Consider the following 72,089-nt stretch of genomic DNA (forward strand, 5'->3'; position numbering starts at 1 on the left):
TGCTCAACAGCAACAAAATCATCATCTGCTGAAAAAAAGAACTTGAGAGGATTTCATTGTGCGGCAAAGTTCTTCTAAGTACTAGGGGTTTCCCGAGCCAATATTTGATTTCAGATAATGCTCCGATATCAGCAAAAAAAAACGAGAATCGGATTATATCGGACTTGATGTCATGGTCTGTGTTTTGGTTTGGGTTGTGTTTAGTTTTGTTCCATGTTTTCCATGTTTGCCGTGTGCTCATTTAGTTATTGTGTCCACCTGTTCCCGTCTACCTTGTGTCGACCAATCAGATACCTGCAGCCACTCGTGTCCTGTCCAGGTGTTCCCCCGTTGTCTCGTCAATCTGTATGTATTTAGTTCCCTGGTTTCATTGTCATTGTGGAATGTCATTGTCAGGTGCCATTGTCCCTGTCAGTTCCCCGACTTACTCACCAGTCATGTTTCGTTTCCGTTTTTGGTTTATTCAAGTGTTTCTTTTTTACTTTAGTTATCTATTGTGGGGCTTTGTTTTAATTGCTTTATTCATGTTCCTTGTTTGCACTTTTCTGGAAATTAAATCTCATTTTTTGAGACTCCTGCATTCTTGCCTTGCTACCCTGCAATTGGGTCCTCCACGTTTTTGCCTTGCCTTCCTCACCTCCAAATAACCTAACCATGACACTGGATCGATCAATCGATCGATCTATCTATCTATCTATCTATCTATCTATCTATCTATCTATCTATCTATCTATCTATCTATCTATCTATCTATCTATCTATCTATCTATCTATCTATCTGTCTGTCTGTCTGTCTGTCTGTCTGTCTGTCTGTCTATCTATCTGTCTGTCTGTCTTTCTCTCTCTCTGTATATAGATAGATAGATAGATAGATAGATAGATAGATAGATAGATAGATAGATAGATAGATAGATAGATAGATAGATAGATAGATAGATAGATAGATAGATAGATAGATAGATAGATAGATAGATAGATAGATAGATAGATAGATAGATAGATAGATAGATAGATAGATAGATAGATAGATAGAAGCATTCTTATACAAGCAGTCCATTCCAGGCTCCACTCTAGCACTTCTATCTGGCAGCGACTGGATCACGGCATGCAGAGTCCCCTCTGTAAGCATGCGACAGTAAAATAAAAATAATTCATTTCTGCTATTATAAGAACTGTAATTCCAGTCAAATCTATCTTCAACATCACATCCCGGATGGAGTAAAACGGAGAACAAAGTGTTAAGATCAATAGCACACATTTTATGTGAGATGATCTGTGCAATAATGTATCTGTATCCCCTGTTGTATTGCACCAGTTAGGGCTATCCGGTGTGAAAACACAGCGTTTACATCATCTGTTTATTATGATGTGCAGACTTTGTGTGAGCGGTCATATGTTTAGAAGTGGATGCTGAGCAGAGCCAAGTTTCCACTAAGGCCCAAGCTCAGTCCAAAGGGTCTGACACAAAAGGAAAGGTGATTCCCAGCACTGTCTGTCGAGCTTCGAGAAGTTGTTATCAGTTGTGCCTGTCTGCTTTACTTTCGTATGAGTCTTTGTTTTTGTTCCTTTTCCAATGTCTATTTAAAGGGCACGTACATAAAAGTCAGACAAGGAATTACAAGTGGCTCGACCAAATATAGTTGATTACACACATTTTAAGTAGACTCACTCAAAACCATTACCAAAAGTCAATGGACATTTAAAAAGTAATACACGTTTTAAATTATATTTTATACAGGAAATAGTAGTAACTTCATCTCTACTGTAACAGCAACACATGTTGTTCATCTTTTTGTTTTTACGTTTGACATGTTTTAAGCTTTAGTGGAACCTGTAAATCGAACACAATTCACAATACATTCAGGGACCCATTTTCCCATCTCTATTAATGGAAGTAACATTATTATGATGATGATGATTATTATTATTATCATGGAAAAAATAATCAACATACAAGCACTGTACTCAATTCACACCAAGCAGCAGTTTGGCAGCAAGTGAACAATTCTCAAAAGTAAAACTAAAATTAAAACTAATCTAACAAATTATTTTAAAACAACCGCACGACTTTGCCTTCCGCTAGATTAATGCTAATACGCAATCAAAAAGCCCATAAATGGGTTAACGAATAGCATCAATAGTCACAGTGTTATAACCCATCCATCCAGCCATTCTCGGAACTGCTTATCCTCACCGGGGTCGCTGGTGTGCTGGAGCCTATCCCAGCTGAGTTTGGTTGAGAGACGGGGTACGCCCTGAACTGGCCAATCGCAGGGCACAAATCAACAACCATTCACACTCGCATTCACACCTACGGACAATTTGTTGACAATGTTCTTTGGGATGTGGGAGGAAACCAGAGTACCCGGAGAAAACTCCACACAAGAAGGCCGGATTTGAACCCAGGACCTCAAACCTGTGAGACAGATGTGCTAACCAGTCTGTCACCGTGCCATGCAGGTGTTTTGACCCTTTTGTTGATATTTGAACACAAACAGTTCATCAACACATGTAGACACACAATCTAACAAAACTCACAGGCATACAGTATATTTATTTTATTGATTATATTTTCTAATGTACAATATTGTAAAGTGCTTTTTTGGTTGCATCTTTCTTTAAATTAGTACAAGGTTTCTGTCATGGTCTGTGCTTTGGTTTGGGTTGTGTTTAGTTTTGTTCCATGTTTTCCTGTGTTCCATGTTTGTCGTGTGCTCATTTAGTTATTGTGTCCACCTGTTCCCGTCAACCTTCTACCTTGTGTCGATCAATCAGCTTTATCCAGCCAATCTTGTTTGTATTTAGTTCCCTGGCTTCTTTCATTTCTTGTCGGTTCATTGTCATTGTGGCATGTCATTGTCAGGTGTCATTGTCTCTGTCTGTGCCACGTCTTAGTTACCAGTCATGTTTTGTTTCCATTTTTGGTTTATTCAAATGTTTCTGTTACTTTGGATATCTCTTGTGGGACTTCATTTAGTTTGCTGTATCCATGTTCCTTGTTTGCCCCTTTTTTTTATTTTTTATATTGACTATAATTTTTTGAGACTCCTGCATTCCTGCCTTGCCTCCCTGCTTCCCTGGGATCATGAGCAGATCCACTCGTTTTCCAGAATTTAGCCTTTTTATCACTTTGGTAAAGGATCCTTTTTTTAGGCTTCCATATTCTAGCAAATTCTCTGTACGTTTGGTCATGAAGTCTCTAAAAACAGTGTGATAGCTTCACTTCTGCCCTCTGGAGGTTTTTAGGGACTTTCTTTGCAACTCTTGTAATGTTTCTTTCATCAATTGTTGCTATTTTCCTTGAGCTTGAGCAACGTCTGAAACTTAGTGCACCAGTGGTCTCTGTCTTCTTCAGGACATTCCAAATGTGGGCAATGTTTGCGCAATTACTACTTGATTTTCCATCTTCATCAAATTGCTTGTTTTTCACCCATATTCAGCTCTCTTGGTTTCATGTTGGTTACACATCTAACTATTGCAAATGTAATCTTCACAGCCAAAACTTAGCAAAGACATTCAATGCTATTTATTGTTTGAGTATTCAAAGTGATAGGACACACCTGTGCAAAAACAACAACAACAACAACACACTGTAAAGAAAGAATTGTGTTACAAATAAAAACTGAGATGTTGATCCCTTTTCTCATTTTCATCTTTTGATGTAAAATCCAAATAAAATCCAAATATTTTTAGCAAAAATAGGACTACTGGCATCACTGTACTAATACTTATGGAAGGGAGTGTATAGAAACAGTAGCCATGTCGCAGATGTTTTGGAATATAACTTTCTGATGACACTAGAACTATGTACTGTATTAATGAATTATTAGTCAGGTGCTACCACACCACATCACAACTTACCACACCTACATTATTTGTATGCCACTAATGGGCTGCTCTAAGTGTAATTACTGTCTCTGTGTCCTTAATACACTGTGTCCCAAATGACTACGCATGTACTGTTTTTGTTTATTCTCCTAAACAGTCAATGCTGTTTGCAGTGAATTGCCTTTTTTGATCATCAACAATTATTAGCTTCCGTTGTAGCTGGGATTATACTTAACAAAACCACAATGATGACAACAGTATTTTTTGTTGTTGTTACTATATAAGACAAAATACAGCGTTTCAGATTACTACCCACAACAGTGGGGAAAAAAAACAGGTCATCAAGACATTTTTTTTAAAACTTGCATTTCTGTGAGATTTAAAAAAAAAATGCTGTTTTGACCAGACATGCCGAGCTACATGTTAACATACTGTAGCTCCTCTTTGAAATCACTTTAAAAACTCTCTTTGCCATTGAAATTAGAAGTCCATGGATCGTTTCGGCCATTATCTCTTCCTCCCAGAGTTGCTGTTTAGAGGCATGCTAATGTCCATACTCATAGATGCCATTTAAGGTTGCTAAGTTCTCAACAGAACTGAGATCAGTGTGTGATGGCGACTTCACCATGCATTTTTCTCTATATAAATAACAGCAGCTAAAGCTTCAATGGTGTCTTTTGCATTTGTACTTCAGAAGGCCCATTTAAAAAAAATAAAAATAATAATAATAAATAAATAAATATATATATATATTTGAGGCAACATGAGGCATCACAGTGACTACCATGAGAAGACAGCTAGTGGACCCTAAACTAATTAACATCTACCCTAGAAATCTGAACTCCCAAGCATCAAAGGCCCCCAGATGCTTTCACTGGACCATCTGTCCTTGAATAGGAACAATTGCTGGGACACGGCGACAACGGCTGGAGTTGAGAAGAACTGCAAAGCCAAACCGGGGACTCTCATTTGATGTTTGTTAACCAAGGATAAATCTCTGTTTTGATATTTCCCGAACTCTGCAGAAATATTCCATGTATGCATTGATGTCTGTGTTAGTGTGTCAACTTTACAAGCGCAGCTGGGCAATTTTGAGAACTGTTTGTCTTGATTTGACTCCAAGCAGCATGAAATGTGATTTGAACCATAATTAACCATAATTGATTATCCAAGACTAAAGTATAAACAGTAATCCTATATGCTTGACCTATGAGTAAAGAGAGTACAAAGTTGGGGGTATTTTATATTAATCTATTACTTTAAACCCATTTTATGAGTCAAAATTGTGGACTTGATTCAAGCTGATGGGTGTGGTCTTGTCTGGTCCTCAGTCCTCTGTGACACGCCCCCGGTGTACTTAACCCCTGACTCCCGCTCTCTTCCTTCTTGGTTCTTCACACTTGTCTTGCTATCACCTCCGGCCACCCCTCCCCTTTCTTTGTTCGGGCACACGGCTCGGTAACCGCGGGCCTTGGAGATGAAGACCCGGCTCCCTAGCCTCCGTAGATTGCCGCTGCTAAGCCTCCAGAACAGTTGCAGCTGAACTACCAGATACGCTCCCAGCCAAACATGTGTTTTCTGAACTTGCGAGCGGATCCCGGATCCAACGCGAGGAACAAGAAGGTCATATTTTCCCAACGTGGCATGACGAACAACATTTTTTCTTATTCCGCCTCTTTTATTTTTGTTAAATTTTTCTGCATCATTTTTCTCATTCGACCAAACCTGCCTCCTTGCTTCTCGGGATGACTGAGACAGATCACCCCTCCTACCAGCTGATCTACATTCGTGAGTGTTTGCCAGACTGTACAATATTAGTGCATAATCCATCCATCCATCCATTTTCTGAGCCGCTTCTCCTCACTAGGGTCGCGGGCGTGCTGGAGCCTATCCCAGCTGTCATCGGGCAGGAGGCAGGGTACACCCTGAACTGGTTGCCAGCCAATCGCAGGGCACATAGGAACAAACAACCATTCGCACTCACAGTCATGCCTACGGGCAATTTAGAGTCCCCAATTCATGCATGTTTTTGGGATGTGGGAGGAAACCGGAGTACCCGGAGAAAACCCACGCAGGCACGGGGAGAACATGCAAACTCCACACAGGAGGGGCCGGGGATTGAACCCGGGTCCTCAGAAGTGTGAGGCTGACGCTCTAACCAGTCGGCCACCGTGCCGCCTAGTGCATAATCATTTTGGGAAAATTACTAGCTTCACACAAAATCCTAACTTTGTCCTCTCTCTCTCTCGTCCCGAATGGACACATTAAACGCTCGTGTTTTCTACTTTAGTACAACACACCATGTTCCTCTTTCCTTTTTCGTACGCCTATTTTCCTTCTTTTTACCATTATTTTCTTTCTTTAGTTAGACCCCTTTGTTTTTTTCCCTGTAGATCCCTTGTAGATGTCATTAAATATACCAAAAATTCCACTCTTGGTTGTGTTTTGTGTGTGTTCTGAGTTTAAGTAAACCTCTGTCATCTAAAACTCGTATTTCATAAAATGTAGCAACCTTCAGATTATGAGACTGATAAAAAGGTTTCTCGTCACGTTCCCTAAATTTTGTGTTGCCCCTTTACGAGACAAATTAGTTTGATTTTAACGATTAAGCTGTAAATCGGACTAACCCAGAAGTAAACGCAGGCGTTTACCTTCCTTCGTATCTTTTGCCAAATGAATTAAAATATCCATCCATCCATCCATTTTCTGAGCCGCTTCTCCTCACTTGGGTCACGGGCGTGCTGGAGCCTATCCCAGCTATCATCGGGCAGGAGGCGGGGTACACCCTGAACTGGTTGCCAGCCAATCATAGGGCACATACAAACAAACAACCATTCGCACTCACATTCACACCTATGGGCAATTTAGTGTTGTCAATTAACCTACCACGCATGTTTTTGGGATGTGGGGAAACCGGAGTGCCCGGGGAGAACATGCAAACTCCAAACAGGTGGGGCGGGGATTGAACCCCGGTCCTCAGAACTGTGAGGCAGACGCTCTAACCAGTTGATCACTGTGCCGCCGAATTAAAATATAATTTCAACCAATATACGCTACACTTGACATATCTTGCAGGGGTCATTTTGACACATTCAGGCCACTACCATACCTACGATCTCACTCCCCATTATTCCAGCCCACAACAACCCTCCACCATCTCATTGTTGACGACGTATTTTTTGTTGGGACACGGTGGCCATCCCTCAACCTTTGAGAACTCCATGCTGCAGGACCATCCAAATTAGCAAGTAATAATAATAAGTGAATAATTAATACTGACCAGCGGCATGTTGGGGGCGACTGGTGAGCACGTCTGCCTCACAGTTCTGAAGACCAGCGTTCAAATCTGGCCTCGCCTGTGTGGAGTGTGTGCGGTTTGCATGTTCTCCCTGTGCCTGCGTGGGTTTTCTCCAGGTCCTCCGGTTTCCTCCCACATCCCAAAAACATGCATGGTAGGTTGAGTGAAGACTCTAAATTGCCCGTAGGTGTGAATGTGAGCATGAATGGTTGTTTTTTTTTTTATATGTGCCCTGCAATTGGCTGGCGACCAGTGCAGGGTGCACCCCACCTCTTGCCCAGAGTCAGCTGGGATAGCAGTATGGAAAATGGATGGATGGATGACTAGTGAACAGTGAATCATAACTGTTTGAAAATTAGTTTTCATGCATTTCTGTGCACACTGGAAATGTTTCATCTTGTGAGATTGCATCGAGAAGTTCTTGGGACTCCTTGGAATTTTTGAAATCAGTTGATTATTATATATCTACTTGGCTTCTAGTCTTTAACAAAGTAATTTCAAATATTGTATGTGGAATCTTAGGACGCTCGAATGTCTCACCTATCCTCATACCATGCAGCTATAAATGACATTTTATTTTTAACACAATCAAACAAATGTAAAAATCAAAAAGTCAACACGAGATAATTCCCGACTGTATATATGTGTCATTATCAAATATCTACAGTATGCTATGCAATACAGTTTCAAGGTTGGTAAGATTTCCATCCATTTTATGTACCGCTTGTCCTCAATACGGTCGCAGGTTAGCTGGAGCTTATACCACACTTAGACATTTCTATAAATTCTAGTCATTTTCCACATACCATGCAGTAAAATACTATTGATTGTACTGTAATTAAATTTATTTTCCACTGCATTATGGGATTTTCATTGACGATAAACTGAGTTACTGTATTTTTTTTCAAATTGATGTTAATTCCTGTAAAACAAAAACTTTGGCACAAAAGACAAAGTATGCTACTGTACATCAATTTGAAATTTCATTCATTATTTTTATCAATTAAATATTGTATTAGACCATTTTCTATGATAACATAATAAATTAATGGAGGCACTGTAATGCTCGGCTAAGTTTAAAAGCAGAAGAATTGTGAAGTTTTGGGGTCTCCAGCATGCATTGCACAATGCAGTGTTGAACTGTGCGATACAGTGACATCCCGGTCAATTCTGTTGTATATTTACTAAACTAAGCTAAGCGTTACCTGGCAACTTAGCTGCGTTAGATACTAGGGTGCAATTCATTTTGATTGCTACAAAAAGAGCTCCCGATTTCATTGTGTGACTGATCATCACCACAATGAATAAAACACATCAATTTAAAAATATATCGTGATTCTCTGTTTATAGTGTGTTACGTGAACCAAAATCCCATGATGCAGTGGAAACTACATTTAACACTTAACAGTATTTTATTGTATGCCATCACTGTAGAATTTACAGAATTGTAATACATGCCCAACTGTCATACATGCCATAATTCCCAGCATGCATTAGAACATTCATGGCTCCACAGTGTTTGAGGATTTTGTTGTAATAGACACACATACTGTACATAACAAGAGACACATGCAAGAAAATACGATTATACAAGAAAGAGAATGATTATAAAAATCTATTCTGTAGAAATACTACACGCTAACAATGTGGCACCATTGCAGAAAAGCATTGGTGTATATGCTTCTATAATGTATGTGTTCTGGCCACAGTATACTTCTGTGTGAGGAGGCTCATTGTAGAAGTCAAGACACAGTTGCCAATTGTTGCGTTTCACACAGTATGACCTAATTCAGGTGAGTGAGTCAATGATAAATACTGCTCAATACTTTCAGCGGCTGATGGATGAGTAAGATGTATGATGTGGCACATGACACCAGAACCTAATTCAAACTATTCTCCTCCCACTTTTCTGTGTTTTTTTTTCTCCCAGTAACTTACTGACAACCATGTTGCCAATAAGTTACTGTAATTGAAGTGTAATTTTGAATGTCAGTGAAGCCGGAGTACCCCAAGACCATGCAAACGTCACACAGGAAGGCTGGCGCCTAGATACTGTGGGGCTGATGTGCTAAGAGAGATAGCGAGACCCAGTGCATTCCATAGAGCACCAATTAGGAACCGCTCCCATTTATGCAAAAATACCTGACTAATGGATTGAAACGTACTGTCACAGGACAGGTTTATCTACTCCAACAATCCACAAACCGCCTAACCTTACAAGGACATTGGCACCTCACAAGAACAACTGAATGAGAGTACTGAACAGTATGTCCAAAAGATAATAATCTAAAATCTAAAATGCTTTTGAGAGAGGGAGAATCAGTACTTAAATGCATGCCTGTCGTAACTTCACATACAGTGGGTACGGAAAGTATTCAGACCCCCTTAAATTTTTGACTCTTTTTTTATATTGCAGCCATTTGCTAAAATCATTTAAGTTCATTTTTTCCACATTAATGTACACACAGCACCCCATATTGACAGGAAAAAAAACGAATTGTTTAATTTTTTGCAGATTTATTAGAAAAGAAAAACTGAACTATCACACAGCCATAAGTATTCAGACCCTTTGCTGAGTATTTAGTAGAAGCACCCTTTTGAACTAATACAGACCTGAGTCTTTTTGGGAATGAGGCAAATGTTTTTCACACTTGGGGATCCTCTGCCATTCCTCCTTGCAGATCCTCTCCAGTTCCGTCAGGTTGCATGGTGAACATTGGTGGGCAGCCATTTTCAGGTCTTTCCAGAGATGCTCAACTGGGTTTAAGTCAGGGCTCTGTCTGGACCATTCAAAAACAGTCACGGAGTTGTTCTGAAACCACTCCTTCGATATTTTAGCTGTGTGCTTAGGGTCATTGTCTTTTTTGAAGGTGAACTTTCGGCCCAGTCTGAGGTTCTGAGCACTCTGGGGGAGGTTTTCGTCCAGGATATCCCTGTATTTGATGATGCTGCCACCACCTTGCTTCACTGTTGGGACTATATTGGACAGGCGATGAGCAGTGCCTGGTTTTCTCTACCTGTCCCACTAAGAATTAAGGCCAACAAGTTCTATCTTGGTCTCACCAGACCAGAGAATCTTATTTCTCACCGTCTTGGAGTCCTTCAGGTGTTTGTTTTTTTTAGCAAACTCCATGCGGGCTTTCATGTGTCTTGCACTGAGGCGAGGCTTCTGTCGGGCCACTCTGCCAAAAAGCGACTGGTGGAGGGCTGCTGTGATGGTTGACTTTCTAGAACTTTCTCCCATCTCTCGACTGCATCTCTGGAGCTCAGCCACAGTGATCTTCAGGAACTTTGGGCTCAGGTCCGAGGATGGCTACGTTGTATTGTGCGTGTCAAAAGAGAAGAGGATGCTGCTTTTTACCTTGCACTGACTTACTTAGCATTTGTAGAAAACTAAAGAGAAGAGGATAATGCACAGAAATCGAACTTAAACTGTATTATTTTAATTTGATATACTTAATCCTTTTCAAAAGGCTGCTTTTTTATTATTTAAGCAGGCTGCGTTTTAATTGCAGGCTGTGATTTATCACGCTCATGTGAAATTGTAGCCTATTCATTTGTTTCTTTTGCCGCCATTAGGAGGGAAAGAGAAGAGGATTGCGCATTATTTTATTTTATTAATCGAAATGAAACTGGCTTATTTTCGACATACTTACCGTTTCAAAAGACTGCTGTTTTATTTTTATAATTCCAGGCTGCGTTTTATTACACTCTGTTGCCCAGATAAGGGGGAAAAGAGAAGAGGATTGTTTGTATTATTGAGGATTGAAGAGGACTGCATTTTATTTCCATGGGAAGGTCTGAAATGACAGGAGGCATGTTCCATTTAGTTTTTTGGAATCCTCAAAATGGCGGCACGGTGGCCGACTGGTTAGAGCGTCAGCCTCACAGTTCTGAGGACCTGGGTTCAATCCCCGGCCCCGCCTGTGTGGAGTTTGCATGTTCTCCCCGTGCCTGCGTGGGTTTTCTCCGGGCACTCCGGTTTCCTCCCACATCCCAAAAACATGCATGAATTGGAGACTCTAAATTGCCTGTAGGCATGAGTGCGAATGGTTGTTTGTTCCTATGTGCCCTGCGATTGACTGGCAACCAGTTCAGGGTGTACCCCGCCTCCTGCCCGATGACAGCTGGGATAGGCTCCAGCACGCCCGCGACCCTAGTGAGGAGAAGCGGCTCAGAAAATGGATGGATGGATGAATCCTCAAAATAAAAATGACATCAAAAAATCTGTTTTCTTTATTATATTTCTATAATCTCATCAATGCAATGAAATTTAAAACACCATTGTGCAGCAGAGTAGTCACGTGGTGCGTCATTCTCTCCAGGATGCGCTGCAGGAAAAATAAACATTTAATCATGAATGCTCATTATGTAATTTGGATAGTAGGCTAATATAGACACTTACAGCATGTATTGCCTTCATTATAAAGCTTGTATAAGGCTTTTAATTTTTTTTGGCTCCAGACAGATTAGTTTTTTGTTTTCTTGGTCCAATATGGCTCTTTCAACATTTTGGGTTGCCGACCCCTGGTATAGACTCAATATGATAGACAAACATCCATTCACAGCTCATTCAGACCTATATTAGGCCCTATGGACAATTCAATTCAGTCTTCAATTCTGTCTTCTGTTGTGGCTGATTAAACACCAATCCGAAGCAGTTTATCATTCAACAGAAAACTTTGGATTATAATGAAGGCACAGGAGAAGTCAAAGAATATTACTCTTATATTTCTTCCACTACCATCCAGGTGTGTAGCAAGCATCATCAGAATCAGAATCAGAATCATCTTTATTTTGCCAAGTATTTCCAAAAAACACACAAGGAATTTGTCTCCGGTAGTTGGAGCCGGGCGGCATGGTGGACGACTGGTTACAGCGTCTGCCTCACAGTTCTGAGGACCAGGGTTCAATCCCCCGCCCAGCCTGTGTGGAGTTTGCATGTTCTCCCCGTGCCAGCATGGGTTTTCTCCGGGCACTCCGGTTTCCTCCCACATTCCAAAAACATGCGTGGTAGGTTGATTGAAGACTCTAAATTACCCGTAGGTGTGAATATGAGTGCAAATGTTTGTTTGTTTAAATGTGCCCTGCGATTGGCTGGCAACCAGTTCAGGGTGTACCCCGCCTCCTGCCCGATGATAGCTGGGATAGGCTCCAGCGCTCCCGCGACCCTAGTGAGGATAAGCGGCTCAAAATAGGAATGGATGGATAGTTGGAGCCGCTCTAGTACGCCAAGAGACAGTAAATTGACAGAGAACACTTTTGAGACGTAACGACATTGAGAAAAACAGTCACTGAGCAATAAAGGGTTGCTAGTTATCTGGTAATGCCGCTACAATTTTTACTTATTTATTTTATTTTTTTTACAATTGTGCAAAAAGATGCAGAGTCCTCTACCACTTAGAGCAGTTTAAATGACTAATATAGCAATAGTCCAGTGCAATGACCATAGTGCTAAGGGCGCAGAGACTTCAAGGTGTGTATAAAGTTTAAAGTGACTAGTAGCATGATAATCTGGGACAATGCTGATTGTGCAAATGTTGCAGATACTCCTCAATCAGTGTGCAAATGGAGCAGATGCTACTCTGGCATGAGTGGCCAGTATTGGTCAACAACAGATATGCAAATAGTGCAGCGTGGCGAGACTACTACAGTGAGTGCACGAGTAATGTATAAAAAACCGATAATTGAAACATTGACAAGAATATCCTTGTGCCGTCATTGTACAACCCTTATTTGCTACATCCAACCTGTAAATGATAAAAAGCTTCAAGCCGCATTATTACACATTTGGTATTTCTTAATTACCTTCAGTAATTGGTAAATAAGTGTAGATATTTAATAGTGATATATATTGTATACAGTCATTGTGTAGGGCTATATGTGACCGTCAAGAATGGCTCAAATAGGGAAGATTCAAATAAACGACAATTCGGGGATGAGCCAAACACAAATAATTATTCAAAAACAGGTTGAGGCCGCTAAAAGCCAGTCACACAGGCCCCCAAAAATCCAAGGGCTCGCTCAAAAATGCAGAAAAAGTTCAGACACAAAGAGTACCAAGACATGAAATGGAATGCTAGGACACAATGTAATGACCTGGCACAGATATCATGGACTATCATACCTGAAGTTTGCTTTCTCTGATGGGAATCAGTTATTGAGATGATAAACAATGTCCGTGCCACGCCAGTGTGGTTTGTGTTCACATCGTAAAAAATTTCGAGCAACCAGAATGTGTCGCAACTAAACATGTCAGAGATCCATTGCATTCATCGTGTCTTCTTTCATGATAATTTTTAAGATGAAAAACATTTGTCTGAAATCAGATAAATCTAAAATAAACATGTCATGGAGCTCTCGTCTCCTCTCTTCTCTCCTCTCTCCGCTGCTCTTCTATCTCTACACTAACGACTGCACCTCAACGCACGCGGCTGTCAAACTCCTGAAGTTTGCAGATGACACCACAGTCATCGGCCTCATCCAGGACGCTGACGAGTCTGCATATCGACAGGAAGTGGAGCGACTGGAGCTGTGGTGCGGCCGACACAACCTGGAGCTGAACACGCTCGAGACTGTAGAGATAATCGTGGACTTCAGGAAGCATCCTTCGACACAGCTGCCCCTCACGCTGTCCAGCTGCCTTGTGTCAACCGTCGAGACCTTCAAGTTCCTGGGAATTACAGTCTCTCAGGACTTGAAGTGGGCGACCAACATCAACTCCGTCCTCAAAAAGGCCCAGCAGAGGATGTACTTCCTGCGACTTCTGAGAAAGCATGGCCTGGCACAGGAGCTGCTGAGGCAGTTCTACACAGCAATTATCGAATCAGTCCTGTGTTCTTCCATCACAGTCTGGTTTGGTGATGCTACAAAAAAAGGACAAACTCCGACTGCAACGGACAATCAAAACTGCTGAAAAGATTGTCGGTACCCTCCTACCCACCCTTGAGGACTTGCACGCTGCCAGGATTAAGACAAGAGCGTGCAAAATCCTCTCGGACCCTCCACATCCCAGTTACCGGCTCTTCCAGCCCTTTCCCTCTAGGCGCTACCAATAAATTAAAACTAGAACTAGCCGACATTCCAACAGGTTCTTCCCTCTTGCAATCAACTTCTTAAACACCTCACTTACAATTCCATTACAACATGCTGCCAATTTTTTTCGTCTTGAGTTTGTTGTCACATTTCTGTCGGGCCAATTATACATTACTCGTGCACTCACTGTAGTAGTCTCGCCACGCTGCACTATTTGCATATCTGTTGTTGACCAATACTGGCCACTCATGCCAGTGTAGCACCTGCACCACTTGCACACCGACTGAGGAGTATCTGCAACATTTGCACAATCAACATTGTCCCAGATTATCGCGCTACTAGTCACTTTAAGTGGTGAGACTTGCCCCATCCTTGCTTGTGAACAACTGAGCCTTTCCGGGATGCTACTTTTATACCCAATCATGACACTCACCTGTTTCCAATTAACCAATGTAATTGTGGTTTGTCTAAAGTCCTGACCTCAACCCCATTGAGATGCTGTGGCATGACCTCAACAGAGCTATTCATAATAGACATCCCAGGAATCTTACTGAACTGCAACAGTTATGTAAAGAGGAATGAGCTTCAGGTAACATTTGGTTGAGGTTATTGCTGCCAAAGGATGAACCAGTTATTAAATCCAAGGCTTACTTTTTCTTCCCTATTCAGTCTATCTTTACGTTATGATCTGTAAAAATATAACATATAATTATTTGCGGTATTAGTTTAACCAGACAGTTTTTTCCTGTGATTTACATGATGATCAGATTACATTTGATGACCAATTTATTCAGTAATTCAAGAAATTCCAAACTCCAAATCCAGCCATCAATCCATCCATTTTCTGTTCCGCTTATCCTCACTAGGGTCGCGGGCATGTTGGAGCCTATCCCAGCTATCTTCGGGCAAGCTGCAGGGTACACCCTGAAATGGTCGTCAGCCAATCGAAGGGCACAAACTCCAAATAAATCAATAAAGTTTCATTTGTATTGCCGGTGGCAGTAGTATACATTACAGTCAGAGCTAGGTGCACAACTGACAAAAATTGTCTTCGTAACTGCCAGGGTGATGAAGGATAGTGATGAGAATTACATATTTCATATTTACCTCTCACACAAACACAACTAAAACGCTTTCACACACACTTCTGAAATATTTATTTCAGTATAGTATGAGAGCATAGATCATTGTACAAGCATGACTCGACTGTGAGCAGTGGTGGTCCTACCTTGAATGGTGCCCTGTGCTCGAACCCCCCCTTTTCCCCACCACCAACACGCTGCCCTTTTTTCAAAAGTGTCAAGCTCATTGCAATGGTGCTGCCGCTGATCATTGAAATAATCTTCAGTTTATCCAAAAGTGCCTTCGACTTTGCCTTGTACGACTCAACGCCGGCCGAAATAATACGTATGCGGCCATGGCAGTCCCAGTCACTTTCATTAACAATGAACTGCCTTTAGTTCCTCCCCCAAATACAGAGATTTTCAAACAACAAAGATAACTTATCACTTCAATGTTTATTTGCAAAATCCTTGAACAACCCTTTGTTTCCACAAGAGGGCACAAATTTCAAATGCAAACGCCAATGATTTACATTTCATGATGGCAATAGAAAACAAACATTCACATATCCATCCATCCATTTTCTGAGCCGCTTCGCCTCACTAGGGTCGCGGGCGTGCTGGAGCCTATCCCAGCTGTCATTGGGCAGGAGGCAGGGTACACCCTAAACTGGTTGCCAGCCAATCGCAGGGCACATACAAACAAACAACCATTTGCACTCACAGTCACACCTACGGGCAATTTAGAGTCTCCAATTAATGCATGTTTTTGGGATGTGGGAGGAAACCGGAGTGCCCGGAGAAAACCCACGCAGGCACGGGGAGAACATGCAAACTCCACACAGGCGGGGCCGTGGATTGAACCCAGGTCCTCAGCGCTGTGAGGCTGACGCTCTAACCGTGCCACCCATTCACATATCTTTTTATTTATTTATTTATATATATATATATTTTTTTTTTTTTTTGCGGTGGGGCCCCTTACCACCCCTCCAAGAAATGCCGCCCCATATCGCACATACCAGAAACTGCAACTGACTTTGAGGCTAATGAGCTAACCACGTTCCACTGTGCTGCCTGAATATCCATCCATCCATCCATTTTCTGAGCCGCTTCTCCTCACTAGGGTCGCGGGCGTGCTGGAGCCTATCCCAGCTGTCATTGGGCAGGAGGCGGGGTACACCCTGAACTGGTTGCCAGCCAATCGCAGGGCACATAGGAACAAGCAACCATTCGCACTCACAGTCATGCCTACGGGCAATTTAGAGTCTCCAATTAATGCATGTTTTTGGGATGTGGGAGGAAACCGGAGTGCCCGGAGAAAACCCACGCAGGCACGGGGAGAACATGCAAACTCCACACAGGCGGGGCCGGGGACTGAACCCGGGTCCTCAGAACTGTGAGGCTGACGCTCCAACCAGTCGGCCACCGTGCCGCCCTGCCTGAATATAATTAATATAATTACATATAGCAGAGTTGTTCATTCACCTGACTTGACCTGTGTAGACTCACTGGGCTCAGTTCCAACTTAAATGGTTGCCCTGTGATAGACTGACAACCAGAAAATACATGATTACACCTCATAAAACCAGTTAAATTTTTACATTGTCTTTTATGATTTTATTAGTTTATATTACTATATTTTACAATACACTGCTACTTGTCTTTTTTTTATATACCGTTTTTAAAAAATTGTGGTCTTTTTGGCGGACTGGAACAGCTGAATTGCATTTCCATTCATTTATTCATTCATTGCTTCATTTTCAGTACCGCTTATCCTCACGAGAGTCGCAGACGTGCTGGACCCTATCCTGGGCGAGATGCAGGGTACACACTGAGCTAGTCGCCAGCCAATCGCAGGGCACACATATAAACAAGCAACATTTGCACTCACATTCACACCGGGCAATTTAGAGTCTTCAAATAACCTACCATGCATGTTTTTAGGATGTGGGAGGAAACCGGAGTCGCCGGAGAAAACCCCACGCTGGCACGTGGAGAACACAAAAACTCCACACAGACGAGGCCAGATTTGAACCCTGGTCCTCAGAACGGTGAGGCTAAGCAGTCGCTCACCGTGCCGCTCCATTTATTTTAAGAGGGAAATATGTTTTGAGATTGATTTGAGGTAAGAGCATGGTCACAGAATGAATTAAACTTGTATCACAAGACACCACTGGATTATGATTCACAATTGACTGGGCTTCATACAAAATATATTTGTCCCAGCACAGTACTAATGGACATTTCAAGAACTATGAGAACTTAAATGCTTCACTGTGCTTTTTTGGCAAATGGTTTTTGGTGAGTGAAGTTCTGCAGGCTTGACAATAATTATGTTGAGGTTTTTTCTGTAGTTATATTGTACATCCAAATATATCTTATTAGATACCATGTCAACAAGAAAGATGGATTATAAAGTCTTGCGAGCAACTGTTCCATAACAATGTCTGTTACTTATACAGTGGAACATATAACAGATACAGTAAATGTGCACACCTAACATTTATTTTGTAGTGCAGGCATTCCAATGAGATCATTAGAATTGTGTTGCCACCCTGTATGGGCCATGGGAATATCACAGCTCACACACACATTCCTGATAATAATAAATAACAAAAGACAAACAAAAGGGTTAGTATAATCGACTTCATTTTGATGAAGATGGCAATTTAAATAATTTAATCTACTTCTATCATTACCGTTTAAAAAGCAACACTACAGTATGTTATTGAGTGAATTGAAATAAATAATATAATGTTTAACTCATATTTACCTCCTAAATTTACATTTTAAATTATTAGAATTTTAACAGCATGCTTTAATCTTTATCTAAATTGCATTTTAACCGTGTAACATGCAATGTTAATACATTAAATCATGAGCGTTGACATTTCTGTGCTGCAAAAAGTAATCCTAGACTTCTATTATGGCCTGTGTAGTCAGCATATATGAAAGTCACTGTTTTTAAAAGGAAAGTTGCCTTAGTTGCTGTTGTGCAACATTTAATTCTGATTCCACTCAAATGTAAGTTAAAGTGTCACATAAATAGTGAAATGTAACAATTGCATAACTATGTCTTCATAAGTGCAAAATGACCAACTGTACAGACATCGACTGACATTTCAAAACCTGACCGAAAAATGAGGACATATGAGTACTCATGATATGACCCATAGCTCTGTCATTCAACAGTCTTGTATTTCAATGAACACATTTCACGGAGCAAACGAATAGCAGCATCAATATTGTCAATACGAGCTGAACACGTAAGGTTTGGTGAATTGCAACAATGACAAAACAACCCTTTGATTGTCTATAAATGGGAATTTGTGTCTTCAAAGAATGATGGTGGGTGTGTATCACAGACAAAACCATCCTCCACATCCTCCATGCTTTGGATATCATGTCATCTCATCAAGAGGATAGAAGGATTTCAAACTGCACAAAGTAAATACTCTCCAATACACACATGATTAGGTGAGTGTGCCTTCTGTGTTGCATGCTTAATCCTTAGCTCCAAAGGAACCATCTTTGCAAACAAGGGGAGTTGAGGTCCGGTCTTTGTGTGTGTGTGTGTGTGTGTGTGTGTGTGTCAGTGACGTGCGGTCAGGGTAGGCAAGTGAGGCAGAGCCTCACTGCCCCCTGGTGGCCTTTCCTTTCCACTGCATGGGAATAGTAAAAAAAAAACTTATGATTACATTCAATTGTTTCATTTTAGTTTTATGGTCCGTGCTTTACATTGATTTTCTTTTTCAATTCAATAATTTCAATGATTTCATCATTAAAATAGCTGAAGTTTCATATTTCCTGTTCAAATGCATAGGACGCAAAGCTACGAGCCACGTTCAGTCATCACTCCCATGCTTCAAGAGACCACGCACACATCCATTCAGGCAGGCAGTGATTGATCGATGGCTTCACACAAGAGACATTGGTGTTTCCTCATTGTATCGCCAATAATATACATTTTATCACACATGTACTGCACCTACTGACGTTTAACAGACTGTCTAATATATTTAATGAAAGTGTGTGACATTTAGTCTTTCTTATCAACCAGAAAAGGCACTAAAAGTGCACAGTGGAGTCTGGTATGTACGGTGCCACAACCATCATGTGGCAGTGTTGAATTGTGCTTCATAGAGCTCCAGACGTCACGTGACTATAGTCAGTGCCTCACCAATCATGAACCTCACTGCACGTCACAGGTGTGTGTGTGTGTGTGTGTGTTGTTCTTAGCTCATTGACCAGAGCATGTGTCAGTCACTGCGTTTTAGCCAAAAGCATCAACGACTCAGTGGGATCCCAACAAATCACATACTACATTTTCATTAGGACTGGTGGTGTGGTTATTTAGTTGTCTCCTTTCACATTCAATAGGTGCATAGTGCTCCGTGTGGGAATCCTTTCATGACTGGACCAGGGCAGAGTTGAGGGCCCAGTGACGACTTCAATGCTTCCTTTTTTGTCTGAGGCATGCTTATTGACCATCTTCCTTTCGACTATATCAGTCCTCCCTGCTGAATAGAGTCCAGCATTCCAGTCATGAGTTGTATGTCCATTGGTGTGTTGTTGCTTTCATCCTTTTGTGGCATCAGCAGAAAGGTTTTCGAGGAGAGTTCTGTAAATGTCTGAGCGTAGAAACCGTGGGTACGAGTCTCTTTCCATCAACCCATAAACGATTTTCTGAGCATCATCAAAACAGTATATGGTGGGACTCTTGATGCTTCTTTTGATCTGCTCTCGAGTGTGATAATCAATGTTGATCTGGAACAAGGCAGATGACAGGCATAAAGGGACATTAGAAGTTGTATGACCATAAGTACTGGAGTGAGTGAGTGAGTCAGTCTGTCTGTCTGTCTATGTATCCCAGTTAACAAACATACGTTGCACTGACGTCAGCGTTTGGAAGGCACGTCGGCCAACCGTTGCTATGCGTCTGACAAGCATCGGCCGAAAAGCATGTATTTCCCAGCTTCATTAAACGTCCCACCAAGGTCTGTTTTGCGTCGGCTTGGCTGGCCAATCCCATGTTGTGTGGACGTGAATTTACCGATCTTAGAGCGCAAAGACTGCACAAATTGTTCACAGCTGAATTAATTACAGCACCAGCACGGCGTTCGCCACCAGCATTTTTCAGGTAAATTATCATTTCAGTTAAATTGGCAGAAAATTACAATGTTGTCACATGTAGATAAATTACATTACTTTAGGAACAAACTGGGTTTGCCAAGCTGTCTGCTTTACACACGTATTAAAGGTAACTCAACCATGTGTTTTATGATTTTCACGGACAATACCACAGAATATGAATCGGTGTCTGTCTGATTTACCAGCCAGCAATGTTTTGTGATAATCTTTTAGTTATGCAAATGGTTTGCCTTATATTTCCAGTTATTTTCACACATCTTTCTGTTTTAACCTGAGCGGGTTATATAATACCACGGCACATGTGGTAGGTTCAACTCGGTCTAATAGATTATACAGGTATCACTCAAAACAAATCCATGGGTCTAGACCAAACAATATGTGCCCGCCATGAGTTTGACATGTGGTTTGAATGATGAAATTTATACGATGACGTGATACTGAAGTGAAGTGGTCACTATATTTTTTTCTAGGAGCTTATTTTGGTGTTGCTTATTGATGTTCATGAATTATTATTCATTGTATTTTGCTCTTGTTCTTGCTGGAGATCTGCAAATAGCTTCTTAACCTGAATTGTGTGAGTTTAGTAGTAGGATTTTCAATGTACCTTGGGCAAGTTAGCTCAGCAGCACTGAGCTAATCAATGGACTGAATGGAGCAGAACAACGCTGGCTGGCGCTTCAGCTTGAATTGTTCAGATGTCGTGTGGTGGTAATTTTTGATAAAATTCCGTCTCTACGACATACAGTATTGCCAATTAGCAATCGCTATCCCTTCAACATCAGGGCAATGGAACTTTTGATGATGGGCCGACGTCGGTGCGACATATGTTTGCTGACTGGGATGTATATATGTATGTACAAACCCCAATTCCAATTAAGTTGAGACCTTGTAAAACATAAATAAAAACAGAATACAATGATTTGCAAATCCTTTTCAACCTATATTCAATTGAATACACTACAAAGACAAGATATTTAATGTTTGAACTGATGGATGTTATAGTTTTTTTGCAAATGTTCTCTCATTTTGAATTTGCAACACATTCCAAAAAATCTGGGATAGGGGGCAAAAAAAATCTGGACAAGATGAGGAATGCTCAAAAAACACCTGTTTGCAACATTCCATGGGTGAACAGGTTAGCTGGAAACAGATGATTGTCAGGATAGGGCAATGTTCACCACTTTGTGAACAACTGCATGAGCAAATAGTCCATCATTAAAAGATTCAGACAATCTGGAGAAATATCTGCATGTAAGCAGCAAGGCCGAAAACCAACAGTGAATGGTCGTGACAGTCGATCCCTCAAGCAGCACTGCATTAAAAATAATTTTATAAAGGCTATTGCCACGTGGGTTTAGGAACATTTCAGAAAACAATTGTAATTTAACACAGTTCGTCCCTACATCTACAAATACAAGTTAAAACTATACCATGCAAAGCAAAAGCCATTCATCAAAAACTTCTTTGGGTCTGAGTTCATCTGAGAAGGATTAACGCAAAGTGAAAAAGTGTGCTGTGGTCTGATGAGTCCATGTTTCAAACTGTTTTTGGAAATCATGGACGTTGTGTCCTCCGGACCAAAGAGGTAAAGGACAATCTGGCTTGTTATGTTAGTGCCCATGGCAATGGGTAACTTGCACATCTGTGAAGGTAACATTAATGTTGCAAGGTTCATACAGGTTTTGGAACAACATATGCTGCCATCCAAGCAACATCTTTTGCAGAGACGGGCCTGCGTATTTCAGTAAGACAATGCAAAGCCACATTCTGGATGTGTTGCAACAGTGTGGCTTCATAGTAAAAGAGAATGAATACTAGACTGACCTGCCATCAGTCTAGACCTATTCTCCTATTAAAATGTGTGGAGCCTTTTGAAGTGCAAATGTGAATGTGAGTGTGAAGGGTTGTCTGCATATATACGTTCCCTGTGACTGACTGGTGAGCAATTTGGGTGTAGTCTGCCCTTCGCCTGAAATCACCTAAGATAGGCTCCAGTGCCCCGCGAGCCTGAACAGGATAAGCGGTATTGAGAATGGATGGATGGATGGATGGAGATGCCGGACTGTTGAGCAACTGAAGTTGTACATCAAGCAAGAATGAGAAAGAATTGCACCTACAAAGCTTCATCAATTAACGTCCTCAATTCCTAAACACTTATTGAGTGTTGTTAAAAGGAAAGCCGATTTTATAACACAGTGGTAAACAATGCTCCTGTCCCAGCTTTTTTGGAACGTGTTGCAGGCATAAAATTCTAAATGTGTGAATATTTGCAAAATAAAACAAAATGTTTAAAGTTTGAACATTAAATATCTTGTCTTTGTAGTGTATTCAATTGAATTTAGGTTGAAAAGAATTTGCAACTCATTGTATTCTGTTTGTATTTACATTTACACGGTATTCCAAATTCATTGGAATTGGGTTTTGTACAAGATGTGTCAGAAAGGTTCCAGGACTGCTGTCACAAAAGGTATATTTCAAATCCTAAATCAAAAATATTGGCACCACTGGGGTGCCAAGAGTTTTAGTCATGTATAAAAGACACATACCCTTTTTTCCCCCTGACTGTTTGACCTGAAATCAGACTGTACCCTTCCTATTTTAGGTTAATAAGGATTGTAAAATAATTTCCATTTGCTAAATGCCAGAGGAATGAGAGTAAGAAGTTAGAATATATATATGAAATAGAAAATCAATTCATGGCTAAAAGCACCAGGGGTGCCATTCTTTTTTAGTATGTACAAGTTTTCCCATTCGAATTCCTCTGGAGTCTAGCATACTTTCCCAGCCTTCACTGCCACACATTCATGCACTGGTCGGTCATCACGGCCATCTAGATGTCGTCCACGTCTTCATAACGGGTCCCCTTGATGACCCCCTTGAGCTTGGGAAAGATTAAAAAAAAATCACACGGAGCCAGGTCGGGTGAGTAGGGAGGTTGCTCCAGCACAGCGATGTTCTTCTCAGCCAGGGCATTATGAGCAGGCACGTTGTCATGGTGCAGCAGTTGTCCTGCCGCAACTGTCAGTTCTTCTCACACAGCGAACGCAGCTAACGCAATAGGTTCTCTTTGTAGACTGTGCTTTTTGATCATCTGGCCCACAGTGAATGAGAAAACTCATACTTTGGGTTTGAAATATATTGTTTGTGATGCCAGTCCTGGAACCTTTCTGGCACACCTTGTATGTATGTCCCGTATGTATATATGTCCAGTGTGTATGTATATCAATATTCTATCCCAGAGAAAAATCAATATTAATGTACTTAAACCAACAGATAAAGATTTTTTGTATGGTAGTTACGGTTGTTCTTCAATGAAATTACCTCTTTAGGAGATTCAGCTTTGATAAATTGTTCATAAATTTTCTTGGCTTTTGACGCCATTCGGAATGAAGACTTGATCTTCTTGTAGTCCTCACAGGTGAGCCAAAACTCAATATTCTCATCGCTGTATTCAGATTTCAGAAAGTTGCGAAAAGCAGCTAATCCGTCTGAGGTGGGCACAAAAAACACAACAGACCTAAATGACAGGTCCCATCATGTTGCTTGTATAAATCTTTGTGAAAGTTTCTCAATTTTCCCAACTTACATTTAGAATCCAGAAGCCTTTCCAAAGACTGTGACCATTGTTGGGTATCTTCTAAAGTTAGCCTGCTGAGAGAGAACACAAATTTTATTACACAACCAGAATAAAATATGTTGGTAGAGTGGATGACAAAACAACATCAGATGACAACAGCTAGGACACATTTGTGCTCTCATCGAGAAACAGAGCCGATGACATGTTGGTGATGGGACATGTTGGTGAGCATACGGTGCCAAAGCAAACATGGTCTGTAGTCCATTTGAATCCTTTCATACTGCCATAGATGGAAATGAAAGCAGCAGGGGAGCTATTTTAAAACTGAAATCTATGCAAAACACTCAATAAGTCTCCTTACCTCTCAGAACTTGATGAGTGTGAGAACATGCACTGGAGCCGGCACATAAAGTTCTTTCCGCTGTGCGAGATAAAAGAAAAACATGAATATATCCCTGGATTTATTGTAGTAAAATTAATTTCAAGTGAATCTGTCCAAGAATGTGGGGCATGTTATTACAAGCATGCAGCATCGTAAAGAATGGAAAACATGATTAACTTGATTTATTTTAAGTAGCAAGATATCCTTGATATGCCAGTGCATGTATTCATGCTGACACTAAAATGCCAGACTTGGAAAAGTAAATCACATCAAATGTCAACTAACAAGTATTAATTGCACGGAATACCTGTCAAAAATAGAGGTCTCACTCACATGTTCTTGTTTCGCTTCCTGTCATCTCTGTCCATAATGAAGTGCTGTGAGGGTGGGTCGACAATTAAGCTTGGCATTGTTTTGTTAGGTCCACACTCTCAGGCTCTTGGTCCTGGTCATGCTGCAGCTGAGAAACACTTTGGAGGCTTCCCTGGGCTTGTTGCTTTTTATACTAAGGTCTCCTGCTGCCATAGGCAGGGGCTACTGGGATACATCAGCAGCTCAGCCCAGACTGAAGAGGAAGCACCCCTTCCTCCTCCTCCTGTTTATCCTCTCCTCCTACCTCACTGCTGGAAACAACACAAACTGACACTGTACTGTGCTCCTTCCTCCTCTCGATGTTTTACTCCCTTGGACAGTATGTGTTCTTTTTCCTTTCTTTATCTTTTTAAAAAAAATCTTCCGTCCTGCCGCTTCTTCTCTGACAAGCCAAGTAGGCAGCACTCAGTGGCTGAACGCATGCTGTGATGACATTATTTTTTTCAGTCAGTAGAGAAGATGCAAATGACAGTAACGGTGACTGTGATAAGCAAATCGTGACCTTCGCATGCTGCATCTGGGTTTTGGTATTGTGGCTTGTCGAAGGGATATAGCACCTCTCTTTGGCCTTCCTTTCCCCCAAAGTGTTTTTACCATTGTTAGAAAGGTAATTATAAATTCCCCATGAAATGAAAATTCATAAAAGTAAGTATTGTAGTGTGAACAAAATAAAATTTGATTTGAGCCTAAGCCAACACCCAAGACAGCGTATCGCATCATGGCTACGGACTACTTAATCATTAAAAATCAAACTGCAATGTAAACCCTTGTATGGGGAGCAGAACACTGTTATATTTTATTTGTTGGTGTTTGGATTGACATAAGAATAGAGAGACTTGTGTTTGTGTAAAACTAATCAATTGCCATTTTGGACTGGGCAAGACAAGGAAAAGTAGAACTGGCCAACAGCTCACTGCAAGGAATTTGAATCGAAAGAATGTTCGCCCAAAATTTCACTCCATTTATTTGTCCAACTCTTTTTTTTTTCTTCTTCACTTGTTTGACCAAAAACGATATTATATTCTACTTAAACCATTCATTACTTTAGTATTTTAAAGGTATATTATGGCAAATGTTAGGCACCCCAAAACAGATTTATTCTAATAACATTATTTCTTATGTCGAAAATCCCACAGGCCTGTCCGCGCACAGATGAAATGTATTGTATTTGTGCGCAAACCCACACTTGGCTGATAATGTCATTCCATCAACTGTGAGGTCCTCAAATCTGGGAAATTCACAACTCACCTTAAAAATAGACATGTTTTCATTCTAAATGTTAGTAAAAAGAGAGCAGCAGTGAGTAAAAAAAATATTATCATTACGAGTCAAAATGCACTCTTGCCCTCTAAATTTTTCAGGCTTTCCAGATAAACTCTACACACAACTGCAATTACTTCTGGTGTGTTTTACAACTCGCTTTATGGTGATGGTTGTGACAAATAAAGTCTTCAGATTTGGTATTGTATAATATATAGGCATGTGATTGCCTGGCGACCAGTTCAGGGTGCACACCGCCTCTCTCCTGAAGACAGCTGGGATAGGCTCCAAGCACGCCCGCGACCCTTGTGAGGATAAAGCGGTACGGAAAATGGATGGCTGGATGGATAATATATCGGCAAAAAGAGTCTTATAACAAACATATGAACTCAAAAATAAAACTTTCCACAGGACATTGAAATCTGCAACTTGGACAATGTTGCAGTTAGATGACAGTTACAGAGTCACTGTAGCAGGAAGAGATGCAACAATTTGTGTATTAGAGGAGAACTGTTCATGGAGGAAAAATGTTGCTGTAAAGTAGATGTATGACTGTATCAAACAGTAATTCAAGACCTATAGGGCTCTGGTAGTAGCTCAAATTGGGCGAGGAAGTTAAAACATGATCTTTCTTTCTAAGCAGTGCTGAGTTGCACATAACCAAGGAACCTACAAACTGCTCAAGTGCACGGCACCATTGCACTGTCCCCACATTCTGAAATCTTTCCCTTGTCTGCCTGACTGTAAAATCCTGAATTAGCGCAAACCATGCAACAAAGAACAAATATGATTTGTTTTTCCTGCTGTGGTTTAGTTTACAATATAAAACTAGCTAAAATGAAAATGGCAGTTTGATTTATTCAAAACACAATATATAGTATTTTTCTTAAAACATGCGTTGTGTTCTTTACAATTCTCAAAATAAGAATGTGGGTTGAATTCAGACTTAATAAAGAGTAGCACCAGTGGAATGAATATACTGTAAGTATTTCACACAGGGAGATGTACACAGATTTGTGAGAGAAAAGAAAGAAACTGAAAGGAAAAGTCCCAACAGATGGAAAAACATGTGAAATCCATCCTTTGTTGAGTCCAGCCGATGTTGCCCCTGCGCCTAAATCTGGCCCGTGGCTCAGCCTCACTCATGTGGTTCTTCCTCTTTTGCCCAAACACGGTAATAAGAACTCAGGCGTTACAAACAGACAATCAACACTCCTAAGTGAAGGTTGTCCCTCATGTGCAGCAGCAATTTGTTTTTGTCTTTTTCATATACCGAGTCTTGTATCATTGTGTATAAAGTGAGGTTTTGGAAATTACACTTGAAAGCACCAAACTCATACAGCTGTGATGAAGTTCCCCAATTAGGCCCATTTTGACCATGACGGAAATCACTTCCTTTTTGATGTCATGGTAACTGCAAGACTGTGAGAAAACGGACAGATTGTGTGTGAGGAATATTGAGCAATGTTATGTGGGAGATGTGAGACCTTTGCCATTTAGCAGGAACATTCTCGACACCTTTAGTGTACTCTAGACATTTGCCATTGACAAAACTGTTGTGCTCATTAAACGTTGTGTATATATATATATATATATATATATATATATATATATATATATATATATATATATATATATATATATATGCTTATATATATATAAAACCTTTCAAAAAAAGTTTAATATCATGTAAAAGTTAATTTATTTCCATAATTCCATTCAAAAAGTTAAACTTTCGTAGATTTCAACAATTACAAATTTCAACAATTATTTTAAATATACAATTTATTTTAACATAATTATGGGCTGTTCGGTCCCTGTATGACCGGAGTCAGAGTTTGTTCCGCAGTAAGTCGGACTCGTTTCCGGTGAGGGTTGGACTCTGCCAAGGCTGCCCTTTATCACCGATTCTGTTCATAACTTTTATGGACAGAATTTCTAGGCGCAGCCGAGGCGTAGAAGGGGTCCGGTTTGGTGGCCTCAGTATTGCATCTCTGCTTTTTGCAGATGATGTGGTTCTGTTGGCTTCATCAAGCCGTGACCTCCAACTCTCACTGGAGCAGTTCGCAGCGGAGTGTGAACCGGCACCTCCAAATCTGAGACCATGGTCCTCAGTCGGAAAAGGGTGGGGTGTCCCCTCAAGGTCGGGGATGAGATCCTGCCCCAAGTGGAGGAGTTCAAGTATTTCGGGGTCTTGTTCACGAGTGAGGGAAGAAAAGAATGGAACGGGACGTCGACAGGCGGATCGGTGCAGCGTCTGCAGTGATGCGGACTTTGTATCGATCAGTTGTGGTAAAGAAGGAGCTAAGCTGGAAGGCGAAGCTCTCGATTAACCGGTCAATCTACGTTCCTACCCATCCATCCATTTTCTGAGCCGCTTCTCCTCACTAGGGTCGTGGGCGTGCTGGAGCCTATCCCAGCTGTCATCGGGCAGGAGACGGGGTACACTCTGAACTGGTTGCCAGCCAATCGCAGGGCACATAGAAACAAACAACCATTCACACTCACAGTCATGCCTACGGGCAATTTAGAGTCTCCAAGTAATGCATGTTTTTGGGATGTGGGAGGAAACCGGAGTGCCCGGAGAAAACCCACGCAGGCACGGGTAGAACATGCAAACCCCAAACAGGCGGGGCCGGGGATTGAACCCGGGTCCTCAGAACTGTGAGGCTGACCATGCCACCCGTTCCTACCCTCACCTACGAAATAACAAGATCCCAGATACAAGCGGCCGAAATGAGTTTCCTACGCAGGGTGTCCGGACTCTCCCTTAGAGATAGGGTGAGAATCTTGGTCATCCGGGAGTAGAGCCGCTGCTCCTCCACATCGAGAGGAGCCAGATGAGGTGGCTGGGGCATCTGATTCGGATGCCTCCCAGACGCCTCCCTGGTGAGGTGTTCCGGGCACGTCCCACCGGGAGGAGACCCCGGGGACGACCCAGGACACGCTGGAGAGACTCCATCCTTCGGGTGGCCTGGGAACGCCTCAGGATCCCCCCGGAAGAGCTGGAGGAAGTGGCTGGGGAGAGGAAAGTCTGCGCGTCCCTGCTAAAGCTAGTGCCCCCGCGACCTGACCTCGGATAAGTGGGAGAAAATGGATGGATAGATGGATGGATGGATAATTTGGGCTTCCAGCTCATAAAACCCACAAAATTAGGAATTCAAACAAAATTTGAATACTGTGAAGAAATCACCATTTACTTTTTTCAATTTTTGTAGAAAAAAAAGAAAGAAATTAGAGTCACATTACATCAATCAAAATATGGTACTTTCAAAACGATATGTTAATCTTCAAGACTTGATTGGGTATCCCTTTGCTTTAATCACTTTAATCGATGCGCTGTGGCATTGAGGCAATCAGCCGGTGGCATTGCCCGGGAGTTATGGAAGCCCAGATTTCATTGATGCTTGCTGACAGTTCTTCTTTGTTTTGGGATCTGGTGCCCCTCATTTTCCTCTTGATAATACCACATAGATTCTGAATGGGGTTTCGATCCGGCAAGTTGGCTGACCAGTCAAGCACTGTGATGGCATGGGCATCAAACCAGGTTTTGGTGCTTCTGGCGGTATGGGCAGGGGCCAAGTCCTGCTGGAAGATGAAATCTGCATCTCCATACGGATCCTCAGCAGAAGGAATCGTGAAGTCCTCTAAAACATTCTGGTACACGGTTGCGGTGACCTTGGATTTAAGAAAGCAGAGTTTACCAACACCTGCACTGGACATTGCACCCTAAATCATGACTGACTGTTGATATTTCACACTGGATCTCAAGCAGCTTGGGTTCTGTTCTTCACCCGTCTTCCTCCAACCCCTTGTACCTTGATTCCCGAATGAAAGGTACACTTTACTTTCATCGGAAAAGAGGACCTTGGTCCACTGGCCAACAGTCCAGTCCTTCTTCTCCTTGGCCCAGTTGAGACGCTTCCTACGTTGGCTCAGGCTCAGAAGTGGCTTGTCCCGAGGAACCCGACAACTGTAGCCCATCTCCCGGATGCGTTTGACTATGGTGGTTTTTGAAGCTGTGACTCCCGCCTCATTCCACTCTTTCTGGATTGCTGCTAGATTCTTGAATCTTCTCTGTTTGATAATCCGCTGAAGCCCACGGTCATCTCTTTGGCTGGTGCATCTTCTCCTGCCACATTTTGTCCTTCCATTGATATGCTTGGACACAGCACTCTGTGAACAGCCAGGCTCCTTAGCTATGAACTTTTGTAGCTTACCCATCTATGGAGGGTATCAATTATGGTTTTCAGGCCAGTTGTCAAGTCTGCAGTCTTCCCCATATTGAGACAACTGAACCAAACTGAATTTAATGACACCTGGGGAAACCTCTGCAGGTGCTTAGAGTTCGATCAGTGTTTGACACTCAGTTTAAAACATTTATGGGTTGCAAAATTTGGGCTCATTTCTTCACAGTATTCTCATTTTTTTAATTCCTTATGTTGTGGGTTTTATGAGCTGGAAGCCCAAATTATGTAAAAATAAACAAATAAATACTTGAAATTATTTAAATTGTGGGCCCTGAATGTATAATCTAGGAAAGTTTAACTCTTTGAAAGGAATTATGGAAATAAACGATATTCTAGTTTTTTGGAAAGGGTCTATATATAGTATATTGTATGTTGGTGCGCAGCTGTGTCCACATGCTTTTTTTATTTTTTTGTTTTTTGGAGGTTAGAATATCATCAATCAGAGACATATGTGGACAGCGGCTAATACATTACATTTAGTAGGGTTTGCTTGGCAATTATACGGATATATTGATTTTGTTGATATCATCACAAGACTTTACTGTCACTATCTATCAGTGGGGGTGTTTCCCCTGTACACAATGCACAGTTAGTAAAGTGTTGGCTTATTCACCCGGCATCTAACACCCAGTGATAACAATGACAATAATGAATTTCAATAGATAAGTACAGTAAATATAGTATATGCGATGAGCTAAGAGATGAGGTAAGGCAATCAAGAGTGTGAATCGTCTGTAATAACGTTTTTCAACGGCCAACAACTGGATTAGCACAGATTGGCTTTAGACTTTGTGAATATGATTCTGTTCTACTATTATGTATGCCTTGACTCTGGAACCTTGTTTCAGTCAAAATCCACTTGATTAACACCTCTGGTAGGTGTCTGTGTTTTAATCGCTGTACGGTCCCTTCAGATTATACAGTATTCTGTATAAAGTATACAATTCTTGCATTATTATGAACCAGTGTTTTAGTTTGTGTTATTGAGCTATGCTTGCTTTTTACATTATGTTGACTCATAGCAAGGGCTCTATAATCATGAACGACGTAAAGCCGGCATGGTGGGCGACGCAACTGTGCGCCAGAGGCAAGTTAGACCGGTGATCCACCGGCATTTGCGCCCCGCTGCAAATGTGCCGTCTACAAAAATAGACCCCATAGTGTATTTTCATGGCAAGTTTGTCGTTGAGCGTATTCATTGCATGTCCGTCATGTTGTTGATGGAGCATATTAAGATGGATTTGTTTGACGTGTACCATTGCAGGAATTGCTACTGGGAAATGTCCAGTGTGAATTCATATATAGAGCTTCCATTTTTGTACTAAATGTGCTGTTCACTCACTTGACTCAAAATTGAAATTAAAATTATTGTTTATATATCTAACTTACAATAAACTACCTGCAGGTGTATTGGTTTCCTGTGCCTTTCCTGGAGAACAAATAAGTATGATGATGATGATGATTATGTATTTATATATTTTAGTTCTAAATTCAGTGAGGTTCAGATAGCTTCTCGTTGTATGTCATACTAACATGTTTTGTTTAGGCAAAACTTATTGGGGCATGTATTTAAGCTTTAAACATTCCAACAAGATTAATTGACAGGCAAAATGTACATAATTTACAATAATTATAATAATATGTAATATGTAGTCTGCATTGTGTAGGATATTTGCCTATAAAATGCACAACTTTTGTCACATCAAGCACTTGTATTTGTCTCCCATCAGAGGGTGATGAGATTATTCCCCTAACAAGGCAGCACATTCAGGCTGATCTGTTCCGCATCAGGTTGTCTGATGACTCCCGTGCTGTCGTTTAAACCCCTGAGTTATTATTAGCTGCCTCAGTACTCCTTTTTAAGGCACAATTTTTATGAATAAGGCCATTTACAGAGCAGAGTGGTATCAAGGGTTACTGCAGGGTTACCTTTTTCCAGTTTGGTAAACCCTATTGCTGCTGTGCAGTGTAATCTCTGTCTAATTAGAGGATATACAGTATCAGACGTGTCTAAAAACAGAATATCCTTGCCGGGTGAGCTGTGGAAACTGTTCTCTTCTGACTAATGCCTATCAGTATGCATCCAGTTAGTCAGTCAGAAAGATAAAGATAAACCACTGCCTCAAAACTGTCATTATATCAAACATCGTAGTCATATATAGTGGATATAAAAAGTCTACACATGCCTGTCAGGTGTCAGGTTTTTGGGCCATAAAAACTGAGAACCACATCAATCCTTTCAAAACCTTTTCAACCACTAATTTGACCAAAAACCTGTACAACAAATTTAGAAAAAAATAAAATTGAGAGGGGAAGTAAAAACAACTGAGATAATGTGGTTGTGCAAGTGTGTACACCCGCTTAACTGGGGGTTTGGCTTTGTTCACAATTAACCAGTCGTATTCAAACTCATGTCAAATGCGATTCAGCACACATTTCTCAGAATTTAAAGGGAATCTGATTAACCCTTCCATCCATCCATTGTCTTCCGCTTATCCGAGGTCGTGTTGCGGGGGCAGTAGCTTCAGCAGGGAAGCCCAGACTTCCCTCTCCACAGCCACTTCCTCCAGCTCTTCCGAGGTGATCCCAAGGCGTTCCCAGGCAAGCAGAGAGATGTAGTCTCTCCATCTTATCTGGGTCGTCCCCGGGGTCTCCACCCAGTAGGACGTGCCAGGAACACATCACCAGGGAAGCGTCCAGGAGGCATCCTAATCAGATGCCCGAGCCACCTCATCTGGCTCCTCTCAATGCGCAAGATCAGTGACTCTACTCTGAAACTCATTTTGGCCGCTTGTATCCGGGATCTTGTCGCACAGCTCGTGACCGGTAGATCGACCGGTAAATAGAGAGCTTCGCCTTTCGGCTTCTTCACCACAACGGACCGATACAAAGTCCGCATCACTGCAGACACTGCACTGATCCGGCTGTCGATCTCACGTTCCATTCTTCCCTCACTCGTGAACAAGACCCCAAGATATTTGAACTCCTCCATTTGGGGAAGGATCTCATCCCTGACCGCGAGAGGGCACTCCACCCTTTTCCGACTGAGGACCATGATCTCATATTTGGAGGTGCAGATTCTCATCCCAGCCACTTCACACTCGGCTGCGAACCACTTCAGTGAGAGTTGGAGATCACGGCCCGATGAAGCCAACAGAACCACATCATCTGCAAAAAGCAAAGATGCAATACTGAGGCCACCAAACTGGACACCCTCCACGCCTCGGCTGCGCCTAGAAATTCTGTCCATAAAAGTTATGAACAGAATTGGTGACAAAGGGCAGCCTTGGCAGGGTCCAACCCTCACTAAAAACGAATCTGACTTACTGCCGGCAATGCGTACCAAACTCTGACGCCGGTCGTACAGGGACCGAACAGCCCGTATCAGGGGGTTAGGTACCCTATACTCCCAAAGCACCCCCCACAGGACTCCACGAGGGACACGGTTGAACACCTTCTCCAAGTCCACAAAACACATGTAGACTGGTTGGGCGAATTCCCATGCACCCTCGAGGACCCTGCCGAGGGTGAAGAGCACAAACAACAGTCAGGACCCGTCCCCCGACCCGAAGGCAGAGGGAGGCTACCCTCTCGTCCACCGAGGTGAACCGCAATGAACAGGCATCGAGCCGGGGGGCAATAAGTATACCCACACCTGCTCGGTGCCTCTCACCGTTGGCAACTCCAGAGTGGAAAAGAGTCCAACCCCTCTCAAGAGGACTGGTACCAGAGCTCAAGCCGTTTGTGGAGGCAAGCCCGACTATATCTAGTCTGAACCTTTTTATTGGACCATAAACATTTTCCCACGTGTTTGGGAGCTTTCAAGTGTGTTTTTGTAAGATGTAGTCAGGCTTGGATGATTTACATTGTAAGAAAAAGGCTACCGTCCTGCCACCCTCCTCCGTAGACTGGACATTTGAAGAAGAAGGGAAAATGTTGTCATGTGTACTAAACAGCCAGTACAGAAATTCCTGCATGTCCTTCATTGAGAGGGCAGACGCCTTCATCAGTTTTCTTCTCATCTTTTCAGCAACTTTGGAGGGGTGTCAAATTCTTGGTAATGTCACTTTCGTGCCATATTTTCTCCACTTAATCTTGCCTCTCTTAACAATATTTTTTCACCTTTCTCCTGACTGATACTTTTGAAAAATGAGATCCCTCTGATTCTGCGGAAGCTCTCTGCAAACCATAACTTGTGCTTTTAACTGTGACTAAAAAAATTTAAGGTAAAGCCTACTCGAACATCTGAACTTTAAAAGGTGGCAGGTGTGTCCTGAGTCCATTTATCATGCGTTTCAAAGTGATATATTAATTCTGAACACAACCACGTCCCCAGTTATAGGAAGGTGTGCACACTTTTGCAACCACATTATCTCAGTTTATTTTTACTTCCCCCCTCGAAGATTAGTATTTTTTTAATCAGTTATCTTGAAAGCTTCTAGGTCACATTATTGTTTTAAACGGTTCTAAAACGGCTTTTCTGCTTCAGATTTTTTAATATCACAATAACGTGCCTTGTGGACAGGGGTTTGTAGACTTTTTATACCACACTTTTTATGCAGTGACACATCCCAAAGATATCATTTCATTCACATACAGTGATTCTCATGTTTTAATATCTGAAAAGTTTGCCATTTCAACAGCGGGGGGGGGGGGGGGGGGGGGGGTGTAGACTGTTTCTATCCACTGTACAACCATTAAACACATTCAAAGTCTAGAGTATTCAATGCACTGCATAGCCACAGTTTTAATACAGTGTCACATCCAAAAGATATTTCATTCACATACAGTACATATTTATTCACTTGCCAGGTTCCCTTCCTTTTTTGCTCCCATATGGGGTTTAGCTCCATTATTTATCCATCCAACCATTTTCTTTACCGCTTATCCTCACTAGGGTCGCGGGGTGCTGGAGCCTATCCCAGCTATCTTCGGGCGGGAGGCGGGGTACACCCTGAGCTGCTCGCCAGCCAATCGCAGGACACATAGAAACAAACAGCCATTCACACTCACATTCACACCTACGGGCAATTTAGAGTCTTCAATGAACCTAGCATGCATGTTTTGGGGATGTGGGAGGAAAAGGCAGTACCCGGAGAAAACCCACCCAGGCACGGGCAGAACATGCAAACTCCCCACAGGCGGGGCCGGGATTTGAACCACGGTCCCCAGAACTGTGAGGCAGATGTGCTAACCAGTCGTCGACCGTGCCGGGACCATTATGTGTTCCACAGATAATTTCTCCAAACATGATATGACATTGCACATCCTTTAACACATAGAATGGGTTTTTGAACAAACCTGAGACAGCCAACTAATGAATGAATGAATGAATTGTTTAACAGCTTTCAAAACAATTCAACCAAATCTCAACTTTTCTTTTCTTTGTCAGTGTTTAAATGTACCATACAGTCCTGGATTTCTGCTTCAGTCTCAGGTAAGCATCAGACTGTAGGAATCTTGGACAAGAGTCTCTTTCCATTAGCAGGTAAACATGTTTCTGGGCCTCGTCGAAGCATGTTAGACCCGGTTTCTCCAAGGATTTCTTTATTTTCTGTTTAATGTAGTGGTCTACATTGATCTGTAGGGGACAAGTATATAGTATGATGTTTTAGATGTTTTCATTCATAGCAGTGCTTGTAAAATGTTTCATAAACTGATTTCAGGTAAATAATCAAAATTAATAGATACGGTTTGATGTCAGGTATAATCACCTGGCTTACTGTTTATCTGATACTGAAGCACTATTAATTCAGTCTTAATTACTTTGCACTTAGCATACCAACGTGTCAAGCTATGAAAAATCGATCAACATTCACTTTATTGTACAACTCCACCAGTCACTATGATTATCTAAGTAAAATGGAACCTCGATTTAACAGACTTTGGCTTTAACAGACAGAAAATTGTGTCCAGTTGAAACGCAATAGCACCCCTGTCATGCACCATTGAGGTACAGTAAGTTTGGATGAAATTTAAAACTTTTCAAACATTCATTCATTCATCTTCCATTCCGCTTCTCCTCACTAGGGTCGCGGGCGTGCTGGAGCCTATCCCAGCTACCATCGGGCAGGAGGCGGGGTACACCCTGAACTGGTTGCCAGCCAATCGCAGGGCACATACAAACAAACAACCATTCGCACTCACATTCACACCTACGGGCAATTTAGAGTCTCCAATTAATGCATGTTTTTGGGATGTGGGAGGAAACCGGAGTGCCCGGAGAAAACTGGATATATATATATTTTCTTTTATTTTTTATTTTTTTGGGTACTGTACTGGGTGTTTTTTGGCTCACAAAAAAAAGTACAAAACAATTGTTTGTACTGTACTGGTGTTTTTAGGCAACGAAAAAAAGTGCTTCAATTTAACACTCCCTATTAGTCCGTTAAATCAATGTTTCACTGAGCAGCATCGGCATGGAAGCAGGAGTTCTGTACATTAATGAGATTATTGTATTCTTTTCAATTAAATTGTTTATTGTCCCAAGAATTGATCTAGGAAATACAGTCCAATGTCCCTTCCTAATACAGAATTGGAATTTTGGTAACAAACAGACCTCTTTACAGGCTGAAGGCTGGATTAATTCCTTGTAGATCCTCCCTGCTTTCGACTGGAGGTTATCTTTTGAGGCAGTTGCCCTGAAGTTCTCACAGCCAGAACTGAATGTTTTCATCACTAAACTCAGATTGCAGATAGGAGTGGAAGGCTGCTAAATATACTGTACAGAAAAGAAAGAACAAATTGATGTACAAAAACTTTTACGCAAATATTTAAAGGAAATAAAATATATCCACATCCATTCAAATTTGTGTCATATCATAATGAGGTCCTCAGCTCCATGTTACCTTTATTCTGTAGCAAATCTTTAAGGCTTGGCTGGAGTTTGTGGTCAGTCAGTGAGCTGTAACAAAAAAAAAAAAATATACATTTTTACCCTAAGATATGTTGGGGTAGTTCAATGTTCATCATATAGTACACTACAATGCCTTGGTTTAGTCGAATATTTATCCTTATTTCTTGTATGTACCGTTTTTGACTGGATGCACTACGTATGTTAACCAAACAGGAAGGAAATTCATCTGTTATGTGCTTTTCAGTCATGAGTTATCTCATCGTAAACTGAAACCATTCAAAAGCATTCTCAATTAATTATATTTGCTGGCTCACCTTCTGAACAGTTTTACATGCTTTATTAGATCCTTTATCTTATGGAGACCAATCTTGGCGAAACAAATTTGGGGCATTATAACATCGCTGGCTTAGTCGGAGAAGTTCCAGTATTCAGTCATGGCGTGTTCAAAAAGCACGGCTCACTCCCGTGCTTGTGTTTAACCTCACGTGAAAGGTATGACACCAATAGGAAGGTGTGACACCGGTGACGTGAAGGGCCTGCTAGCACAGGCTTCAACGTGCCTTTTAGATTAGCAGTCTACGTCCTAGATTCAGTTACTGTAGTCTTTGACTCACATCTGTACAATTCCAGTGCTATAAATGTTCCATGTTCTGATACCATCCATCCACCATGTATTCTCTATCGCACTCGTCCTCGTGGGTGAGAGGGAGCCTATTCCAGCAGACTTTGGGCAACAGGCAGGGTACATCTTAAATTACCGGGCACAGACAGTCAGACAACCATTCATGCCCATATTTACACTGATGGGCAATTTAGAGTCTTTATTTAACCTAACCTGCATATTTTTGGGAGGTAACCGGAGTACCTGGAGCATACCCACGCAAGCGTGATGAGAACATGCAAACTCCACACAGGAAGGACGCTGAGATTCAAACCGCAAACTTCATACAGTCAGTGTGGCACACGTACTAACCACAACTGGATCATGCTCTGCTCTGATTCCTAAAGTGCAAAATGTCCATCCATCCATCCATTGTCTATACCGCTTCATCCTCACAAGGGTTGCGGGCGTGCTGGAGGGACTGGAGGGACTATATTAACCTAATTGTATGGCACGCCTATGTTGTGCACATGTGTGGGAGACTAGTTCTGCTGTATTCTGACTCACACGTTTCAAGCGTGCCAGGAAGGAAGTGTATGGATCAGAACATTGATTCTAGCTAAACAAACCAGTCTTTCGGTGCCAAGTGTGGCCAAGCAGGGCACAGGTTGCCTATCACAGGTTGCGTGCTGGAGCCTATCACACCTATCTTCGGGCGAGAGATTAGGGGTACACCCCGAACTGGTCGCCAGCCAATCGCAGGTGCAAAAAGTCTTTCAAAGTAAATGCGTTATTTCTCTAAGACAACTCAGTGACACTGAATGATGTATTGTAGGGAATCAATTAACAGACTTTTCCTCAGTCCACCTAATTTTTCTAAAGAATAACCATGGTGATGTTTCATGTACGATGGCCCCAAAGTCAAACAACTCAGAATTCAATCTAGAATTTCAAGGTATATGGTCCAAAAATGTAACAAAAACAGAACAAGATAGGACAAGACAGCTTGGTATTAGTTGCTCTCCATGGCTTCTTCCATTCCCAGTTCATATTTTTATTGTTAGTGGGCTCCACTAAATCAGTGAATGTCAAGCTTTGTGCTGCGCTACCTGGGGAGCGTGACTGAATGACAGGGAAAGTACTGACTTATTTTGGGGTGAACCAACAAAGAACCACACGAGGCAACCTGTGCCCTGCTTGGCCACACTTGGCACCGAAAGACTGGTTTGTTTAGCTAGAATCAATGTTCTGATCCATACACTTCCTTCCTGGCACGCTTGAAACGTGTGAGTCAGAATACAGCAGAACTAGTCTCCCACACATGTGCACAACATAGGCGTGCCATACAATTAGGTTAATATAGTCCCTCCTTGACAATTGTTGTTATGGAAAGCATCATTTTGAATAACTTGTATACACATAGTTGGTTCTCTGGACTGCCTGAATCAAGTGTGAAATTTAAAAGTTATTTTTTTTTTATCTGCCAATTTATGAAAATTATTGTTTGATTTGTTTTGATTCTAATTGATTGCAGTGAAGTTGTTGATTTTTGGGTTTCAGTACGTCAGTACAGTTTCCAGGTCGAGATGCCCTGCTCTTCCGTCCTGCCTGCCTCCCAACCCACCGGGGTACTCTCAGGTGGACTCTTGGGCCTGACCCCGCCTCTCAATTGGTTGGGGTGGGGTCCTCAGCCCCCAAGGTGCAGACACAGCAATTACAGGACACTTCTGATGGTTATTGTGCATGCGAAACGGTATCAATTCACTTGCATGTGTCCACAGACACACACCCTCATTGCGACAAATAACTTATAACTATGCGAATTTCTTGGGTAACCCCTCACTTACACTCTGGTCCTGCAGAAGTTTATAATTTACATAGCCACTCCCACCACACTTCAGTTGTCAGGCAGGTTCACGACCCCTGTCCTGCATGCGTCCCCTCCTTTCCCTGTCATGTCCAGTCTTGTCCTATATTGTCCTCTCCTTCCCTCACATGGTGTAGCACTACTGACCCATAAAACACTCAAATCCAATGGGTTATTTTCCTAGTTATATAATGCTTTACTTTCCTCATCTTCTTTACAGCTAGTGCTTTGTCTTTTGTTGTCTTCTTTTCTTATATTATTTAGTTACATTTTCACTCTCTCTCCTTTGTTTTTTTTTCTGTTACTCCCCTTTAAAGATTTTGTTCTGTTTGACTGAATGTACTCTCAAAAAATATCCATCAGAATACAAAGAAACCACAGTGGCAGCTTAAAAAGTCCACTGTGACACAATAAAACTGTTCTGGCAAAAAAAAAGGGATACAGATTTTCCCCTTTTGCTAGACCTAACAGCCGAACAGGAAAAAAAGGAAAAATACAACAAAAAAAAAAGCTGTTCATAGACAATATCTTCCTATTTCATTATTATTATCAAAGTCAAATATTTTGCTTTACTTTTTCCTGCTCCTATTGAACATGTGCATTGGTATCGAAGGCAAAATTCTACTGCAGCCTTCTATTTTTGTTTGTTTGTTTGTTTTGTTTTACTCTTGTTTTTTTATTCTTTTATTTTATAATAACCAGTCCTGTGTTGAATTTTTGGATATGTTAAATACATATACATATATATATAGGGTTATATAAAACGCTGCCTCCATGAGTACAAATTCTTTAATAGTCTATACAGATGCTAGTTTTTTTTCCCCACACTCTGGGCTCTGCTCCTACAAGTCAAAGCTACTTGCTTGCCTGTTCAATCCCCGAGCAACTTCACCCCTGCCATTAGACCTGTAGTATATGGGGGAGGGTGTCCAGTCGCTCATTTGCATGAGTACAACAGGACTTGTGTAATACAGGACATGAAATAGGGTGTGTGAAATGGCTATAAATGTAGACCCTTTAGCCTGGTTTATATGGAGTTTATATGGATTATAATTGGTTTAGAAGCCCAAACTGAATGAAAATGCTTCTTATAAACGCCTCAATCGGAAGAAACGGGTTGAATCCGAATCGAATTTCATTAGTTTCACAGGGTTGGAATATTCCTCTTGTCAAACCGGTCAGTAGTGAATTTTTGTTATGTGCAGTATACCGTCATTTGGAACAGAGACTGGAAAAGCTCTGGCTGCACACGTTCCGTCTTGACGTAAATGCGCGGTGATATCATTGTTGAGGCACGGCATAAATATGGCAGCTCCCAACGGAGCTCGTGTGCTACTACTACTACAACCCAATTCCAATGAAGTTGGGACGTTGTGTTAAACATAAATAAAAACAGAATATAATGATTTGCAAATCATGTTCAACCTATATTTAATTGAACACACTACAAAGATATTTAATGTTCAAACTGATAAACTTGATTGTTTTTAGCAAATAATCATTAACTTAGAATTTAATGGCTGCAACACGTTCAAAAAAGCTGGGACAGACTGGAAAAAATGACTGAGAAACATCAAACACCTGTTTGGAACACCCCACAGGTGAACAGGCTAATTGGGAACAGGTGGGTGCCATGATTGGGTATAAAAGGAGCTTCCCTGAATTGCTCATTAATTCACAAGCAAAGATGGGGCGAGGTTCACCTCTTTGTGAACAAGTGTGTGAAAAAAACAATCGAACAGTTTAAGGACAATGTTCCTCAACGTACAATTGCAAGGAATTTAGGGATTTCATCATCTACGGTCCATAATATCATCAAAAGGTTCGGAGAATCTGGAGAAATCAATGCATGTAAGCATCAAGGCCGAAAACCAACATTGAATGCCTGTGACCTTCGATCCCGCAGACGGCACTGCATCAAAAACCGACATCAATATGTAAAGGATAGCGCCACATGGGCTCAGGAAGACTTCAGAATACCAATGTCAATAAATACATTTCGGCGCTATATCTGTAAGTGCAACTTGAAACTCTACTATGCAAAGCAAAAGCCATTTATCAACAACACCCTGAAACGCCGCCAGCTTCTCTGGGCCCGAGCTCATCATAATGGACTGATGCAAAGTGGAAAAGTGTTCTGTGGTCTGACGAGTCCACATTTCAAATTGTTTTTGGCAATTGTGGACGTCGTGTCCTCCGGGCCAAAGAGGAAAAGAACCATCGGGACTGTTATGGACGGAATGTTCAAAAGCCAGCATCTGTGATGATATGGGCTGTGTTAGTGCCAATGGCATGGGTAACTTACACATCTGTGAAGGCACCATTAATGCTGAAAGGTACATACAGGTTTTGGAGAAACATATGCTGCCATCCAAGCAACGTCTTTTTCATGGACGCCCCTGCTTATTTCAGCAAGACAATGCCAAACCACATTCTGCATGTGTTACAACAGCATGGCTTCGTAGTAAAAGAGTGCGGGCCTGCCTCCACTCCAGACCTGTCTCCCATTGAAAATGTGTGGCGCAATATGAAGTGTAAAATACGACAACGGAGACCCCGGACTGTTGAACAGCTGAAGCTGTACATCAAGCAAGAATGGGAAAGAATTTCACCTACAAAGGCTCAACAATTAGTGTATTCAGTACCCAAACGTTTATTGAATGTTGTTAAAAGAAAAGGTGATGTAACACAGTGGTAAACATGACCCTGTCCTAGCTTTTTGGGAAAATGTTGCAGCCATAAAATCCCATTAATGATTATTTGCTAAAAACAATAACGTTTATCAGTTTGAACATTAAATATCTTGTCTTTGTAGAGTGTTCAATTAAATATAGGTCAAACATGATTGGCAAACCATTGTATGCTGTTTATGTTTAACACAACATCCCAACTTCATTGGAATTGGGGCTGTACTTATAAGTTGTTTTATCAAGTGTTTTTTTTTTTTTTAAATATATGAAAACAATCCCAACTACTGTGCTGAATAGATTACGGACCTCCATCTTGATTCATGACGTGACATTCCTGACAAAGTGCGCATGCCACACGGCTGTTCTGATTAAATGTAGTGCACATCATGCATACACCCGATCGGAATAGATCATGTCACATACAAACAGTTGACCAAAGATCTTCAATAGGAATTATTTCTATGGGAATGACAAAAAAAGTGAAGAGGGGACTCCCGGGGTGGCGTGAAAAGCAGGGTGGACCCGCATCGACCTTGGGAGCCTCAGCTTCACGGTGACAGGGTTGATGATCTTTGTGATGGTGAAGGGCCCAACGAACCTGGGAGCGAGCTTCTTGGACTCCACCCGGAGTGGAATATGTTTGGTCGAGAGCCAAACCCGCTGACCCACTTTGTAGTTCGGGGCCGGTCCCCTCCGACGGTCAGCAGCGGCTTTGTAGGACCATCCCTGGCGCAGCAGCATCTGGCGGGCTCGCTCCCAGGTCCTCCTGCAGCGTCTCACCAAGTTTAATGCCGCTGGAACTGTGGACTCTGGGGCTATGGCAGGAAACAGAGATGGTTGGTAACCATGCACAACGTGAAAAGGCGATAGACCAATGGATGCAGAGGGGAGGGAATTGTGGGAGAATTCGACCCAAACCAGTTTCTGAGACCAGGATCGCGGCTTCTGTGAAGCGAGACATCGGAGCCCAGTCTCCAGGTCCTGGTTCAGCCTCTCGGTTTGGCCGTTGATTTCAGGATGAAACCCAGATGACAGACTGACGGTAGCACCTATGAGATTGCAAAATTCCTTCCAAAATTGTGAAATGAATTGGGGACCCCTATCAGACATCACATTCTTGGGGAAACCATGGAACTTGAAAACGTGATTAATCATTAGCTCGGCAGTGTCTTTAGCTGAGGGGAGTTTTGGAAGTGCAATGAAGTGTACCATCTTAGAGAACCTGTCAACAACTGTAAGAATGGTGGTATTGCCTTTAGAGACCGGTAATCCTGTCACAAAGTCTGCGGAAATGTCTGACCAAGGACGTTGTGGTATTGGCAGGGGTCGCAACTCCCCAGGAGGACGTTGATGAGAGGGCTTGTTAGCAGCACATACCTGGCAATTACCTTGACGTAATCGATAACATCCCTCCTAACATTAGGCCACCAAAAGCGCTGTTCGACCACTGATCGCGTCTTGGCAATGCCTGGGTGACATACAGTTCGGTTCGTGTGAGCCCAGTGGATGACTCTTCCACTGGGCGGAACCACATGAAGCCTGTTTTCAGGGCAATCTTCAGGGCTAGGAGTGTCTTTCAGAGCCCCTTTAACCGCAGTTTCAATGTCCCAAACAAAAGCGGAAATGAAACATGACTTACGCAAAATAGTCTTAGGGTCGGACAAAGAATTCTCTTCGGAGAAAATACGTGACAAAGCATCTGGCTTACCATTTTTAGAACCAGGTCGGTAGGATAACGTGAAATTAAATCTAGTGAAGAACAGAGCCCATCTAGCTTGCCTCGCATTTAATCTTTTAGCAGTCTTAATATACTCAAGGTCCTTGTGATCTGTCCATACTAAAAACGGAGTCTGTGCCCCCTCTAGCCAGTGCCTCCACCCCATCAAAGCCACCTTGACTGCCAACAGTTCACGGTCACCAATGTCATAATTTTTCTCAGCTGAGGTCAGTTTTTTGGAGAGAAAAGCACAAGGGTGTAATTTATCATCCTTGAGAGATTTCTGGGAGAGCACTGCTCCTATTTCGGCATCAGACGCATCGACTTCTACCACAAACTGCTGTTTGAGATCTGGCAAAGTAAGGATGGGAGCGGAAGTAAAGCTCGACTTAAGTTTTTGAAAAGCTGCCTGACAAAGCGGGTTCCATACAAAAGGTTTGTGTGGCGAGGTAAGATCATCCAAAGGAGAGGCTATAGAACTGAAATTTCTGATGAACCCTAAGAACCTTTGTACATCTTTGCGTGACGTGAGAGTAGGCCAATTAATAACTGTATCGACTTTGCAAGGGTTCATCTTGACTTCACCTTGAACCAGGACGAAACCCAGAAAAGAAACGGACGCCTTTTGAAACTCACATTTCTCAGCCTTGACATATAGTTGATTCTGCAGTAACTGCTGCAAAACAGAGCGGACATGAATAATGTGAGTCACCTCATCCGGGGAGAATATCAAAATGTCATCTAAATAAACAAAAACATAAACATTCAACATGTCACGCAGGACATCATTGACAAGGTTCTGGAAAACAGCTGGAGCGTTAGTAAGCCCAAAAGGCATTACCAAATATTCATAATGTCCCGTTGGTGTGTTGAATGCTGTTTTCTGCTGCTCCTTCATGGCCTTGTGTTCCGGCCCTGAAAGACAGAACAACCTCCCTCGTGGGGGTGTGGTTCCATGCAGCAAGTCAACAGCACAGTCATAAGGTCTGTGGGGTGGAAGGGATTTGGCCTTGGACTTGGAAAAAACGTCTTTAATATCCTGGTAACAAGGGGGCACTTGAGATAAATCAGGATCCCCAGATGGGGTCTGTGGATTGTCCTTAGAAACATGACCCTGAACATCACATGGCGGTTTGAAACAGTTCCGGGTGCAATTGCTGCCCCATGACATAACCTCCCCAGAGGACCAGTCAATGTGGGGGTTATGTAATTTCAACCATGGGTTCCCTAAGATAAGGTCATGATTCATGGCGTCAAAAACATGAAAACTAATGCGTTCCGAATGAGAATCAGGAAATGTCAATGTGAGTGTTTGGGTGCGGTGAGTGATCTTGCCCATAAAAGTGCCGTCTGCAGCATAGGTGTTGTGGTGGCGTTTTATTTCAAAGGTTCTAAGGTGCATACGTCTAACGAGGATGGAGTTGAGTAAGTTTGCGTCAGAACCAGAGTCAATTAATACAGGTGTATGAATTTCATGATCAGGAGAGCATCGTGTCACTTTAGGAAGAACCCGTGTAGGGTCTTCCTTAATGAAATTCAGACTCACCTCTCCCGTGCCCTTGCTACCGGCACCGGCAACTTTGACGTGACAGTTGCTCATGGAATGACCCAACTGACCGCAGTAGTAGCACCGCCCTTCCCTCAGCCGGCGTTGACGTTCCTCAGGGGAGAGACGGAACCTGCCCAGTTGCATGGGTTGATCCGTGGGGACGCTAGCCAGTGGGTTGAGACCTGGGTTTGGCTGGTCACCGAGGCTCGTCATCCAAGTGCGTGGTGACGCAGCCCTCCGCCGATCTCCATCTAGCTTGCGATCCAACAGCCTCTTGTCGATCTTTACGGCGAGAGCGATGAGAGTGTCCAAGTCGGTCGGCAGGTTTAGCGGGACTAAATGATCCTTGACGGCGGGGGATAGTCCTTGAAAAAAGGCATCGAGTAGCGCCCGATTATTCCAATGACTCGAGAGAGCTGTGGGCAGACAGCAGCGGAGGTGGCAGGTGGCTGCATGGTGACTACTTCACATGGAAATGCCGTGGCGGTATTGGGTGTGGTGCCAACTGGTTCCTTCTCTTGAATAATTTTCATAAGAAGTTCAAACTCCGAGGCCACCTGTTTCATCATATTGTCCTGATGCCTTGACAGTCCCTCTAGATGAAGGTGGAGGGCAGCAATCTGCTCATCCTGCTTCCAGAGGCATTGACCCTGCGCTTGAAGGGCTTTGCGCACCGGGTCTGAGTCTGCTGGGTCCATGTTATGGCCAGTTCGTTCTGTCATGAACGGAACCATGGTGATGTTTCATGTGCGATGGCCCCAAAGTCAAAACAACAGACGTGACATAAGTCTGTCCGAAGGTGCAAACTGGTGAATCTAAAATTTGAGTGGTTAAACCATTTCAACAGTGTTTGTGTGTGATTGATATGGTTGACCCCAGCATTGGCATTCTGAATGCCTTGGCAGATTACATTTACAGCTGAAATCTGATTGGACAAAAAAAAAAAAAAAAACTCTACAGCGACAGCACTGTACACGACGGGAAGCTGAGCAAAGGACATCCACACATGCTATGAAATGAAGACAAAAGACTGTAGGAAATACATTTATGTATATTACTTACATATATACATATATGTTTTATTATATGATAGATTATAATAAATATTATAACTAATGGGCGGCACAATGGGTGACTGGTTAACACATCTGCCTCAAAGTTCTGAGGACCGGGCCTCGCTTGTGTGGAGTTTACATGATCTCCCCGTGCTTGTGTGGTTTCCTCCCACATCCTAAAAACGTGCATAGTAGGTTTATTGAAGACTCTAAATTGCCCGTAGGTCTGAATGTGAGTGTGCCTTGATGACATCCTCATTTTCTCCCGCTCCCCGGAAGAACACCACATGCATGTGCGCAGTCTTCAAGTGCCTCCTCGAGAAGTATTCCAGCTACTCCAAGCGGTACCACGGCTCACCTGCCTCACGTAACTTACATGATTCCTTGTCTCCTTTTATGACCCCTGTGTCTCTACTCATCCTCAGTGTTTCCGTGATGCTCATGGCCTACGTAATTCCTACCACCCCGCCACCACTGCCCGCCAATGCACCTCAAGGATCATTTCCATTACTTTCTCTAATAAACTGTTCATCATAACATATTGGCCTCCACCTGCTCTTGGGTCCAGCTTCTCTCCATTCGTGACAGACAGCTTACTTTTTCCCGCATTGAGGAAAATGACTGGGAGGTTATTGTTGATCATACAATCCACAGTGAAGGTCCAGTAAATATAAAAGTGCAAAGAAATGCACGGCTTCCCTCTTGCCACTCTATTTTTGTTATTTTCCTTAGTAAAAAGTGTATTTGATTGTTTTTTTATTTTTTTATTTACACATGAAGAATAGTTTTACTGGTGCGTTAACCACGCAATGCATTGTGGGTTAATTATTCATACCGAAGTGCGTGGTCAGAAATCATCATAGAGGTAAGGACTGACTCACTGAAGGACTTCAATACTTAGTTTATGCCTGGATTACACTATAAAACACATTTGGTCTTTCCCAATTGCACTATGTCAGAAAATAAGCACTGACGGTTGTTCGTAAACATGCTCTAAAGCTTCGTTAAACATTGGTTCGTGCATGTGAATAAATGTTGTGAATGGTGGCCAAGTATGTTGGCAACGGCAAGCACAGAAGGTGATTCGCTGGTCACAATACGCAACCCTATTGGCCGACGTCAAGGTGCGCTGTCGGACAGATGTTGTTGATTTGTCACACTACACGGAAGATATAAAAAAAATCAAACGTGCTTTTCATTTTGACGTCGTAGGGCTATTGTAGGGGCGACACATTGGTCGTGGATTATGTCACACTCCAAGAAGTTTTGTCGTTCCCGACAAAATGTCGGGCCCGATCTGGGAAATCGGCTGCGATAGCTAATCGGGCCAATATCGGGGCTAAAATCCTGTAGTCTGATCTAGGCATTAAATAATATGTACAATGAAAAGAGCTTTCAACTTCGTCTGGAGTTCGGACTGCTCATAAACTGGTTTAAGGCGCTGCAGCGCTGACCTTCACGTAAGTAAGTGCTTCTCCCCCCCATCAATCACCCACAGCTTTGCTAATTAAACAGTTGCATAATCTTGTCACCGGGAACAAAAAAAGTTTTCTCGCTCTTCGCATCAAAATTACGATGCCGGGAGCAAGGGTGTGAGTGCGTGTGTGTTAATGTGTCTTGTTGGGGAACGGAATCAGGAAAAGCTACTAACAACTCTATAATGCAAATAAAACGAGTACTGTTGGCTGCAATCACGCTTTGAAAACTTTATGAAGCGCAGTCCTGTCTGCTTCCCCCAAGCCCAACATCTAACCGCCACTCTCGCTCACGTTTACGTACACACACACACGCATGCATGCACGCACACACACACACCCACCCACACGCACACACACACACGTGCGCACACACACGCACGCACAGACACTCTATCTGTCTTATCTATCTATCTATCTATCTATCTATCTATCTATCTATCTATCTATCTATCTATCTATCTATCTAGCTATCTAGCTATTTAGCTATCAGTTAAGAGTCTTTAGAGAACTTTACTTGAGAATGGTGGCTTGTATCTGTTTATGTACCGTAATTTCTCGTGCATAATGCGCACCCCCAAAGTTGACCTAAAAATTCTGGAAAACCCTTCTACCTGTGTATAATGCATTTTTACAATGCATGATTTTGCTTTTACCCATATGATCAAAACAAAGTGTTTTTTCAAAGAATTATTCTGAAGTTAAGCACTTTATTTGAACATGTAATACTTTTTTTATTTACTTGCTCTTATTTTTAAATTCACAGACTTACTTTTGTTTAGTAAATGTTACAGTTGTGCTCATGTGTTTGATTACCCAGGCAGAATTTGTAAGATGCGTACAATTCTTTAAAGAAAACATGAAGGGCTAAGCAAAACGCATTTAATTTTATTTTAATGGGATTCAAATTAAACTGTCAAGAATTATCATTAAACAAAACATAACCATAAAGAAATGAATGATGGTTGTTGTTCAGTCATATTTAAAAAAAAAAATATTTCACAAATTCTGCCAGGTTATGTAAACTTATGAGCACAACTCCACATACAGTATATGCAGTCATCCGTACCCCTCTCATATAGGAATGGAAGTTTAGGCTACACCTTTTTCATAACCTCTCGGTGGCGGCATGTTAGAATGAAAGTGTACACCTTTCTCATAACCTCTAGGTGGCGGGGACATTGGAATGCAAGTGTACAGCTTTTTCATAACCTCTAGATGATGGCATACATTTATAAAATGTCAAAGTTTTTTTTCCATTTCTCTCTATACCTATGTATAATGCGCAATATTGACTTTTGACACTTTTTGGGGGGGAGAAAGCTCATTATACACGAGAAATGATGCTACTTACTATATTTGGCATGTCAAGTCTGCAATAAGTAGCTCATTTAATGTGGCTTCAACTACACTAATATTTACGTTATTGGCTCATGTTGATGACGTCATTCTGTAACCTGTGTGGCGTGTATCACCAAGTAACGAGTATGGATAAGCTATTGCTCTTTTTGTAGTGTGGATAAGTGATATTCCTCCCACTTGGCAGCCACTGAAAGTAACTAAAAGTTACTTGTAATCTAACTTAGTTTTGAAAGCAAGTAATCATTAAAATAACTAAATTACTTTTAAGATCAAGTAATCACTGAAAGCAACTAAGTTACTTTTTCAAGCTAAATCTGGGAACATTGCTCACAGCATACCACTGGCTAAGACACAAGGTCCTAATATGGGCAGGAAAAAAATCATTTAGCTGTATTTACTAACTAATGCCTTCTTCTTGGGGGTTTGTTTGCTTTAGTCACTTCCGTTTCTTGTCCCATGTGGTGATTCGCAAACTTACAGTCAATCAGAATGATCAGTTATCACACATGCCCAACGCTGATTCAACATGTTGATTTTGGTGAAAACTGCCCACCGACGCTCATTCATGCTGACGGTGCGAGGAGGGAGGGGGAAGCTCGCCCCAGTCTGGCTCAGTTCATTTGGCATGGTTTGAGTATGCACAGTCCGATGGGGCAAATGTGCGCAAGTGCGCTCCAAAACTGAGATACAAACATGACAAGAAAGTGGTATTTGTCTTCATTTGCATGAGGAATTTCTCAAAGGAAAGTAAAAGTAATAGCCATGACTCAGGATGGTATTTTTCTTCCAACAGAAATTAAACTTTTGTCACAATTTCTTTGGCATGTGAGGGTTTGCAGTGACGCAAGTCCTTTTAGGAAAGATTTTAAGTGTTCACCTGAACCCTCCTCACACGTGTATTTATGACACTTATGTTGTTACAGGGTTTCAGGTACTTGAATGAAGTTGCATTTACCAGTGAGTTTGCATGTGTAAAAGTGTCTCAATGTTCTTTGTAAAAGTGTCTCAACGTTCTTTCAGTAAACAAATAACACAAGGCTAGAGAGTATACCTTTTGTTGACTATCTTCACTGGTAATTATCAAATCAATTGTACGAGGAGAACGATGCATTACTTCCTTATTTTATGTAGTATACTGTAAACAATGCGGCCAAGAGGGATTATTTAAACATCTCATCAAAAAAAAAAAAAAAAAAAAAGAGCAAGAAAAATGTTCCATTGTTATCAAAACAAAATAATTCATGGTTTTTGGTTCAGAATATTTGTGTTTGATGTTTCAGGTACATTAGGAAGTAGGCAAAAAAACATTTTTAAGGTTACATGACTTTTTTATTTCACTCCAATAAAATAATAATTAATAAATATAAGCAAAGCAAGTGATAAAAATAAAAATGATATTTTAAGTATCCAATGTCACAAATGCAGAGCTTTATTGAGGCTTAATGGTGATTGATCTAATAAAAAAAATTATAATAAAATAAAAGGAAAAAGAAACATGGTAATCAGTCAATTTACACATCATTACTTTCTGTAAACAAACAAAAAAAGCAAATCTGTTGTGTTGCATAGCTTTTATGGTACTGTACATGCAGTGTCATAGACCATTGAAAGGTGCCTGATGGGTTACAATGCGGTCTTGTTGTATACTGTATAACCATGCATTTCTATTTAATCTATCTCTTATATCCAATGATCCACTTTGCTTTTCATTTTAAAAGAAGCATTGTCTGTGTGGTATATCACAAACCTTAAATCTCAACAATATACTTTTTATACAGCATCTGCAGTACAGCATGTACTGTTGGATGTTAAATATGTACTGTGTGACATTGGGATTACGTAACTGTTGCAAATCAGCACATACTGTATGTTATCATTTTATGACTGAATGTTGGACAGGAACTGTGCTTGATGAGATTTGCATGTGTCATGCAGCAGTAATCTATTGCAAAACATGCAAACTGCCATACTGATATTCTGATCATACTACATCAGAAAAACTGTATTTGTGACTGAGGTGCTTCTCGGCTCTTTTTTTTTTTTTTTTGTCAACTTCAGCATTAAAAGGCACAACACTGAAGGATCCATCCATCCATTTTCTGAGCTGCTTCTCCTCACTAGGGTCACGGGCGTGCTGGAGCCTATCCCAGCTGTCATCGGGCAGGAGGCGGGGTACACCCTGAACTGGTTGCCAGCCAATCACAGGGCACATAGAAACAAACAACCATTCGCACTCACAGTCATGCCTACGGGCAATTTAGAGTCTCCAATTCATGCATGTTTTTGGGATGTGGGAGGAAACCGGAGTGCCCGGAGAAAACCCACGCAGGCACGGGGAGAACATGCAAACTCCACACAGGCGGGGCCGGGGATTGAACCCCACACCTCAGAACTGTGAGGCTGACGCTCTAACCAGTCGGCCACTGTGCCGGCACACTGAAGTGGTTTGCGCCACTTTTTTTTTTTTTTTTTTTTTTTTTTTTTGTCACAGCAAAATTAGTTTTGCAATCACTTAGGACAACATAAGACATTTCCTGTGGTTGACCAAATTGAGAGTACTTGGGATTAACCCTTCTGTTCTGGTGAAATCTGATCGCTTTAAAAGTTTTATCTCTGAAAATTGAAGTTACTTTGTTAGATTAATTTTAGATTTCATGACTTCCATCGATACATTTTCTACACCGCTTATCCTCACGAGGGTCGCAGGCATGCCGCAGCCTATCCCAGCTATTTCGGGCGAGAGGTGGGGTACAGCCTGAACTGGTAGAGGACATAAACAAACATTAACACATATGGGCAATTTAGAGTCTTCAGTTAACCTAGCATGCGTGTTTTTGGGATGTGGGAGAAAAACCGGAGTGCCCGGAGAAAACCCACGCAGGCACGGGGAGAACATGCAAACTCCACACAGGCGGGGCCGGGGATTGAACCCCTGTCCACAGAACTGTGAGATTTCCAGACTGCCAACAAAAATTCAATGGTCAAAATGAATTGAATTAGTTTGGATTTAATTTCTGTGATTTCGTGTTCACAGTCAAAAATGACCAGTCATTACAAAGAGACAACAATAAAGAAGAATACTGAGCTCAGGTAAATCCTCATGCCCCCCCCCCAATATGGTTCAATATGATGTTTGCCTAAATAGTGTGTATATTACAGGATGTTTTGAAGCCGTGACCGTTTATTTGGTAATAGCGGACCTCTGTTGCCATCTAGCGGGCATTATTATACATTGAACCCTTTGTCCATCCATCCATTTTCCGTACCGCTTATCCTCACTAAGGTCGTTTGTGTGCTGTGTATGTTGTGATTTTTGTGAGAAATCTTAATCAAGATGTTCTTTATTATTTGTTCTCCTTCGGGAAAACAAATTTGAAAAATTATGGAGAACAGTAATTATGTTTAGAAAAAAAATACTAGTGTATGAACAATTACAGGTGACTGATGGTGTAATTGAATATTTGCCTGACATCCGTGAAGGCAGCGTGGGTTCAGTTCCCACTTAGTGTGAATGTGAGGCCGAATGGTTGTCTGTGTCTATACAGCGTGTGCCTGACTGGCGACCAGTTCAGTCTTTCGCCCGAAGTTAGGTGGGATTGAGAATGGATAGATGGATAACAATTGCAGGTTTTCTGTTAACCAATGCTGTTAATTTTTCACACTCGGAAGTGTAGTAATCTGTTAAGCAATCGTACAATTTTGCATATTGTGACATTGATGCAAATGAAATATGCTCGTGTCATACTAAGGGTGGCATAAATCCCATCGGTTGGGTGACAGTTATCTTCCTTTCATCTATTCTCTCTCCTCCAGCCAGTTAAAATTCGTTTGGCTGTCCTCTGCAACAGAACAACATCATTTCTTGTTTGTTTTTCTGGGTTGAGACCACGTGAGATTTCCTCCCAGGTATTGTTAAGAAAGATCAGTTAGTGGCAGTCAGTGGAACGCGGTTGCCGCATCTCCACACCCACCGCAAACAGTGGCACCAATCCTAAAGTCCTGTGGACATCATATCTGCTTCTGCTGTTCACATTACAGCAACCCGCTGGGGCTTTGCTGCCTCCAAACTCTCCCTTGGCGCCCGCTGTCCATCTATCCTTCCCATGTCCCCTCACCTTGCTGCATCTCTGCTGCTTTCTTCAGTCATTGCTCTTTTTCCGTCTCCCTCCTTCCCTGCTGTCCTTTCCAACCTTGCGCTGACTTAATTTCCTTCTTTGCTTCTTATTTACGTCTTCCGATGGCTGTCTCCCATAATACTGTCACCTTCCTCACCCTTCACTTCCCCCATCTCATTGTCCCTCAGTACAAATCCCTTTTTTATCATTACCGACTACCCCCTTTCCTTCCCCTTGTTGTAGCAAAACCTCTTTTGCTATGCATTTGTCTCTTCACATCACATCTCTGGTTCTGACCTACCCAGACAGTACAGATGTATTTCCAATTACTGTTTCCTTGCATTCTGTCTTCCCTTCAGATTTTTTGACCTTTTCCACTGGATCATTTTTAAACCACCCTGTCCTTAACATCCTAGCCAACTGTATCTCCCCTGCATAAGCCTATGCTGACTACCAACAGTGTAATCAGATATAACTGGACCTCCAGCTGACCAGACTTCACTCTCTGCAGGGACTTTTTTACATCTACCTTCTGTATGACCATACACACACACACACACACACATGTCACTATCTGCACTGCCAAAGAAAAGTTGGATGCAAAATAGAATTATGACAATTCACATAAGTACAATAACTGGTTTGGAGACTGGTAGAAACGTGGTTGCAATGTTTCTGACTGCTCTTGTATTGGATCTCTTGAGATGGTCTATTTGATTTAAACAACAACAACAAACAGTCTCACATCAAGTCACATCATCAATGAAGTATGACGCTTAGAAAAGTCTGAATACTTTATCAGAGTACAGTACCAGATTTTCAGGCAGCCGGCATGTTTTGACTTGCCTGAAATCCAATACAGAATGCAACAGAAATGTGATGTCCCTCTTATAGATTTAGAAGGTCAGCGTGTTGTTGTGTTGTTGCATCAACAACTTATATGTCCTCATAACTGGTATGATCCTAGACTCTTCATTAGCAGCTGTGTATGGACAAATGCTACTCAAGCAAGATGGCAACATGGATGACAGATAGGTGATTACAAAGCACTGTTAGGCTTCTCTCCAATGTTTACATACCATCTTTTTGAAACTACACAGTATCAGTAACACTGCACCCACCAATTTCTTGAAATCTCACATATAGAAGTACACTTTTGTGTATGCATGACACTGTGATATTAAAGAAAACACAACTGTAATCATGCATATTATGCAGACAATTGCAGGAACTGATTGAAACCCAAACACGCAAAGGTAATGGGCTGGACATCTGATTTGCAGATGGGCTGGGCAAATTACTTAAACAAATGTCAACAGATGGATACAAATTTGCACCCAATGGCAAACAACAATTGTCAAGTGAGACAAAGAACAAGATTAAGAAGCTGCTTGCTGCCCTGTGGACTTGTGCTCCATATCTGACTGTCAGAACAGTGTTGATGCTTTATAATCACATGATATGTCAACGTATATTTCGAATGTCATTAAAATGCCACGATGCGAGGTAATTCATCATTTAGAGGACGGGTCATCTTGGTCACGGGGCAACAGGCTGAAAAATTACAGAGCGGCTAAATTGATTTAAGGGTTGTAATGAGAAATGGGGGAGACTGCAGAGAAAACAGAAAATAGAACCAAGCTCTCCTGTCAGTCATTGTCAAATCGAGGGCCTGCGATATGGTCAGGTGAAAGCCATCAGTAAGTGTCAGCTTTAGAAGTGAATAAGAGCTGACTGGAATCATCCTATCTAAACTGTGGCAACTAAGATTAGAACTCTAATCTCTGCCAGTGTCATACTTCTTAAATATATCGCCAAATGGATTTGATAAACCAGAAGGCAAAATGTATCCTGATACCTCTTGAAGAGTATAGTCTGGGAGATTTAGCTTGAGCGTGAGTGACTAAATTCACAAGTGGGTTTACGCTTACAATAAGAGCTAGTAATTAATTACTTCAAGACAAATTATCGTCAACCGGAGCATAGGTTATGAAAAATAGCACGTTCATGCATTGTTGGATTGGCTATACTGTGCATACATATGCAAAATAATATCAAATCCCTTTTCACTATTTTATTATTCTCACAAAAGCATATAGTAGTGCAGTGTAATAATTTGATCTATCAGACATGGCCCAGTGAATTTCCTTTTGAAAATGAATTAATTTTATGAGTATTTGAATTAATGGCGGCGACACAGTGGAAACTGGTTAGCACATCTGCCTCACAGTTATGAGGACCGGGGTTCAATCCCCGGCCCCGTCTATGTGGAGTTTGCCTGTTCTCCCCGTGCCTGGGTGGGTTTTCTCGGGCACTCCGGTTTCCTCCCACAACCCAAAAACATGCATTAATTGAAGATTCTAAATTGTCCGGAGGTGTGAATGTGAGTGCGAATGGTTGTTTGTTTCTATGTGCCCTGCGATTGGCTGGCGATCAGTTGAGGGTGTACCCCGCCTCTCGTCCGAGGATGGCTGAGATAGGCTCCAGCACGCCCACGACCCTAGTGAGGATAAGTGGAACGGAAGATGTATGAATGAATGAATGAATTATTGGCAGTTGTTATTCAACCCCAATTCCAATGAAGTTCGGACGTTGTGTTAAACAAAAATAAAAACAGAATACAAATCATTTTCAACCAATATTTAATACACTACAAAGACAATATATTTAATATTTAAACTTTATTGTTTTTAGCAAATAATCATGAACTTAGAATTTTACGGCTGCAACATGTTCCAAAAAAGCTGGGACAGGGTCATGTTTACCACTGTGTTACGTCACCTATTCTTTTAACATCATTCAATAAACGTTTGATGGCGGCACGGTGGCCAACTGGTTAGAGCGTCTGCCTCACAGGCTAAGGACCGGGGTTCAATCCCCAGCCTGTGTGGAGTTTGAATGTTCTCCCCATGCCTGGGTGGGTTTTCTCCGAGCACTCCGGTTTCCTCCCACATCGCAAAAACATGCGTGGTAGGTTGATTGAAGACCCCAAATTGCCCGTAGGTATGAATGTGAGTGTGAATTGTAGTTTGTTTCTATGTGCCCTGCGATTGGCTGGTGACCGGTTCAGGGTGTACTCCGCCTCCCGCGGAGATAGCTGGGATAGGCTCCAGCATCCCACAACCCTAGTGAGGATAAGCAGTAAAGAAAATGGATAGATGGACAATGTACCAACTTCATTGGAATTGGGTTGTACATCAAAAGGTCAGTAATAAGTAAATAATATTAGTAGTACAAGTAATATTTATTAATAAATATTAGTTTAAAAAAATTTTTTTTGCAAAATGTCTTTACCGTTAGTTGTAAGGAATGAAGCTTTATAATTTGCAATGTTTTCTGAAGATGCTAATGACATTTTTGGATATACGTACTCTGTAGGATTTTTCTTCTATTGCTTAATATGCCTTTCCGATGAAAACTAGCACAACATCTTAGTGTCTTCAGAGTTCCTTTTTTTTGGGCTCTTTTACAAACGGTTCTTCCTTGTCACTCAAGCTGTCTTTACCGTTAATGCCACGAGAGAGAGCCTCATTATGTTGTTGCTGTCATGAGCAATCCTGCAGTTCTACGGTCGGAGCCCGGGTGGCGCTTTGCGCCATCTCGCCCGCTCTCTCTCCCCTCCCCTTTCTCTTTCCAGCACCTTCCTTGGCCGCGCAGCTGTCACCAATCAGCCCTCGTTACCACCTGTATAATAACCTGACCAGATCCCAGAAACTCTCGCCAGAGTATTGCAGCTTCTATAGTGGTACCACATCTCTGTAGTCTCTCAGTAAACCTACTTAATTCCTTGTCGTCATTCTGACCTTCATGTACTTCCTTGTCCTCAGCGTATCCTCCGTGTCCCTCGTCAAGTGGATCTCTGCCACCTCGCCGTCAAGCCATCCACCCGTCCTTGTCACTGCCTGCCACGTACTCTCTGCCTCAACAACCGGCCAGCGCATCCCAAGGACCATCCCCATTTTTCTTTCAATTAACTGTTGATCACAACCTCTCAGCTTCCGCCTGCTCTTGGGTCCAGTCTCCATTCCATCGTGACAGTTGCAATACACTAGAGGGCTCTGTCATCTGAAGTTCCAGAATGAGGCAGCCATTTTTCATTCATGCAATATTAGAATATGTATGAATTTTTGAAAGAGTCGCAACTATTGCATGTCTTTACCGTTAGTATAATCGTATAAAGACAAGAATGTAATGGGTTTAATGAGTAGTAGGATCATTTATGCACTAGTATCAGCATAATTTGAAGGGCATCACGTAAAATTGTGTAACTCGTGATTTTTACAAAGCTGTTTGTGTCTGTTATGTTAGGCACTTTTGTCATTATCTTTTTAAAAAGAAGTGTATTTCAATGGGCCACCACCATTTGCTCTGTCAATAAGGATCGCCGAACTATGAATGCCTAAAATTTTAAATCATCAATAACTTTTTGAAAATAAAACTTTAAGCATGGCTGTTTCACCATGGGAGACATTTACCCATACAAAACCAAGGCGGCATAAAAACAAAAAAAAGTGTCTTTACCGTTATTGATCAGTTGATATGAAAATGACCTGTATATTCAGTCACTGTAGGTGTAATGGTCTACTTGCCTGACCTTCATAGAGGCAACGTGGGTTCACTTTCCACTTAGTCATGGAGTGAATGTGAGTGTGGGAGGTTGTCTGTCTCTACATGCGCCCTGTGAATGATTGGCGACCAGTCCTAGGTGTCGTATGCATTTTGCCTAAAGTCAGCTGGGATATGCTCTTGCTCCACATGGCCCTGAACAGGAAAAGCGGTATAGAAAATAGATGGATAGCTATTATACGTGTACAGTGTTAGGAAAGTCAATTTTCACTGTGAACTACTGTCGTTCAAAGTTCAGTTCACTGTTTTAAAAATGAACTGGTTCAGGTCATAGTCCATATTTCAAAATTCTGAACTAAGTTCACCCTTCCAAAATTGAACAAGTTAATACCGTAATTTCTCGTGTATAATGTGCATTTTTTCCCAAAAACAATGTCAAAAATCAATGTTGCGCATTATTCATAGGTATAGGGGAAAATGATTTTTTTTTTATAAATGTATGCCTCCATCTAGAGGTTATGAAAAACTGGTACACATTCATTTCAATATGCCACCACCACCTAGAGGTTATGAGAAAGGTGTACACTTTCATTCTAATATGCCAGCGGCACCTAGAGGCTATGAAAAAGGAGTAGCCTAAACTTTCATTCCAAGTTGCAATATTAGTCATTCGAACTGCTCTAAGTGCATCTTTTTGCACAATTGTTTTTTGTCAATGTCTTTATGTCTCCAAAGTGTTCTGTAAATTGACTGTCTGTTGTACTAGAGCGGCTCCAACTACCGGAGACAAATTCCTTGTGTGTTTTGGACATACTTGGCAAATAAAGATGATTCTGATTCTGATTCTGATTCTGATATGACAGGGGTACGTATGACTGCATATGTACAGTTGTGCTCATAAGTTTACCTACCCTGGCAAAATTTGTGAGATATTGTTTTTCTAAATACGACTGATGACTGAACAACAACCATCATTCATTTATTTATGGTTATGTTTTGTTTGATGCTAAGGCTTTTCTGAAATGTTTGACAGTTTAATTTGAACCCCATTAAAATAAAACTAAATGTGTTTCGCCTAGCCCTAATTAGTGATGGGCACGGCAGTTCTTTTGAGTGTACTGAATAATTCGAATCAGTTCTTTAAAAAGATTCATTCAGTACTTTTTCACAAAATCAGTAAAGTGCTTCCTCATTTAGTTAATGAACCATCCCTGAGGTTGACGTTTACTCAACACGTTCACCAAAGGACTATGCGTTGTTGTCATGTATTGAAAACTAGGAAAAGCGGGAACGTAAAAAAAAAATAATAATAATAATAAAAAAAATCTCTCTCTCAACAAGCTCTCGAACACCCGGCTTCAGTTGTAAGTCGTGAAAGTACGTGCAGCGAGATCAGCTACCGAACATCCTTCTGCGTCCCTCTTATGTCCAGCTAGGCTCTCGCCGGCGTGACTTTTCTGCATTCCACTGCTGACATCAGGCCCCGCCGCCCGGGCTGCTCACTCACCTTACTGTTATTGTCATCTAATTAGTGGAAAGCGTCTGAATGTCTTGCTATATAAGTTTAATGCATTATTATTATTATGAAATAAAAATCTTTAATAATCACATTAGAGACAGAGGGAATTTTATGTATGTGTATGTATAACATTTATTATTAATTTACATGTATTTTAAATATGTGTGCTTGTTTTCATGTGCTTGACTAACTCAACATTAGCCGTTAGCTTGAAGAAACGGCTGCTAGTGAAAGCTATCCCCGCGAGGACGTCAAGACCTGCGGTTAAAATCAGTCATGAGTGTGTTTACGGCGTAGTACGCTGTTCCTTGCGCAAACGAATCACTCATTGTACTAGTACATCGCTCCTTAGCGGATCACAAACAAAGAAATTCAATGACCGAATCACTCTTGTCTCACAGATCGCGAACGATAAATGCAACGAACAAATCACTCAGTTCACTTAAGTCCCTCCCCTGAACGAATCACTCTTCAGTTCTTCAGTTCCTCAGTACACCAGTACACCAGTTCACTGAACGAATCACTCTTCAGTACACGAGTACACCAGTTGACTGAATGAATCACTCAGTTCACTTAAGTCCCTCTCCTGAACGAATCACTCTTCAGTTCCTCAGTACACCAGTTCACTGAACGAATCACTCAGTTCAATTAAGTCCCTCCCCCGCCTGCACGGGCTGGCTGACGCTGGTTGCTCATTGGTCATTCGCCGAAGTGAGAGACAATGCTGGGGAATCGCAAAACACATGGCGGTACGTTGAATGAAATCCTGCCCCTGCCTGCACGCTGGCTGCTCCTTGGTCATTCGCCGAAGATTCAGAAGTGAGTGACAGGACGCTTCAGCAGTTCCGTTTCTGCTCCCAGCCGACTCGCTTGACTCACGGCGGCTGGCGGCGGCCAAGTTAAAAGAACGAATCATTTCATAAACTAATTCGGTTCAGTTCGTTCACTAAAAAGATTCATTCTTCTGAACGAAACATTCGCGAACATAACAACACTATAGCCCTTCATGTTTTCTTTAAAGAATTGTTCCCATCTTACAAATTCTGCCTGGGTAATCAAACATAAGAGCACAACTGTGTGTTTTCTCATTTACTAAATAAAAGTAGGGCTGTGAATTTCAAAAGAAGACCAAGTAAATGAAAAGAAAGTATTATGTGTTCAAATGAAGTGCTTAACTTCAGAATAATTATTTGAAAATACTAACAAAATACAGGTAATACTTCATGTTTTGATCATATGGGTAGAAGCAAAATCACACATTGTAAAAATGCATTATAAATCGGTAGAAGGGTTTTCCAGAATTTTGAGGTCAACTTTGGGGGTGCATATTATAGATGGGTCCGCTTGATACACGAGAAATTACGGTAGTTCTTTTTTGTGTTTTCTCAATATGTTGCTGACGGTTTTCTTTTCCCCATTCTTCCCATCCATTCAGTCCACACTAGCAGCCAGGTGCAGCTTTCACCCTACTATCTCAAAAACATTAGGAAACATGTGTTACTTGAATTTTCTTTTTTACTTTTGTCCGTAATGTGCAAAGAAAAACAGGCAACACAGTATGTGAGGAACGATGGTCAAAGGCCATTGATAAATTAGCATTCCGTGCAGCTGTGGCTCACAATATTAACAAAATATTTGATTTTATCTATTATTTTATTACAAAACAAAATAAATTCCATATCACGACAGTGTGATCATACTGTTTTAATGAAAGCATTTTGATAGAAATAATTTACGCAGTAATCAATTTTTATAATTCTGTACTGTATTTCGAAAGAACCACCGAAGAACACATTCGCTCCCATTTACGCAGTGTCCCTGAACACAACTCGTGTTCTCACACAGCTGCGATGTGCCTGCCACAAATGGCGGCCGTGGCCGCACTGAATCGTTTGTCAAATACATCGTTTATCCACCAACATATGAAGGCTGTTAAATCATGTATTCAGATGTTTTTTTCCCCCCTGGAAGTCCCTAAGAAAACCTTAATGACAGTGTGGGGTCCCCGGCTCAGTTGGACTTATGGTAGGGTGTCAGCGCCTCCTGCCTTGGACGGGCCCGCCTTTTGTGCCCTGTTCTGGATGCTGGGTGATGGTCGGTTTGTGAAATGGGGGGGATTAGCTGTAGGTTGGGGAGGGGCTGCCACCCCCCCTCTTTCTCTATGGTAAGGGGCGGTGGTCCGGTGTTTTTATTTTTCTCCATCTTTTTCATCTGCAACCAAATCTGTCGCCTTGCTTCCTGAACCACTTCCAAAGAGAGACTACTACCCACCAGCTTGAATTTATGGTCGTGACTAGACACGGCAACTTTGCCAGACTACAATCTTAGTGCCTAATAATTTCGGGGAAATTACTAGCTTCAGACAAAATCTCAATTTTGTCCTCTCTCTCCCGTTTGCACTGGATGCAGTAAACGCTCACGTTTCCAATTTGAGTCCAACACACAACGTTCTAGTCCCCTTTTCGTATGCCGAATTTCCTCCTTTTTACCGTTATTAGTGTTATTTTCTTTGTTTAGTAGACCCCTTTTGTGTGTTCCCCTTTAGATCCATTTGGATGTCATTAAATATACCATAAAATTCCATTCTTGGTTATATTTTCTGTGTGTGTTCTGAGTTTAAGTAAACCTCTAGAACTCAAAATTTCATAAAGTGTTGCAACCTTCAGATTACGAGACTGATAAAAAGGTTTCTCGTAATTTTTCCGAAATTTTAGACATAAGTGAAGTGGTGCCCTTTGGAGACATTAGTTTGATTTTAACAATTAAACTTAAAATGACGGTAAACCGGAAGTAATGTAAGCATCGCTTCCGGCTTATTCTTTGCTCCTAAATTAATTACACTTTTATTTTACCAATATATGCTACCACAGTAAGTTTTAAATTTATACAAATTTGGCAGAAAAAAAACCAGGCTCCTTCGGTTATGTGGCTAAAGTGAGAAGCTGCGACCTTGTTAGATACCAGATATACTGTATTTTGCACAATAGCAGCAATGGTGCTGGCTTGAATGGCGCACTGTGTGACACCCCTAGATTGAGCCCTCCGGGTCTCTCATTGATAGGGGCGGGGTGGTGCTGACGGAAGATTTTGCCGATCCAAACCAGTCATTGTACAAACAAAAAAAGTACGTTCAAAATCCTTTCGGCAGCAGTGCCGCTTCTCAGAGATTGTCCCCCTGGGCGACTACCCCTGTCGCCCATATCAAAAACCATTGCACACTAGTTGTACAATAGTGCCAGTTTTATCAGAACTAGATTAAAAGAATGACAACGTTTTTTTCTATAAAAGTCTTTTTCTCTAAAGGATGATTTTACCTTTCACCTTCTCCCTTGTTTAGTATCGAGGACAATTTCACAAGACTGAGGGGGAAACGGAGACATGTAGGGCGACTGGTTAGCACATCTTCCTCCCACATCCCAAAAACATGCATGGAAGGTTAAATGCCCTTAGGTGTAAATGTGAATGTGAGTGCGAAAGGTTGTTTGTTTATATGTGCCCTGCAATTTGCTGGCAACCAGTTCAGGGTGTACCCTGCCTCTCGCCCGTAGTTAAAATGGGATTGGCATACCCGCGACCCTAGTGAGGGTAAGTGGTGTGGAAAATGGATGGACGGATGAGTGGGAACTGAGTTGAACCAACATCTTAGCAATGGCCTTATGGCCACTCTAACACCTTAACTATGCTTCCCTATTATAACTTGAACAACTACAGTATTAAATGATCATTTAAAAAACGTAAATTCTTACAAGTGCATTTCATTTTTATGTTTACTCGTTTAAGCAAAAAGCATTGGCTACTAAAATAAGTTACTCTTGGGTGACTGTACCTGTTAATTTCTTGATGTGATCTGCCCACACCAATTAAACAGTATTAAAATAAAGATTCTGTTAATATGAAAACACATTTCACAAACTTTAAAGCAGGTGTAACAGGTGTTGTTATAACCCCAAATTGCAAAAATCAAAATCTGACAATTGACAAAACAAGTGCAAAAACAAACATCCAGTCTTTGTGTGTATACATGACGTGAAATGTCACTGACGTTGCTTGTCAGACTAGTTTCAGAAGCTGTTGAGAGCAGTCTGCTTGAATTGAATTGTTATTGAACTCTGTAACTGCTGTCTTGGCTTGAAACATCAGTAGATTGAGAAAGGAAAAGATGGCTGGAAAATGTTCAACAGGTTATCAGAGAGATCAACGTGCATTCTTAGATGCATGGAAATTAGCATTCTAAAATCTGTGTCTGGTCTTTGAGTTTCATGGACGATGATGTGAACATTTCTCATTATTTGGAGCACAAACCTTTTAAGAAGTTTGATGTTGGTAATTCAAAATAACGCAAAAAATGATTCAATTAAAAATGAAACTGCTTCAAAGTTGAAACAGCTTAAAGTGTTGCTTTGACTGTTTTTGAGGCTGTCTCAAAAAGTCCCGAAGAACAAGGCAAAATGAGACAAACGAGGCTACCTTATGTTCTAATGTACGCACTCATTTTTGTATTGCATCATGTGAAAGAAAACACAGCTCAAAGAAGTCTCACATCTTTTTGATCTTTTTTTAATTGTCGTGGGGGCGATGAAGGAAGGGAAAAGAGCTGGAGGCAAACAGAGAAACACAGAGGAAGAAACTTTCAATAACAACTTCACAGATCACAGCGGAAGCACGAACAGATACCCCACAAAGAGACAATCATCCACAAAACACATTCAATGAGGATGAATGGAGGGGAAGTCAAACATTTAAATCATCTGTGCCACACAGCTAAGGCTGCAAGTATTTACACTGCAGGTCTTTATACCCAATTCCGATTAAATGTTATTATCTACAACCCTAACCAAACATCAACTTTATTTTTTTCCATTTCCATGAACAATTCAACCACCTTTACATCCAATGTGATTGTGTTTACATTCCCTTCATTAAACCAACCGCATGTGCAGATGCCCACATAGTTCCAAAAGAATTACAGAAGCGTCAGCACCAGCAGTGACAACACTGAAGTAAACAAAACACTGGGGAACACAATTTTTGTTGAGTTAGGTCTGACAGCTGTTTTAAACAAATTTTTGGACACGGAATCCAAAACTGTCAAGTTTTTTAACTATAGATCCCCGTTTTCTTAAAAAATATGAAGAATACTGTACTTACTGTACAGATATGTGCTTGCTTTACAAACTTTTTCAAATATTGGTATACAATAAAATTTGAACGAAACAGGCATGACTCCAATGTTTATTTAACACTATTATATTTTACATAGGATATGGTACAAATCCTCTTAATTCCTACTATGCTAGTGTTCTGTTTGCAGATATTGATAGTACTGACCTATTGGGAGCTGCACACACCTGTCTCAATTGTGACTGCACAAAAAAGTTGCCACGTAGCTGTAGATGAGTTCAATCGTAATCAACTGGCAAGTCTTACTACAGCTAATCAGTGGAATTTTGCTTATCTCTAGGGTAAGCTGTGGAGAAAAAACTTGACGTGCTAGAAAGAAGCTGACTGCAATTTTGGAATTAGCGTGCCAATTTTAGTTTTAATCATCATAAAAATCTAACTCAACAGAATTTTGTCTTCAAATTGTTCCCCAGTATAATAAATAGATAATACAATTATTAAAAGTTAAAGTTACACATCAGTATACATTGGGCTTACTTATATTTTGATTTAAATGAAGGTAACCTCCACATTACTTGACTGACTACTGATGGAAATTATTTTCCTTGAGTTATGTAATGATTGACACATATGTACAACCCCAATTCCAATGAAGTTGGGGCATTGTGTTAAACATTAATAAAAACAGAATACAATGATTTGCAAATCATGTTCAACCTATATTTAATTCAATACACTACAAAGACAAGGTATTTAATGTTCAAACTGATAAACCTTATTGTTTTTAGAAAATAATCATTAACTTAGAATTTTATGGCTGCAACACGTTCCAAAAAAGCTGGGACAGGTGGCAAAAAAGATTGAGAAAGTTGAGGAATGCTCATCAAACACCTGTATGGAACATCTCACAGGTGAACAGGCTAATTGGGAACAGGTGGGTGCCATGATTCGGTATAAAAGGAGCTTCCCTGAATTGCTCAGTCATTCACAAGCAAACCTGGGGCGAGGTTCACCTCTTTGTGAACAAGTGCGTGAGAAAATAGTCGAACAGTTTAAGGACAATGTTCCTTAATGTACAATTGCAAGGAATTTAGGCATTTCATCATCTACAGTCCATAATATCATCAAAAGGTTCAGACAATCTGGAGAAATCACTGCATGTAAGCGGCAAGGCCGAAAACCAACATTGAATGACCGTGACCTTCGATCCCTCCGGCGGCACGCCATCAAAAACCGACATCAATGTGTAAAGGATATCACCACATGGGCTCAGAAACACTTCAGAAAACCAATGTCAGAAAATACAGTTCGGCGCTACATCCATAAGTACAACTTGAAACTCTACTATGCAAAGCAATAGCCATTTATCAACAACACCCAGAAATGCCGCCGGCTTCTCAGGGCCCTAGTTCATCTAAGATGGACTGATGCAACGTCTTTTCCCTGCTTATTTCAGCAAGACAATGCCAAACCACATTCTGCACCTGTTACAACAGTGTGGCTTTGTAGTAAAAGAGTGCGGGTACTAGACTGGCCTGCCTGCAGTCCAGACTTGTCTCCCATTAAAAATGTGTGCCGCATTATGAAGCGTAAAATACGACAACGGAAACCCCGGACTGTTGAACAGTTGAAGCTGTACATCAAGCAAAATTGGAAAATAATTCCACCTACAAAGCTTCAACAATTAGTGTCCTCAGTTCCCAAACGTTTATTGAATGTTGTTAAAAGAAAAGGTGATGTAACACAGTGGTAAAAACCAAACCACATTCTGCACGTGTTACAACAGCGTGGCTTCATAGTAAAAGAGTGGGAGTACTAGACTGGCCTGCCTGCAGTCCAGACCTGTCTCCCATTGAAAATGTGTGGCGCATTAAGAAGCGTAAAAAAAAGGCAGTGGAGACCCCGGACTGTTGAACAGCTGAAGCTTTAGATCAAGCAAAAATGGGAAAGAATTCCACCTACAAAGCTTCAACAATTAGTGTCCTCAGTTCCCAAACGTTTATTGAATGTTGATAAAAGAAAAGGTGATGTAACACGGTGGTAAACATGACCCTGTCCCAGCTTTTTGGGAACGTTTTGTAGCCATAAAATTCTAAGTTTATGATTATTTGCTAAAAACAATAAAGTTTATCAATTTGAACATTAAATATCTTGTCTTTGTAGTGTATTCAATAAAATGTAGGTCAAACATGATTTCCAAATCATTGTATTCTGTCCCAACTTCATTGGAATTGGGGTTGTATGTAACGTATTTACCAGTAGACCAGCTTAATGGTCTGTGACTTTGCTCTAGTTTAAGTTTACAGCTGGTTTTTTCAAGGTGTTTATTTGAGTTTGATTTTATCAAAATAAAATGTTTTATAAAATTCTATTATAAGCCCTCAAGGAGTATGCAAGTCAACTTTATAGGGCACAATAACAACCACAGCTGTAACAAAGTGCTGTATATAAAAGAGAACATGAAACATAAAACGCAGTAATAATAATAATAATAATTACAAAGTCTAACATGTTGGATGAAGTTGCTTTTAGATGAGAGAGAGGAACATGATTGAAGTCTCCAACAAACAGAATGAGTGCGCCAGTATGCTAAAATTGTAATCTTGCAATCACAGCGTCACACTGCCAGCTGTGAGGTTGAGCGGTATGGAAAATGGATGGATGGATATTGTTTGTGCAGTCATTAACTACAGTTTCCCCTGCATCATGGGATTTTGGTTGACATCACACAGAGAGTTACTGTGTTTCGTAGCAGAAGTTGCGTGGCTCCCAGCATGCATTGCACCATGAAATGTTGAACTGTTGCCATAATAAAAACGTTAATCCCATGATGCTGTGGAAACTATTTTTAATTAAAGTATCACCACTTCACAGTTTTTTTACTGCATTGTATGTGGTAAATAACTGTAGAATTGACAGCAATGTCTGTGTACTGTAATATATGTTCCCAGCGTGCATTGTAATGGCTCCACGGTGTTTAAGCATTTCGTTGTAAAAAATTGGATGCATATATCACAAGTGACACATGCAAGAAAATATGATAATACAAGAAAGAGAATGATCATAAAACTCTATTGTGCAGAAATATTGAACACTAACAATGTGGCACCGTTGCAGAAAAACATTGTTCTATTAATTAGATGTGGTTTTAGTAGTAGCAGTATTTTTCCATTGGAGGAAGCTCGTTATAGAGGTCAAGAGACAGGAGCCAATTGCTGCTTTTGTAGTGTTACCTGATTCAGGTAGTACAAATACTGAGCAAATAATGATTCACAGCTGAGTACGACGTATCAAGTGCTGCATGACTCCAGAACCAATTCAGACTCCTTACCGCCCAGTTTGAAATAAAATTATTATCATTATTTTTTTTTTTACAGTAAGGAACTGTACATTCAAGTTTGCAGTAAGATACTGTAAAAACCCTATGAAATGTCTCACAGTGCATGCAACAAGAGAATCTCTTCAGCAACCCTACGGTTCTGAACCCCCAGTCCTTCCACGCGAGCTACTGCTGCCTGAGACAAAAAAGTTTACAAAAAAAAAAAAACACTTATCAGTAGGGATGGGTATCGTTAAGATTTTAATGATCGTAGTGCACTTAATGATACTGCATATCATAATGATACTGCATATCAGTACGTTAATGTTAACATCTTAGTCCTGGTCCTTTTTTTTTTTTCTTTTAAGAAAAACACTGAAACAAATGCCAGAATTAATGCTGTTTTTTTTTCTTTCTGTCAATTAACTTACAAAACAAACAGAAACAGAAACAGAAATGACTTGAACAAATCACTATTATTATATTAAACATTATATAAACAATTATTTACTTCTAAAGAAGACTGGCGAAGAACTACTAGAAGATGAGGCAGCGACAGTTCATCTTTCAATGCAGAAATAGTGGTGAGAGGCAGTTGAAAATGTTCCATTTCTCCATTTGAATGTTATGCGCTTTTGCAAAAGATATACTTCCATACTGGTTGCATACAAGCACTGATTCACGTTTTGCCACAAACGTGAATCAGCCCCATCAACCTTCGAGAAATGCAACCACACTTTTGAACGTTTCACTCTCTGCGTCATGACTGTCACCATCTCTGTGCGGTCAGCGGTGGTGTGATAAATGCGAGATTAGCGCATGAGGTCCTTCTTCGTTTTTATGCAATGAAAACTGTTGCAGCTGTGTTAACTTATAGCAAAAAGTGGATGGGAAACAAAAAGACATGATGTCATACGTCCGTCCCTCTCCAGGCATGACCAATAAAACCAAGAATAACCAAACCTTTACATTACCCATCCCTACTTATCATGGGCCATTCATGTCTTATCAAGTTTATTTGTATTTATTTAGTTTTTTAAATGATTTATTTCAGACGTTCTTATTCCAGAGTGGAAATGACATTACAACATGCAGTACATTGTGATTTACTTTTTAAAATCAATAGTTGGGTGCAAAACTTTATTTGACATTTTATCTTATCCACACAGGGTAAATAAATATATATTTATAGAGTCAAATACAGTATGTACATACACGCTTACCAATATTTGGCTAAATGTCCCTTAGCACATTTCACCCCAAACCAGATGCTTTAAATCATTAAAAAGCTTCTGGCATGATTCCAGCTGCATGTTTGGCCACGCTTCTTGGCAAAATCATTGCATGCAATCCATTTATATTGGTGGTAATAGCGTTAAGGTCAGGCCTTCAGAAGGCAATTCTACATTCTGATTTCTGATGAAGTCGTTTTCATGTATGTTTGGCATCATTGTCCTGTTGGAACACACAATTAAGTTCCAAGTTTCAAAAGTCCAGTCGTTGATTTCAGATGAATTTGTATATTTTTGAAGTACCCCTTCTTCAATAATTTATCAACTTCACACCAATACCACAAGCAGCAAAATTGAAGCTTCGTGTCTACAAAGTTTGTGTACACTGATGCTGTTCATAGTCAAATTTGACCCTTGCCTGCTAACATAAATTTTACCAGTGTGTGTTAAATCAAGGGGAAAGGTGGTAATAGTGGGAATCATGCATATGTGCATCTTTGATCATAGTGATAATAGTGTTCAAGAGGGATCTTAAAAAAGTCCTGATAACTGTTTGTGTTTCTAACACATCTGCACCTCTGAAAACAAGTACCTCCAATGTAGCAAAATAAATATAAACAGCTAAACAAATGTAAACAAAGTATCTATTCGATCAAGGATATAAAAAGGAGGTCAGAAGTTTGTGAAGCTACCTGAGCTCACATTTCAGTGACTGAGGTTATGGCAGACAGACCGTTGATAGTAGGTGTTTTTTTTTGTTTTTGTTTATTTTCCCCAATCCAAAAACGAGTGGCGTAAAGCAAAAATTCACTTTCCCTTTTCTCTTTGATTGTTTGTCAACCAGTTCACCGTATACCCCGCCTCTCACCCGCAGATAGCTGGGATAGGCTCCAGCACACCCGCGACCCTAGACGTGCTGACGAGCTTACTATAGAAAATGACTATGTTTTTAGCAGATGGTTGACAATGAAGTAAATATTTTTGCTAAAGTGATTGATACATGCAGTTCACAATCGGGTAGCTAAATTACGTAGTCATTGTACAAGGAGTTCTACTTGTTAACCTAAAATTTAGCTGCATTGGATTAATGGCATTGTGAGCTTTGCGGAATCTAATTTCTACCGAGCAGTAAAAAAGGTGAGCAGAGATTCATCATATAAATTGGCCTTGGACATTGTAAGCATCCACTTAAACATAAAATCCACAGTTAAGAAATAATATATTGACATTCCTGGTGCTAAAACCTTTTAATATCGGGTGCGTTTCAAAAAAAAAAACGTCCTCCTGAAAAAGAGGGAACTTTCATTTACATTTTCTGTATTTCCATTATTGTTGCTACTTATCAGAGATAGATTATGACTATGGCTCAGGAATAGATTAGACTATGTGGATTATAAATCATACTTGGACAAAGAAGCTTGAGGAAGATGGGGTCAAATGCGACATCAATCGATGTTTTCTTTTATCAGCTCTCAAAATTTTATCGGTTGACCAATGATAATTTGATGGGGACTTTCAAGAAATGCAAGGTAAAATGCATAGGGGGGGGTCTTGGAACAACCCTGATACAATGCAGCAGCTCATTTAGCACCGCTAAAATGTGGATAAACTATCAATTTACCCCCACCAGCGTATACAGAGTGAAGTAACAGTACAGTATTGATGCTGATAAAGAGCTCGAGTGTATCAGTTTATGAACCAGTTTTGCCTTAACAGTTTCATTTGAAATTCCTGCCAGTGATGGGAAGTGTTTGCTGGTATCAAAATATTTTGCCTACCTAAAAAATTATTAAGCATATTGGGTTTTACCTCGGAAGGGTTTTGGTCCCCTATTTTTACATCTCAATTATACACACTTGACAAGCGTAAGTATCGAATACATTATAACATATTTATTGTGTAGGAGATTGTTTTATGCTCACACTGGCAACCACTAAGGATGAAAGATGAACCTAAAAAGAGGACAGGGGAAAAGCGTGGGCTTATTTCATTTTCTATAAGAGGGCAGTTTGAAAATGAAGATATGTATGCAGGAAAAAAGTCACCTGATCTTCATGATCACCAACCAAAATTGTACAGCATGATAAGTTTTCTGTTAGTTGAAAATATCACAGTCATATTACATTTTCTGAGGTTTTCTGTGGTTACTCTGGTGCCACTCCAAAAACACGTTCCGTTAACTGATAGTTGCGAATATGAGTGTTAATGATTGTTTGTCTAAATGTTTCCTGCGATTGTGTGGCAACCCGCCAAAATCTCCAGCTCAAACATGATCTTAATTAGGACAAGCAGTATAAACAATGAATGGATAAAATTTTTTTCACAATATCATGCACAAGTAGTGTAGTGGTACATGCCATTTTATTTCGTGCAGATGGAGCGGGTTTGCTTCCAGGCCAGTGCCCCAATACCCATACAATGCCAGCCTCAAGCCCGGATAAAAAAAAAATGGGTGGGTTGTCAGGAAGGTCATGAACAAATCATCTGAGTGACTCGCTGTGGCAACCCCTAATGGCAAAAGTCCGAAGTCGAAACAGTATTTTTAAAAATATTGTGACAATACTGGTAACCAAGATCATTTTGGTCACCACAATCGTGATATGTAATTTCCATTCCGCTTTATCCCAAATCACTACTATTCAAAAATAGTGGAAATGTACATCATCATGCATGACCTCATTCGTTCATTCATCTTCCGTACCGCTTATCCTCACTAGGGTTGCGGGCGTGCTGGAGCCTATCCCAGCTATCTTCGGGCGAGAGGCGAGGTACACCCTGAACTGGTCGCCAGCCATTCGCAGGGCAGCATGACCTCATTTCATTTTCAATTC

The 72,089-nt window shown here is 41.2% G+C and overlaps 1 protein-coding gene and 1 long non-coding RNA gene across 3 annotated transcripts; both read right to left on the minus strand.

Moving 5' to 3' along the window:
* Window positions 1–15,851: 15,851 nt before the first annotated feature.
* On the minus strand, window positions 15,852–25,634 carry LOC133481253 (regulator of G-protein signaling 21-like). 2 transcript variants are annotated; one of them, XM_061780395.1, is made up of 5 exons: window positions 24,666–25,634; window positions 24,312–24,371; window positions 23,960–24,021; window positions 23,695–23,861; window positions 15,852–19,989 (listed from the first exon to the last, which is right to left on the minus strand). In XM_061780395.1, exons 1-5 carry the CDS (start codon window positions 24,740–24,742, stop codon window positions 19,801–19,803), a joined length of 555 nt encoding a protein of 184 aa, XP_061636379.1. In that variant the 5' UTR covers window positions 24,743–25,634; the 3' UTR covers window positions 15,852–19,800. The 2 variants fall into 2 exon arrangements, with proteins under 2 accessions (XP_061636379.1, XP_061636378.1); XM_061780394.1 differs by having other exon boundaries at window positions 15,853–19,989; window positions 23,960–24,024; window positions 24,666–25,627.
* A 9,249-nt stretch (window positions 25,635–34,883) lies between these two features.
* Window positions 34,884–37,528, minus strand: LOC133480909 (uncharacterized). The gene is made up of 4 exons (XR_009789389.1): window positions 37,385–37,528; window positions 37,063–37,118; window positions 36,774–36,935; window positions 34,884–35,795 (listed from the first exon to the last, which is right to left on the minus strand). It is a non-coding gene; the product is annotated as an uncharacterized LOC133480909 (long non-coding RNA).
* Window positions 37,529–72,089: the final 34,561 nt, after the last annotated feature.

This window comes from Phyllopteryx taeniolatus, chromosome 7 (assembly GCF_024500385.1).
Source record: "Phyllopteryx taeniolatus isolate TA_2022b chromosome 7, UOR_Ptae_1.2, whole genome shotgun sequence".
Taxonomy (NCBI): Eukaryota; Metazoa; Chordata; class Actinopteri; order Syngnathiformes; family Syngnathidae; genus Phyllopteryx; species Phyllopteryx taeniolatus.

What these genes read in the sequence shown, in the direction of transcription:
- LOC133481253 (XM_061780394.1), bottom strand. Translation starts at nt 24,742, where the DNA reads ATGCCAAGCTTAATTGTCGACCCACCCTCACAGCACTTCATTATGGAC. An exon ending in AGGAAGCGAAACAAGAACAT is followed by an intron (nt 24,372 to 24,665) that starts GTGAGTGAGACC and finishes TATCTCGCACAG; the next exon opens with CGGAAAGAACTTTATGTGCC. An exon ending in CACTCATCAAGTTCTGAGAG is followed by an intron (nt 24,025 to 24,311) that starts GTAAGGAGACTT and finishes GTTCTCTCTCAG; the next exon opens with CAGGCTAACTTTAGAAGATA.